The 72,089-nt window shown below is 34.5% G+C and overlaps 4 protein-coding genes across 6 annotated transcripts; 2 read left to right on the top strand and 2 right to left on the bottom strand.

Moving 5' to 3' along the window:
* Positions 1 to 2,922: 2,922 nt before the first annotated feature.
* On the bottom strand, positions 2,923 to 13,137 carry LOC126976165 (uncharacterized). The gene is made up of 8 exons (XM_050824396.1): positions 12,788 to 13,137; positions 12,463 to 12,558; positions 10,256 to 11,021; positions 8,618 to 8,691; positions 7,511 to 7,873; positions 5,278 to 5,535; positions 4,177 to 4,345; positions 2,923 to 3,645 (listed from the first exon to the last, which is right to left on the bottom strand). The coding sequence occupies exons 1-8, from the start codon at positions 12,953 to 12,955 to the stop codon at positions 3,056 to 3,058; spliced, it is 2,484 nt and encodes an 827-aa protein (XP_050680353.1). The 5' UTR covers positions 12,956 to 13,137; the 3' UTR covers positions 2,923 to 3,055.
* Positions 13,138 to 17,829: 4,692 nt separating this feature from the next.
* Positions 17,830 to 44,041, bottom strand: LOC126976198 (dynein regulatory complex protein 8). Of its 2 annotated transcripts, XM_050824451.1 has the most exons (7): positions 43,880 to 44,041; positions 43,000 to 43,113; positions 41,642 to 41,765; positions 40,289 to 40,415; positions 39,288 to 39,371; positions 22,123 to 22,251; positions 17,830 to 17,933 (listed from the first exon to the last, which is right to left on the bottom strand). In XM_050824451.1, the coding sequence occupies exons 1-6, from the start codon at positions 43,902 to 43,904 to the stop codon at positions 22,132 to 22,134; spliced, it is 594 nt and encodes a 197-aa protein (XP_050680408.1). In that variant the 5' UTR covers positions 43,905 to 44,041; the 3' UTR covers positions 17,830 to 17,933; positions 22,123 to 22,131. The 2 variants fall into 2 exon arrangements, with proteins under 2 accessions (XP_050680408.1, XP_050680409.1); XM_050824452.1 differs by lacking the exon at positions 22,123 to 22,251.
* LOC126976170 (uncharacterized) lies at positions 24,615 to 37,859 on the top strand. The gene is made up of 8 exons (XM_050824405.1): positions 24,615 to 24,889; positions 26,170 to 26,268; positions 28,790 to 29,225; positions 29,964 to 30,037; positions 31,270 to 31,482; positions 34,154 to 34,552; positions 35,458 to 35,626; positions 36,379 to 37,859. The coding sequence occupies exons 1-8, from the start codon at positions 24,770 to 24,772 to the stop codon at positions 36,867 to 36,869; spliced, it is 2,001 nt and encodes a 666-aa protein (XP_050680362.1). The 5' UTR covers positions 24,615 to 24,769; the 3' UTR covers positions 36,870 to 37,859.
* Positions 44,042 to 51,800: 7,759 nt separating the features above from the next.
* On the top strand, positions 51,801 to 70,591 carry LOC126976163 (uncharacterized). Of its 2 annotated transcripts, XR_007731850.1 has the most exons (9): positions 51,801 to 51,970; positions 52,042 to 52,254; positions 53,784 to 53,942; positions 54,503 to 55,610; positions 60,133 to 60,285; positions 62,348 to 62,454; positions 66,697 to 66,777; positions 68,145 to 68,377; positions 68,451 to 70,591. XR_007731850.1 is itself a non-coding variant. In XM_050824387.1 (6 exons), the coding sequence occupies exons 1-6, from the start codon at positions 58,123 to 58,125 to the stop codon at positions 69,029 to 69,031; spliced, it is 1,365 nt and encodes a 454-aa protein (XP_050680344.1). In that variant the 5' UTR covers positions 57,826 to 58,122; the 3' UTR covers positions 69,032 to 70,591. The 2 variants fall into 2 exon arrangements, 1 of the variants encoding a protein (XP_050680344.1); XM_050824387.1 differs by lacking the exons at positions 51,801 to 51,970; positions 52,042 to 52,254; positions 53,784 to 53,942; positions 54,503 to 55,610 and adding an exon at positions 57,826 to 58,354 and having other exon boundaries at positions 68,167 to 68,377.
* The last annotated feature ends 1,498 nt before the right edge of the window (positions 70,592 to 72,089 follow it).

The raw sequence follows: 72,089 nt of genomic DNA, 5'->3' as shown, positions 1-72,089 counted from the left end.
AATAAAATAAATCGTGTCCTAAATATATATCCTATGACATGACATCTATGCAGAAAAGCTTTAAATAATTGGCTAACTTGTCTTGCTTATGATGAAGTGGAAAATCTTCTGATCAGACTGACATGAACACACACGCATTGCATAGATGTACCCAATCAAAGGTCCAATTCAAACCCACATCCACACACTCACTCACTCACACACACACACACACAATTAATTATAAAATTTGGTTTTTAATCATTTCTGTTTATTTCTATATTGTTTACTAAATAAAAAGTTATCTGCTAAGGAAGTTGGACTTACTGGGAAGTCTCAACCACTAAAAATGTATATGTAATCTTTGAAATAAACGAAATTTATTAATTTATTTAATTGTATTGTAAATTGTACGTGCACGCTTGCACCTAAGCAGATGTCGCTTTTATCTTTAACATCTATGTTCTCAGTGAGACGTTCCAAGGGAATAATTGTAATTATTTTAGTTAGTTATAATTTGTATATGTATTTAATCTTTTGTTTCTGTTTTTGTCTCCAATAAAGTAAATAAATAAACCACATAGACTTCTCTTTGCATTTGGTAAATCTCACCCTCACCATCTGGATGTGTGGCGTTTTCAAGGAACTTTCTTCCACATACAACAAAGCTGTGGAATGAGCTTCCTTTTGCGGGGTTTCCGGAAGATACCACACCGGGAGGGTTCCTTCAAAAAAAAGCGCGTACACGTTACTTAAAGGCTGGCAATGCTCCTGTGATTCCTCTAGTGTTGCAAGAGAATACCAACAACAGGAGACCCGTAAGGTCGTTTGTCCTACTCTTCGATAAAAAAATATCTGTAACCACTGCGGCGCCTTTCGCCTAGATACAACAAAAATCTCTATTACCACCCATAACTGCATCCGATTGCTGTCCTACAGCAAGAGTATATTTATTGGTGAGATGTTGGCACCATCAGCCAAAGGACTCGCTCGAAAGCGGTGGTGATTGTTAACAAAAGTTACACAAGGAATGTTTCAAAAAGGCTGCGTTTTATTTCATTATTTCTTTGTTGACCAGTTTTTATTAAGTATAGATTATTTTTTGTTAATTAAGAAAAATCAAGAAGTTGTGAATCCTGATTTTTTAATTCGCTAAACTTTTAGGTATTGGGTGTTTAATACTAATTAATACAAGGCAGAAATATTGTTGATATGAATTTTTTATTTTTAAAATATGATTTCCTGCATATGTCCGCCGTGGATACGAGTTACACAGTCAAATTAGATCATTTACATTTTTCACTACTTTTTCCAATTAATCTGGCCGTATGGCATCAATATGGTAGCTTGAATATTGGCTTATACGGCATAAACTAATAACTTAACAAATCCCCATAAAAAGTAATCGAGAGTTGAGCAAACAGTCAACTTGGCGAACATAATAGTGAAAAAAGATCAACTGGCTCTATCATATCGATGGGTGTACCGCAGGGCTCAATCTTGGGTCCTTTTTTGTTCCTGGTTTACGTCAATGATACCTTATTCAAAATAAACATGATATTATACTGTTTGCTGACGATACATCTTTGTTATTTAAAATAAAACGCCAGCAAAAAACTTTGTCAGGTTGACGACGACATTGCTGAAGTAGTAAATTGGTTTAATGTTAATAACTTAATTTTAAACGAAAGGAAAACAAAATGTGTAAGGTTTACACTTCCAAATATAAAGCATCAACCAACACCTATAAAAATTAATAATGAAAAACTTGATGTAGTAGAAACGACAACATTCCTAGGCATTACATTAGACTTTAAGCTACAATGGGGTGCTCACATAAAAATCTTATGTAATCGACTTAGCTCTGCAGTATTTGCGATAAAAAAAATTAGGCAGCTGATGAGCCGATGTTGAAACGGCTAGACTTGTATATTTCAGCTACTTTCATAGTGTCATGTCTTACGGAATTATATTGTGGGGTAGGGCTGCAGATATTGAAAACATATAACAATACATAAAACAGAAAAGAGCAATTCGAGCAGTCTATAAAATGCGTTCAAGGGATTCATTGAGAGAAAAGTTTAGTGAAATAAATATTATGACAGTACACTGCCAGTACATATACGAGAACCTCCTATACGCCCATAAAAATATTAGCCAATTTAAAAAGAATAGTGATGTACACAGTGTCAATACTCGAAACAAACATAAACTCGCAATTCCATCTACTAGGCTCCGTAAAATTGCTAAATCTTTTAAAGTGGATTGTGTTGTATTTTATAATAAACTCCCAAATGAAATTAAAATGTTACCTATTAAAAAATTTAAATGTATCGTAAAAAATAAATTAACATCAAAGGCCTATTATAGCGTGAAAGATTATTTGAATGATAAAGATAGTTGGAATTAATGTTTTAAATTTTGTTAATGAATATTGTTATACTCATTTGAATGCTATTCTAACTTTTGTACTTCATCCTGACGCACTAAATAACTTATAAAGTTTTACAGTGAATAAAGATTTTTTGACTTTGACTTAATATTTAATTTTTTCAAAGTAAAGGAGACAATTTGGAACTGTTGTTCTGGGGTTAAATGATTCATGGTGAATTGCCAATCCTTACTGAACAAAGGTGTCAACACAATTTAACATTCTCACCTGTCCACAGAACACAACCATCGAAACTTCTCATGCAGCAAAAAATCACACTTTATTCAAACTACCATTGTTTTATTTAGAAGCCCTATAGCACTTAAAATTGAGAATTAATAAACGAATGTTATTTGGTATCTAGAACTCACAGAAAGGTCAATTAAAAATGACCAGAATCTATTCAACAAGTCCAGCAAAAATAATATATTGCTCCAGACTTCACAGTTGTGAATATTATGTGGAGTAAAACTAAAGGTTGTGTGATGTTATTTTGTATTAAAACCCATAAATAACATTTTTATGTAATTATAATTATTTTGAAATACAACTCGAACACCTTTTCAATGTTTCAATCACTTATGTTCTTACACACAATTGAGTTTAAATAAAAGTGCAAGCATATCTTAATTACTTCAAAATTAATTATTTTGCCAGACGACTTGCTCTTCTAGTTCTTATTGAGCTAGGAGTTGAATTGGCCAGTCTAGTTGCAGCTTTAACTGGAGTTGCTGGTCCACTCTCATTAGTGATACCTGCAATTTTTTTATCCTGCTTTTCAATTTCATTGTCTTGATCATCAGTATTATCTTGATTTTCAGCAGCATTAACTTTGGAGACACTTTCGCCTATATTGTCATCATTATTTGGTTCTTCATGGTTTGTGTCGGTAAGATTAATAACTTCTGCAGTGTCTATTTCCTTTTTATTACTTTCACATTCAGATTCTTTTCTGACTGCAGTTAGAAGAGAAGTTATTTGAGCATCAAGGGTATCACTTATATTCAGGCTGTTACTTTCATCTGTCTCAGTATCATTTTTATCACCATCTGATTGGTTTTCTTCATATGCTTTTGCTGAATCTGTACCAGAGGGTTCATCAACGACAGATTCTGATTTCTCTTGGTCTTGCTTTGTGTCAATGGTTTGAATGTCATCCTTTTTCTGTTGATCTTTTTGAGTCTGGGCTTCTGGGGTCACAAGTTCACCCGAATTTACAATGAGTTTATCATATCCTGCAAGAAGGTACACATTATTTAATGTACATGTTGCTATTATGATTATTTATACATCATTGAATATTTTGACGAAGTATTTTCGTCATACAGAGAGGATGGATAAATTCCATAACCCTACATTTATTCAATGATATACTCGTATATCGGTAATATAAATAAAGTGGTCCAGGACAGCCAAAAATAAATAAGACATAAGAGAACTTGCATGAAAGTTGATATAAAAGTGGCCATATAACATAACATCGACCACAATCACAATATATAATTAATTTACTTACTATCATCAACATATATTATATATATTTATATATATATAGCTAGCTATACCTACATGACACTTGGCTAATCCATGTGTCATGACTCTCCAATTAGCTATATTTTCGACCAGAGGATGACCTACCCTACAACATGGTCTCCAGCAATGATATTAAGTTAGCATGGCAAACATGTCCAAAGGGGTTGGGATAACCGAAACAATCTCCGCCAGTTTGTCCTGCAAATATACAAAGATTGGGAATATTCTCTCACCTATAACAGTTCCACTTTTAAGCAAAATTTTCTCATAATCCTCCTTATTTTTGAGACATACGACCAACAAATTGGGAATGGTCTTATGTTTCTTGATAGGCCCGGGGTTAAATTGCCGTAGGAACTTGTAGCATGCAGATCGCGTGGGCAGTTTAGGTTGACCAATCACCTGAAACAATTATAAAAATTACTAGCTGACCCAGCAACAGGTTTTGAGAAATTCATAAAAAAAAGTAATAAATTAGGACACCATGTTTTTTTGCTATAAAAAATAACTGTTAAGTAGGTCACTTCGAATTTTCGTGAATTTTAAAACTCCTATAGAGTACTAGGGAAAGCGAATCTCGACCTTATGTCTCGATCACTAAGGTGGAGTATGACATAACTTGCTGTTACATGTGTGCTCTTCAGCTTGTTTATTATTTACGACATCATTTGAGAATAACCCTTAAAGTATAAAAATACTGACAGCAAACGAATTGAACAATCAGTACCTACTCACACGAAGGCGAATGAGCCGAGATAAAGAATGTAAACAAACGGACGGTTACTGAGTTACTTTGCAATAGCGAAGCAATTATATCCCTGCCCTTATCACTCGTACGCAGCAATTGCGGCAGTTTGTCGAAAACTGCTGTTGTTGAGCATTTCGAGCTACAGGAAAGCAGTCGGTACCACAGTTGTCGTTATTTGGTCCTCCATTTTGTAAACATGTTCATTCCTGTTTGAATTGTGTTGAAAGGGATACGTATTTTTTCGTTTCGGTATTTACTTAATTTTTTTGTTATTATTAATCCGTTAGGTACTGTTATTTCTTGTTGATTTTAGCTGTTATTGTAAGTTGTTGATTTTAGTTATGGAATCTAGACAACCTTTGAAAGATAGCAATTCTTTTAAATATTCAAAGGTATTGATAGAAATGTTTTGAACCACTGAAACTGTCTACATTATCTGGTCTGATTGGCTTTACTTATAGTAAGAAGTGTTTTAGTGACAGCTGGAATATTCAGAATATTATTTTTGAGAATAATCTAATCACGAGTATATAAATGGTGTCTAATGAATCTTGTAGCCATGGCAAATAACAATACAAAAAATTACCTTGACATAAAATGGTGAATCATTTTCAGGCTTGTCGGCTATAGGGCCTTCACAAACCCCCTCATCATCCTTGTCAGATGTTAAGTCAATCGGACTATTGTCATTAATCACCTCAATTACATCGTCATTTTTCTTCGGACTGTTTCTATGCTTCATTTTTTCTAACAATATTTCAGTGGCCATATTCACCGTGTCTTCCTCAATTTTACGTTTCTCTTCAATAAAATCCTGGTCTTCATTCAGCATTCTTAAAAAGCTCTAGAATAGAAGTTGTATAATATATGATAAGTATATTAAATTTATTTGTATCTATATGTTATAGAGTCGCAGGAATGCCATGTCAATAAATTATCAAAAAACATATAACACAAAAGAACTTTAGAATGTTCTCATGGGTTGTTACAACAGGAAAGAAAGTAAACTTAACATATTCACTGCAAACCTCAGAAAGGATAATCAATCCTGTGCAGCATTTCATAAATGTCTTACCGGTAGTGCGGACACACGCCTAGCGCCCTATTTTGGGATCTATTAAATTATATAGGGATGCTCTATTCGCGTGTTTATGTAGTGTCAGAGGCAGTTATTTTCTTTAATATAACATTTTTCTTTGTTTTTTTCCAGTTTAAGGACTGTTTATTGTTTAATGTTATTTTACTACTAAAATGACCATATTCGTTAATTTATAATTGGTTATAAATTATAGACGTTAACTAATTATTATAGCTATCTTCGAGTAAAATAATTAAACGCGATTTTTTCCTTTGCGTACCATACATTTACAATTAATAAAGATAATATAATAATAATTTTGCTATATGCACCTGCCTTTCGGTATTCCTACGAAAATATTTTATGTTTCAATAAAACAATTACTGTTTCTATGAAAGATAGAAGAAATAATATTTTTGTAAAAATATCTTTATCTCCTTGTCTATATCACTAAACTGCCGACAGTGATAAGACAAAAACAATCTATTTTTCTCAAAATGGTAACTGCAGCATTACACATGCAATGCCTATTTGAAATTAGTTGTTACAACTAAATAATAAATTATGGGGCAAATCAATTTGAATTAATATTGCAAGTACATTAACAATTACTCTATGGGCTATGCCCAAAACACTACAGCAGTAGGTTTTTTTGAAATGAAAATGATTGATAAAACATCAGATTAGGTATTATTGATTTATTTATTATTATTAGGTTTTATTATTATTTCGTACATTGATAGAATTGATAGGTACTTCTTATACACATTATTTTTTAACTCTACTTTGGACTAAATATATTTAAAAATATTTTGGTACATTTGATAAATCATATTTTATGATATTGAGACGGGAGAGTGAATGAAAGAGTTTCAATGGAAGTTTGGTTACAAGAGAAAAGTCTGTAAGAGACATTGAAAGTAGTAACTAAGTGAGGGCTTTACAGACGACTCACCGATGCCCGAATGTTTTCAATAAGCTATGGTTGGGTGTTCAAAGTGGAGTATGCTTACAAATGGAAAAAGATGCTGAGTGTGGCAGAGGATGAAGGAAAGCTGAATAAATATGTATGTAGTACAAGGTGGAAAGTAAAGGAGTATCTAGTGTATGGTCCCGTAATAGGAAGTGATCATCGCCACGCAAATTCTCGAGCATCACTGTAGAGAGGAGAAATAGAGAAATCACCATAGCCTTGTCAGTTTATTATGTTGATGTAAGGACGTATTTGCAAGTGTTGTCCTTTAAACACTGTGTAAGGACTTTTTTCCATAGTTCGGTTGTCCTAGACGAAAGTTCCCTGCTCTGTAGAGTAACAGCAAACATCCAGATAATATTTAAGGTTGTGGCAAGTGTTGTGATGTTGGGTGGGAAATCAGGTCAATGAATGCTAGGTGCCTGTTGACTGTATCTCGGAGAAAAACAAAGTGCACATGATGCGATGAATAAATATATAGATAGAAATATATTGATTTACCATAGGGATGGATTGACAATAACATAACATATTGCTACACGACTTGGTAAATGTCATGAAGTTCGTAATGGGCACAAAATTATGTCATCAATGTAGGATTTAGGCTTAAATATCGCAAAAATATCCTTTGACAATGTTGTAAACAAAACTTTGTTTTATTTGGTCACAATTTACTGATATCAATGATGGTACTTGTTGATAAAAAATATTTCTAGCTTGTTTATTAATACACTTCAAATACAGTATATTCAAAGCTTTGTTACTTACATCCTTAAGCCTTGCCATAGCTCGGTCAACCTTTCCATTAAGCATATGGTTTACAAGTTCTTTGTATTCTTTTATAGTTGCCATATCTTTCTCCACATCAGGTGACATTTCTTCATCAACATCAATTGGTTCTTGATCACCTTTTTTCTCTTCATCGAGCTTATCGACGTCAATAGGTTCTTTGTTATCTTTTATCTCCACTTCTACTTCATCAACATCAATAGTATCTTGATTGTTACTTTTCTCTACTACGACGTCATCAACATCAATAGGTTTTTCATCATCTTTTTTCTCTACTTCCGAATCGACAGAGGCGTCATCAACTATCACTACGTCACTCACTTCAGTTTTGGCTTTTGTTAACTGAAAATAGAAAATTAAATTACAGCTTAGCTTAAGCTTAACTTTTATATTTTAGCGTCTGTTTAATATTAATAATATAATTTAGGTTCGAAACATTTTTTTTTTTGGTGAATAAATATCGTGGAATAATTTTATTCAAAATATAGTACAATATGAATGTAGGCAGGGTCCGCATACTCCAAGTAACGGGCAGTCCCTCATTGCCTAACCGTCCCACAATCACTGAATAAACAGCTCAAAAATATAGTGCTCTTTTACTAATACTGTGCAGTTCTGTAGTGCAAGAATTTTTCTAATTTTATTTAACTTGTTTTGAGCAAGCACCATATTTCCTTCACAAATTCAAAGTATTTTCTGTTTTTACCACATTATAGTATTATTTTTTATTTCTAGTTATATTTGTTGTTTTGCTGTGAGATTTAATTGTATTTATCAGTGTTGTTGTTCATTCTTCAATCAAGTTATTTTTAATTTCTGAAGATCTATCTTATATAATAATAATAATATTAACACACTTTTTACACAAATTATCTTGCCCCAAGTTAAGCATATATAGCCTGTGTTATGGATTACAAGACAATGATATATTTAATACAATATACTTACTTAAACATACATAAATTCATATAAACATACATAAATACATTTAAACATCCATGACTCGGAAACAAACATCCATATTCATCATATATGTAATAAGATGAAATTATAATTAAGAGTATAATAATGTTAATAAATACTTACTTGGACGGAAACAGAACGTATTTTGTCTGACAGTATTCGCAAGAAATTTGCCTTGATGAACACCTCTGGTGTATCTGAAATGTTCAATATATTTTTTTTAATAAATACATGGTTTGGTGCTGTATTAATCTTTAGTAAATATTTTATTCTAGCCCAGAAATAATACGTCTTAATGCCATGAGGTTTGGTGCTTTTTAATAACTGTAAGTAAATAATATACCAAACCTCAAGAAAGTTCTAGTCTGAATCCTGAGTGGCACTGCACGTAAATGGCATGCTCATTTTGTTGCTTCTTAAATAAGATTAAACATTTGAAAACTCAAAATGGAACATCTTTTACATTTTCTATCACTTTATTTATTGTTACGCAGTTTTTATAGAAACACAAATGAAAGTATGTATAATGAATGGGTAACTCAATGTTAAGTGACGACTGTCACTAATACTTCCAATCAACACCAGAATATCACAAGAATGTTGCCAGGCTGGGTAAGTTATGCACAATATGTATATCTGACTTAGTACACAGCAGTATGATGTCTGCTTGAAAAACTAATAGCTGTTTAACTGTTAAGAAAAATATGCTCTCCATGTTATCATGGATCATATTATATGCCTATTAAGGTGAGCTATAAGACACACAATGAAGCAACACCAAGCGAGCAAGCTACCTATAACACTGCATTCCTGACATTTGTGCAGCTTGGTTAACTTAATGTAAAATTTCGCCTGTTCACCTCAATAACTCATAACAGTTGCATATATGTACAGCTCTAAAATACCTTATTCCTGATTAGTCTCAGAAATATTTTTTTTATGGAAGGGACAAACGAGAGAGGAATAAAGACATGTTGTCACCAGCCGTACTGTCTTAAAACATCTGAAGAATCACAAGAGCAATAATATATTAGTATGTGGCAAAGAATTGTATTGGTTCGACAGTTAAGAGTAAACAGATCTACCTATTGGTCCATTGAAGCTTCAAAATAATAATAATAAAACTAAACCAACATTGTTATTTGGTACAGAATAAACACAATTAGATTAATACCATTGCAACCATAAACTGGTTTATAAAATCCAGTACAGCTGGATTTTAGTAATAACTGATTTACAAGATCCAGTACCCACATTTAATTTGTTCCAAAATTTATGGACAATACGGGACTTGAACCCGCACCTCTCTTTGACCATCCGAGCCGTCCAAGTGTTGCATATACCATAAATCTTGGTATATTGTCTTGTTCAACTCTCAGATTGTGGCTCCATTTGCAGGATCTACTTTACAGTTGAAAACCTGCTCAACACCAATAATTGCAAGAAATAGACTTGAGATGTCACTCTTTCAAATCTATAATCCAGAAGTGAGATATATTACTTAAAAGTAACAAACTGTTAAGATCCAGTATGGTTGTATTAAAGTAATCATCTAGCATCAATACAAATTGCTTTTCAGAACATGAACTGACAGATAGTAGAAGACAGATCCCATATCAAATATTGGATCAAGTAACAGTACACATTTTTTTTGTGTTGTATTTGTTGCAGACTATATCAGACCAGGGACAAGTTAAGCATATTTGGCAGAATAATATTAATTAGTCTAGATATTTAAATATCACAAATTATATATAATACCTGTATCTGATATAGGCACAGAATCAAAATTTGTGAAGGAACAGCTCTGCAATTCCAAGGCAGCTTTGATTATTTCTTGGTCAGTACTTTCCGGATATTTCTCACGGTAAAGTTTGACAATACCCTCAGAGAATTTAACAGGTTTGTTCATCATAAGAGACCATATTCTCTCACGGATAATTCTCTTCATGACCCTCTCGGCATTAGATGTTAATTTCATTAATTCTTGTTCAGTAGCTGATATTTTAACCAATTTTACTATTTCTCCAAGGGCTAATTCTAATCTGCCTTTAACTTTATTTGAGGGAGGCACAGAAGGACGAAGAACTATGTCCTTTGTTAATGGATTAAATGCAGGCTTATTGGGCTTTGGCTTAATGTATGCAGAACGTACAGTTGACTTTGTGACCCTTGTAGGGTTAAAATTCTTCCTAGGAAATGGTTTTTCCTGCTTAGGGAACTGTTGTTCCTGCTTTGGAAAATATTTGGGTCTCGAATTGAATTTTGAAGAAGGATATTTTGATGCAATATGCAAGAGTGATGGGAGTTTAGTGGAGTAACTTGTCTGTTGCTGGTGAATTGTTGTTTCTGCCCCATTTGCCCAGGGGTTGATTCTTGGTGATTGATTTTGTCGTTGATTAAAATGCCTTCGTGGTGAATCCTCAACAGCCTGACGTTTAAAGCCTTGCTGCTGGTATAAGTTCTGACTATAGTCATTTGTTGGATAACTATATGAACTTGTAGGATTCTGATATTCATATGCTCTCTGAAAATATAAAATTAAATTGGCAAATGATTAAGACATCTTAAGGGTGGGAGATATTTATGTTGTGTCACCTCTTCAAAGTCAGTAACCCCAGTGGTCTCTGATACTTTATAAAGGTGCAACATCTGTGCATCTATCACAAGTTTTCCTCTCACAGACTTGCCATCAAATATTTGCATACATTTGTTTTGTAGAGTAATCATCCGAGACCCTGTACACATTTCATGCATATACAAATATTTCATGCTGCCAGTGGCAAGAGCAAAATTCATGATAGGAATTATAGTTCGGAAACAACCCAAACACTGATAAATTTTGTAAATTTAGCCTGTTTTAACAGTTTTACCATTTAGCAGTATAACATTTTTATTCTTTTTTGGAATAGAAATTTTTCAGTCAATAAACCTTCAAACTTACAAAGACTGGTCCCAGAAAATTCCAATAATAACTTGTGATATTTATGATAAACTTCACATAAATTGATCAACAACAACAACAATTGCAATAAAATAATATTATGAATACATTTCTGTAAAACATTAATATAAGTAAATATGTAAATAAAAAAATCTGGTTAATATACAAAAGTACAGCGTTTTATGTAAAGAGGTTAAATGACAGCATTTATTAACTGAACAATTGTTAGTAAAAGTGTTGAGAAAGGCATATTCAACTAAAAAATTGAGTATGTATTGATAAAGTAGAAATAGGTATACATATTTACTATAGTATTTGGGTATTGCAACTGCAAATTCAGATATAGAATGCTACAAAAAACAATACTCTTATCATTTCATCCAACCCAAATCCACTTACCTTTACAATACCAATATAGCCAAAAAGCTAATATGATATCACATACTTAAATAGGTTAATATTAATTTATTAAAATATATATAATGTAAACACACAAAATAAGTAACTTGGACAGAAACTTATAATGAAGAAATATAATAATAGCATCAAGTATATTAGAAATTACATCAAAAATAATTCTAAAGGAATCAATTTGAATCAACAAATAAATGCCTTTTATAAGAAACAGAGTATTTTCTTAGATAACTCTTCAATAATTATTGCAATTTTGATTGAGCTTTTTAGTTCCATACTGGAGGGTAATCATTGGGAACCCTGTAAACTAAAACTCTTATCTCTCATAAAACTCTCTAGTCACATAAAATGTAAAACTTTTACAAACTTTTTTTAAACTATTTTACTTAAGTGCCAAGTTACTAAGCCTGTTACAAAAGAAGTAATAATACAACAAAAGATATCAATCTACACTCCACACTAGTTTTAAAAACTGTATTGCTGCAGAGTTGAATTGAAGTTGAAGTCGAATTGTTGATGTAACACAATTATGAAGTGAAATCAACAATAAAATTCAAATTAGGGCACTTATTATTAAAATACAATTACAAAATTAATCTAGGACACTTACCTTTGCAACAAATTCCCTTTCTCTATCAAGCAATTCATGTTCTTGTTGGATCATCTGCCGTTTTCTTTTAAATATCTCATATTCGATATCCATGTCCTGAAGTAAAGAAAAGAAAGGGACTAAAAGAAATGTGCAAATTGCTTGATAGTAACTAATCTGACCACAAAAAATTACAACAGAGTATGAACATAGTATGAAAAGTATACTAGTTCACTACTAAGTATTAATAAACAGAAAAATGCTAGCTGTAATCTTTTATAAAGTAATGAAATAGGTAAATTTAATAAAATTGCCTACACTTTACGTAAAAAATAAACCAACTTACTTGGTATTGATTCGAAAAAGGTGTCGACGAGTTGGAATACATAGTGTTTTGTCGGGAAGAATCATTGTTGGAAAAACCCGAAAAACCTTGATCTCTATCGGAATATTGGTTGTAAGAGTTGCCACGAGCGCTATTACCGGTTCCTCGGTTTCCACCTACCCTTCTCATTTTAAACGCTAAGTTTATGAAATTATTTACACAGAAATTCGATTAATTCTAAATTTAAAGATATTCACAAATACAAAGTGTAATGAAATTTCAGAAAGCAGATACTTTATTATTAATTCACACATACAGATACTTTATGATTATACATTGCACAACTTAAGATGGCTGAAAATCAAAGAGAATTTTCAATTTACCCACTTGCATAGAATTGACATTTAACAATATGCTCAAATCATAGAAACCAGACTCCAGAGTACAACTACTTAATATATTTAATAAATACACTTACATACTCAAGAATCCTGTATTTACTGGAGAATGTCTTGATCTGTTTTAAACGAACAAGCTTGCCAACGAAGCTATATCATGTGGAGATATGGCAGATTATTATAACAATGCCCATGATTTGTGTGTGCATTGCCAAAACATTTCTTTCAGGTATCTTGGAAAGAGGCATGGTCAATTTCTAACAAGTTAAAGGGTAACTTATTTGCTAGAATTCGAAAAGCCATGGTTTTCAGGTTTGGTGTTAAACAGGAGAATAACGTGTATCTTGGGCGACATTTGCTCTCCTGTTCAACTGGCGAACTTTGGAGTTGTGAGTAGTGATCTGTGTAAATGTGGCAAGTTGGGTGACCTAAACAATATATTTTTATCATGTCCAAAATACAACTGGGAATGATTATACTCGGGTCTTATTCAGTGTCATAACCCACTTCCTACTTCCGTTGCCATTCTCTAGTCCTCTGATGAACCTTGTGTATATGTCGCAGGGAAATGATAATAACAGAGATTTGGTCAAAACGGTGAATGGTTTAGCGGGGTCATGCCCATAACCGAAACGTGTTTTTTTTTATAATATGGGCCCCGCGAAGCCTTAGAGAAACTTTTATCTGTTTTAAGATTCTATTCTATTTTCAAGAGACTGGTGCGTTACCTTTCATGGGAGTGGGGGAGTGAGCCAGGGAACAGAGGACATCTCCTTCCCTTCCTCTTCTCCTCTCACCCCCCTCAACCTGCAACACGATACTAAATTCTTAAGAAATTATGTCTAAGTCTTACCAAATAAACCTTGTAGTTAAATACCAAAGAAAATACTTTTCATTTTTTCATTTCACTGAACCAACTCTGGCATTTGGTCTAATCAATAGATTTGATTAGAGAAATGATAAAATCGTGCTGTAATTTTAATATCTTCCGAGATTTGACCAAATCACTGTTTTCATCATATCCCTGCGACATATATCAACTTCTTTCCTCTTTAATACACTGGCCTGCAAAAGTAAGTATCACACTTTCCAAATTAATTTTTTTTCTTAACTATAGATGGTAGAGATTTAAGATTAAAAACGTTTAGTTGCAAATTTTATAGGCTTTAATTCTTAGAAACTAAAAATATACATTAGAAACATTTTTAACTTAAAAAAGATAAAACAATGAAAATAGACATTTTTAATTTAGTGTAAAAAAATTAACTAAAATGCATTACATGTTATTTAATTTTTAATAACTGGTATTGCCTCCTCGAGTTTTGATTACAGCTTCGAGCCGGTTTGGCATACTGAAAACTAGGTTTCGGAGCCGATGTTGGGGAATATTCTCCCATTCTTCTACCAGGGCCTGCTTTAGTGCCCTGAGGGTAGTAGGTGGTGGTCTGCGATTTCTGACTAGCCTCCCAAGCTCATCCCAGGCGTGTTCAATCGGGTTGAGATCAGGACTTCTTGATGGCCAAGCCATCATGCTGATACCGACCTCCTGAATATACTCTTGTACGATATGAGCCGTGTGTGGCCGGGCATTATCATGCATCAGCATCGATCCATCACCCATATTTGCTAAATACGGCCCTGCATACTCATTGAGAATCTCTTGAGCATATCTTTGCCCAGTGAGGGTGCCATTTTCTATGGCTACTAGCTCTGTGCGACCTTCTGAAGATATACTAGCCCATACATGTACACTGCCTCCACCGTATTGGACTCTTTCTGAGATGCAGGCTTGAAGGTATCGCTCACCAGGTCGCCTGTAAACACTTCGCCTTCCATCAGAAGTGTAAAGGGAGAATCGAGACTCATCTGCAAACAAAATTCTTGACCATTCTTCTTCATCCCACTGCATGTGTTCACGGGCGTATCGCAGTCTCGCTACTCGATGCTGTCTCTCAAGTTTTGGGCCACTCGCTGGTCTTCGGGGTTTCAAATTTTCTTCAGCAAGTCTTCTTCTCACTGTACTGTCACTAATGTAGTCCCTCCGGCTCAGAAGTAGCTGTTGCTGGACTTCAACTGCATTTTGGTGGCGATTTCTAAACACAGTGGAAATAATATAAAGATCTTCTCGGGCACTGGTACACCTGGGTCTGCCATTACAAGGTCTCCTCAGATGGTGTCCAGTCTCTTCGTACCTTCGCTTTACCTTCTGGACCGTTCGTACCGTCACACCCACCATTCTTGCAGTGCGACGTACTGATGCCTAGTTCCAGAAAAGCCATGATCCTAGCACATTCTTCAACTGAAAGAGGCATGATAAATAAATGTTATGTGCTTTTTAGCATAATTTTTTAAAACAAGACCCATCGATCTTGAAAAAAATTTAAAACAGAAAGAAAAATGTGAAAGGTAAAATTGTAATTCGGAACCGTCCACTTTGAAAAAGGAATGGTTTTGTTTTTGAAGTTTTTTTTCAGCCAATTCTTAAAAGAAGGTTACCGACTATAAAGTTTTTATGCACAAAATTAAATTCTCTTTGGAGTCCTATTTATTTCGAAAGTATATCTTGTGAACTTAAAACGTTATCCCAATTTTAAAAGTGTGATACTACTTTTGAAGGCCAGTGTAGTTATCCTTTTAAATGATATAAAACTGTAAATAAATGGTATAAGTATTCCATTATAATATTGTTTTCTATCCTTTCCTGATCCTACTAAAGATATAGTTACTATTTTTTTAAAGTAAAATAAACTTCCTCTGTTTTAAAAAGAAAAAGCAATAAAGAAAAAAAAAACTTGACAAAGGCACAATCGCTGAACGAGCGGAGCCAATAAATCATGGAGAAGAAGAAATGGGAAAGACAGAGTACCGCCACCTGTTACCGTGTTTTGTTAACTTTTTTAACGCTATAGCAACACATACCTTCTATATAAGTATGTTACATACATAACTATGGTTAGTATAATAAATAAACTAACAATCTAATAAAACAACAAAATAATTTTCAAGTTTAAATCATAAAATGAAACAGAAAAACAAACGAACTCAACAGATATACTTAGGTGTAAAGCACAAACAATAAAACTTTGCTCTTCGAGAAATATCACAAAACACAACATACAACATAGGAACAGACGCTGAAGGCCGTTGCCCACTCGTCACCTGTGTCTGTGCCTTGCAGCGTGCACGTGACATTTAAATATTTTGAATTTTCTATGACAGCAGCGATATCTCTGTGCAGGATTTGTACTATTAAGTACAAATCCTTATAATAATATTAATAATAATATCCCAAAGCATTATAATAATAATGCTATCAAATTAAAATGCTAATATTTGTTCTTACTTCTGCAATATTTTGGTACTTATTAATTTTCTATTGTTATGTAGGTTGTCCAAGTTTACGCTACTACGGCGAAAAAAAGTGATGAGGAATCAGGTGTCTTCTACGAGGATATAAGCAAGGCTTTGAATGAAAACCCAACTTACTATACCGTGGTCATTGGCGATTTTAATGCCAAACTTGGAGGAAATCTCGAGCGAGAAGCGTAGTTACCTATGTAGGAGGGTTCGGTCTTGGCCAAATAAATGACAAGGGGTATGTATTGGAAAACTTTCTGGAACAACATAAGCTGTATGCGGTATGCCATGAATACGTTTTTCAAAAAACAGAAACATCGTCTTTGGAGTCCAGATGGCAGGACAAAGAACCAGATCGCCTACATCCTTACAAACAAAAAACTCATCGTGCGAGACGTCAATGTCCTCAATCAACGGGATGCAGGAAGTGATCACCGAATCATTAACAGTCAACTGGTCGATGCTATAAATGATATAATTCTAGAAATAAAGCCTACCCACAGAGGCAGAGGAAGCATAGAATAATCCTTGACACGATAGAGAAACACCGAGGCCCCAAGGTATTCAGGAAGCAGCTCAAACGTGGTAACCAGCAGATCCACAAACTTACTACTGGTGGAGGCAGACTGACGTCAGATCGCAAAGAAATACTGGAAGCAGCAGAGAAATTCTACTCAGAAATGTATGGCTCTCAAAAAACTGAACCATCTCCTGCTAAGAGCTAGGCTAGAGATCCACGCGCTGAAAGAAGACGCAAAACCGAAGATTTGCCTGAAATATGCTCGTATGCGATCCAGCATGCCTTAAAAGAAATGAAGAAAATGAAGGCGCCAGGAGAGGACAAGGTATTACGTACGAGCATCTGCGACTCAGTGGAAAACCAGATTTTAAAAGCAATACAGCATTAATCCTTTTCCAATTAAATACCTTTAAATACATTGTTCATTAATAATTACGATTACATTACATTTATTTAACTTTTAAAAGCTCAAAGGAAGCTTCCCAATTAGTCGACAGAGTGCAATGTGGGCTCTATCCGACTTCAGTGATGGTTTGGTGGGGACGACTTCAGCTATGAGTGACTGAGACACAATTTTCTGAAAAAGGTATCAAAACATTAACACAAGTGTATCAAGATACCATTCTTGAGAAGGTAGTGAAGCCCCTTAACAACACCATGTTCAAATTTATCTCAACCTTGAAGGCCAAAGTTTTTATAAAAAAAAAAAAAAAACAAAAGTAAAATAATTTTGTAAATAGCGTATGTACGCTTAGAACAGTTTAAGGGATAGAAAATAACTTCAAGTATAGCTCATCACTCTTGTATTCCAAATATAAATAACTATAATATCATCAAAAATCATAAAATTTTAGTGTTGAGGTTCCGATTGTTCGACAGCTTCATCTTCAACCTGTGAATAATAAATACATCTTGATTAGTAGATTGTACTTTATTTTATTTGGAATACTTACAGTTTACACTTATATTTATTAACAAGAGCAATATCGTAATATACAGGAACTTAGAAGTAAAATACAACACGAATTGTTTAATACTAGCTAAATGTATTCAAGGAAATAATTAAAATTGAATAGGATTTCTTTCTCTAAACTACTAAAGAACAATTAAGGACATGAATATAAAATAATATTAATAGTCAGAACATTGGGTTAGAGTTATAGTTAATTCAAACTTACATTTTAATTTACTAAACTAATATTTTGAAAGAAATGATTGTGTTAGGCTTAGAGTTAAATACCTATATCAAACGTGTTGAAGTCAGAAAGTCAGTTAAATTGTTAAAGTTACTTGCAGATCATATAATAAAATGAATTATTTCTATAATTAGATGAGTTATGACTAATTTGTAGGGTACTTGGTTGTCTACTTATCCTTAGAGGAACTCTGAGGTTTGCGAGTGAAAGGAGATAAGGGGAATCAATTGTAGATTGAGCAATTCTAACTAGGGAAGGAAGCTGGGAGTTAGTCTGAATATAGCGAGGGTCTTTGATCATGTATAGCACAAGACATATCTCTCAAAAGTTCAATCATTTGGGCTTCCCAAGAATTTATGCAAATGGACCTCCAGCTTACTCACTGGTTGCAGTGCAGCATACAGATCGTTGTCGATGGTTATTGCTCAAACCAGAAGCCCGTGAACGCCTGAGTACCCCAAGGCTGTGTGCTATCTCTTACACTGTTTGTTCTTTCTGTTTCTTCTGTATGTCAATGATATGTCGGATACCTCCAACTTACATTGCTATGCAGACGACAGTACTGGTGATGCCGTATACACGGGCCATGCAGGTCTCTTTTAAGAAATTGTCGACCAGTGATAGATGAAACTTGTGTCTTCCATCGAGTCCTCTCTTGAGAAGGTCGCGGAATGGGGTAAAATGAACCTTGTTAAATTTGACCCCCAGAAGACTCAAGTTTGCGCGTTTACTACAAAAAGAAACTCATTTATCGTATCACCGCTGTTCGACAATACCTCCCTTTAAGCCTAGCTCAGTATCGGAATACTAGATCTCGAAATCCCGAACGAATCCCAATTCCACGCTCATCTGGAACCAAAGCCAAATTGGATTAGTCGAAGCTGGGTGTCATTAATAGAGCACGGCAATACTTCAAGCCGACCTTCTAGTACTGTACAAAGCGCAGGTCCGACCACTTATAAAGTATCTATTGCTGCCATCTCTGGTCTGGCGCACCCCAGTATCAGCTCGATCCATGTGACAGCCCGTGCAACACAGGGTTGCTTGAATTGGGTATGCTAGTGCTATGCACCCAGTGCTCTGTGTATAGTTCGATCAACTGGCGTTGTGTAGAAACGTATATTCCCTGTTTCAAGAAAGCTCGAATGATTTGTAGATAAATCTCCATGCGAAAAATCGGTGTCAAGTGGCAACTATGTTGTCGCATTTCGATTGGTCAGTGAGATTCCCGGAGGTCCACTCCCGTTACTTTTACCACAGTCCCGCAGGTCTACCCCCTTTTCCTTCCCCAGAGCCCCGTAGGTCCACTCTACTTCCCTTCCCACACCTTTTCCTGAAAAGCCAGTAACGCATCTGCAAGCCCTCCGGTGGTGCATTTTTCCATGGGCGCAGTGATCACTTTCCATCAAGTAAACTTTTTGCCATATAAATTATTTTTAGAGTTAAACCGTTTCTTGGACATTGCAACATTTCTTTATTTTTCTAAATTAACAGACAAAAATTAAACTAATAACAAAAATATTATGCGATGGCCGACTGCCAATTACAGGTTCACACTATTTATGGTATAACATTTAACGCTCTAATTAAACTATGATTAAATCAAAATAAAAAATAATTAACTAATAAATATAAAGGTGTGTATGAGTGTATGTGTGTATGAGTGTATGTGCGTATGAGTGTATGTGCGTATGTCTTAAGTCGTTTTCAACTCTTCGATTACAGTATACTTAAAATGATTTCCTTTTTGAAAGAGCTTTTAGTATGGACGAAAATATCTGTTGGTAAGAAATGTTTATTATAGCAGCTAAGGGTACGGCAGACCACCGAATTCTGTGCATAAATAGAATGAGTAATTGGGACATTAAAAAGAATTATTCTAAAAATAAACGCTTTTAATAGCCTATCTTACTCCTAATTACATAAGCTACCTAACAATAAAAGTCCCGTCAAAATCGGTCCAGCCATTTCAGAGATTAGCCGGAACAAACGCTTGTATAAAATCAATGTTCTAATAAGCATTAATGTATTACAAGAGACTTGATCCTGCAGAGAAATTGTCCAAACAGTTTTGCGGGACTATGTTAGCTTTTAAAATTCTTTCTGTAAATGATTAATAGTATAAATAAATAAATAAAATAAATAAACAGACAGACAGACAGACAAAAATTGTAAAATAAATTATTTTGGTATATGTACCATATAATTATATATTCATTCACATGTAGTACGGCAAAATGGTTATTTCAATATTACAAATACAAACAGACACTCAAATTTTATTTATATGTATAGATATAATAGTATTTTACTTTTGTTTAACATAATCATATTTAAGATGTTATAGGGAAAACAATAGGTACTACTAAACTAAAAGTGGCTAAATTCATAGTTCTGTTTTTGTCAGTTAATGAGTTCTTGCAGTAAGCCGACGAAATAAACTGCGACGGCTGATCATCCCAATCGAGCTTAAGGAGCCTGAGTTCTTTAATCAATAATTTTGAATAAAGGATAACAGGGCCTACAAGGCCTAACACGTCATATAAGCGAGCAGTCGCAGATAAGATCGCGCGTTTTGTACCTTTGGTGTCCGGTGGTGAACCTGTAAATTTAAAACAATCGGAAGCAGGCAGCCATTGTAGGCCGAGGAGCTTCAAAGTGGCGTCGTCTTCGAAAGATTCAGACAGATTCCTGCTTGCGATGTGAAGCAGGAATGGCCCACAACAACTCCGAAGAGTTGCTGGTCCATTTCACCAGTTCAAATCCCCCTGATTTGAAGAGCTGAAGCAACTGTGATGCTATCTCTACTACTCTGTCTAGCGATATAGCAGAGGAAGCCAAATCGTCCATATATTATATATCTCTTTCTAGGACCTCAGCAGCCAAAGGAATTTTTTTCCCTCTCATCATTCGCTAACTGCCGTAACGTACGTATGGCGAGGAACGGTGTGATGGATTTACTTTAACACATAAATACATCTTCCGCACGTCGGCAAAGAAAGCTACTTTAAAAATACGTACATTAATTGATATATTAAAAATGTCATCCTGTAAATTGCACCCGGTGTGCAAGACGTCATTTAGTGAAAGACCTGAGTCGGTTCTAAGACGATGCGAAGTTTAGTGGTATCCTGGTCATACATACGTATGACAGGATGATGAGGCAGGTAGAAGCCCTGCGACAAAGTGTCGTCATCAATTAATGATATAATTTTTTTCATTTTAAAAACCGGTAAGAAGCTCATTATATTTGCACGTAAATCAGGTGATCGTAAAAACTTATTTTAAAGCGATAAAAAACGTCTATGCGCGTTAAGTAAAGAATTACCAAGTTGGTCTAAATTATTTTTAAAAGGTAACGGAATAAGTACCATCAGCCTTGCGAGTAGTGGTAGCCACATAAATATCCTCACAAGCTTGTACATGACCAACCATCGCCACCCTTGACCAAATTTTAGGGAAGGGAACGACCCGTCCCACGTCGCCGCCACAAGCAGTGATATTTAAGCGAGCATGATGAAAAATGTCACAAGTACGCAACCAAATAACAAAAAACTATGTTCATCTACAATACATTCAATAATGCTTACTAAACACCTCTACCTACAATTTGACCCATTTTGCTTATCGAAATACGTTATTTAGCTACATATTATGTACTTACCTACTTATTTAAAATATTTATTTCTACTTTGGCCTACAATGAGATGAAATAGGTAAGACATAAAATATGTGCCTACGAATCCTATATTATATCAAGATTAACTATTGTTAATGCTCTGTGTCGTAAACTAAATTTCAAATTTACTTATATATCTATCTAGTTAAGTATTTAATTCTACTTTTATTACAATAAATGAGTAGGTACGGTAATAAGGTAGGTACATAATATAGTTAATTCCGGGCGGCACGGAGCAAAGATGAGGCACGTCTCCTCCTTGGAGCAGCTGCTTCTCGCTTTTTCCATTCCTCTTCTACAGCATCAGCTGTTTTATAAACATCCATTGGTGCCACCTTAAAAAAGTTTATTTTTACCCCGACTAAGCATCAATATACTATAATGACGTATAATATGTGAATATAAAACGGTAAGTAAGAATATATCATTATTTAGTCGGTATAGTCATATACACTAGATAAACTTCAGGTGGATCGTATCAGGCACTTATACGCCGGCCGTGATCTGGAAACGAATAAATAGAGCTAACGATCATGTAGAAGCGTTGATTATGTGGTCCTCTTATAATTACCTGGGACCGGTATTGTAAACGCGATATCAACTGAGTTTTCGGGTAATAAATGTCAATAAAGATAATTAACAATAGTTAATACGTGCAATGCGTTGTATCTTACCGATACCTACCTGCCATTGCGCAATTACAACGCAAAACCATACTCTTAAAATAACCGATGTTGAAGTTCTTCTGCATACATAGGCTGCACTAAAAGTATCGGGGATGGAATATTTCCACTGTCCCTGTCATATTAAAATCTTTTTAATTGAAAACTCCTTGGTTTTAAAAATCGAATACCATTTATTTATTTAAAAAAAGATTCTCGGTCTTGTCAAAAGGTCTTGTCAAACTTGTTTAGTCGTTGAGAAAATGGAATTGACTCGAGAAAATTCTAGAGCGATGATTTATTATGACTTTCGAAGTGGTTTAACACAAAAACAGTGTGTTGACCGGATGATTTCTGCATTTGGTGATGAAGCCCCATCCAAAACCACAATTTATCGCTGGTTTGATGAATTTCAACGTGGACGTGTCAAGCACAGTGATGATCCCCGTCAAGGTCGTCCAAAAACTGCAGTCACCAAAGAAAACGTTGATGCTGTGCGTAAGCTGATTGAGGAACTTCGACATGTGACATACCGCGAAATTCAGGCAACTTTAGTCATTGGCATGAGTCAAATACAAATAATCTTGCATGAACAATTAGGTGTAAAAAATCCCGATGGATACCGCATTTGCTCTGTGAAGAGCAAAAAGCTGCTCGCGTTACTTGGTGCGTCAGAACTCTCGAGAAGATTCCACGCAGGATCCTCAAATGCTGTATACAACATCGTATCTGGTGACGAATCCTGGATATACGCGTACGAACCCGAAACAAAAAACCAGTCACGAGTTTGGGTGTTCGAAAATAAGTCAAAGCCAACAAAAATTGTTCGTTCACGGAGTGTTGCAAAAAAAATGGTGGCTACGTTTGTCTCCAAAACCGGCCATGTTGCGCATATTCCTCTTGAGGGACAAAGAACGGTTAATGCAGAATGGTATGCTAGCATTTGTTTGCCACAGGTCGTTTCTGAACTCCGTAAAGAGAACTGCAACCGCCGCATCATCCTCCATCACGAGAATGCGAGTTCTCACACCGCGTACACAACAAAAGCGTTTTTAGAGCAAGAAAACATAGGATTATTAGACCATCCGCCGTACAGCTCCGACCTAAGCCCTAATATGTTCTATACTTTCCCTAAAATAAAGAATAAATTGCGTGGTCAGAGATTTTCATCATCTGAAGAAGCTGTGGACGCCTACAAAACGGTCATTTTGGAGAACCCAACTTCAATGATTGGTTCCATCGTATGGAAAAATGTGTCAAATTTCGCGGAGATTACTTCGAAAAGCAATAAATACATTTTTAAATAGTAATGTTGTATCACTTCCTTGATTCCCGAAATTTTCAGTGCCGGCCTCGTAAGACAAAAGAAAATGTTACCAGGGAAAACTGGATTAAATACGTTAAGCATGATGAACACCTCCAGGAAACGAAAATAAGATTTTTTGAGAAATCAAGTTGAACCTGTGATTATAATTTATTGGAAGACGACAATGACTTATTCTTTTATTCTACTCCCATATATAGCTTAATACAAACCCTTCAAAAATAACATAAAACTATTCAGTCCTACAGGTTCTTGGCAATCGAGTCGACTGTGTTACAATTTAGAATGTAATATTTTAAATATTTTCATGACATCGGTTTTCTACGTGTAATAACCAATTATATTTCATATCTTTTTTCTAGCATTCATTCACTAGTAGAAATTAATTTTGGATATAGGGTAACATTACTTGTGAAGATTAGTGGAAATTGGAATACGTCAACTAGCATTGCACTGCAACTTTTGAGTCGTGCTCATAAGAATTGCCCTCCAGGCTTTTTGATTTTGCGGATGTCCATGGGCGGTTGCCTCGCCACTTCCCACGACATAAGTCTCTTGCCTGTTGCCTCCTCCTTGACGTGCACCAGACACTTGACAGTCAATAGTTGACATCCTATATATTATTATACTCTTTGGTTGACACGTTCTGTAGTGCTTACTGCTTACCTACTGACTTACCTACGTACTGAGTACTTTCAGTTTCATAGGGTACTCTCACTACTCTGTGGAGTACTGCTTAAATTTTAAAGTTGCGTTGCGGTGGTTGTAATTTTCTATATTTTAGAATATTATTACTAATTACTGTAACTTCACTTCTACTACATTTTGTCTTTGTTATTATAAAAATATAAATAATTACCAATTACCATGAATATTTCAAGTAGTAGGGGTTCGTTTCGGGGGTCTGGTCGTGACCGTGGTAGATTCAATAGAGAAATTCAATCAGGACCTGACGATAAGCATGATAGCATGTCAAAGAAACTCCTAGTAAGTTATAATAATGAATTAATTATGACTATTTCGTATTAGATCTCATAACGATTTCTGTGTAAGTCAATCTTTCTGGGCGCTTGTTCCGTTTCTACGGGTTTCTATTAGTGTCTATTTTGTTTACAGTCGTTTCTTATTTTACGAAATGATGGAAATACACGTCATAGAATATGTGGTAAGGGCCAGTGACCACGATGAAGTTGAAGAGTTAACTCAAATTTTGTCCAACATGTAGGCATTGTGTGCAGTATTTAATTTAAGTAGCTATGTATCTTAAATAGGTTATGGGTTAAAGTCGACATCAGTTCAATTCAGGGCAGTATAAAAACTGTTCTTATTAGGTACATGAATTAATTTGTAGACTGGTTGATATAAAAAACATTGAAAGCTATTATGGTTGCAATTGCATCATACCGGTTATTTACAGGTTGTATTATAATGTTTTTATTTACTGACTACTTGCTTTCAATTAATATCCAGTTATTGATGCATTAGCACTAAGGCTAAGATCTATTTTTGACTTTGACTATTGAGTGTACTTAGACTTTGCCCAGACTTTACTTAGATAGAAATTACCTCAGTGTTATAAAACACCAACTTGCATTGAGCTCTCTTAGTTTGAGCTCACTATAGTTTCAACTGTCAAATGACTATAAAAATGAAATCAAAGATTACACTAAGTATACACTTAGCTAAGTTTTATGTAAGTAAAGTCTGAGCAGAGTCTAAGTACACTCTATAGATATAAGGCTCAGATGATTTTAGGAGGTATTTTGAAAGGTGTCAGACTGAGAACATAATATAACTATAAAATATATCACCTTTATGGCGACATGCTTGAATGGTAAAATACATAGGACTGTGGAAGCTCTTACAAAACAAAACTCCTGTTAAGATGAACAACTTTAAGCTCAATTCTGTCATGTGGTTGTAAGGTGAAGAGAAGTACTACTTAGTAGGTACCTACTGAGAGCTAACTTGAGGTTATTTCTTGACAAAGCTAATGAACTGTAGCTAGTGTTCATCACATGAGACAGAAAACGTCCACTGCTAGACAAAGGTCTCCCCCAAAGATCTCCATGATGATTGGTCCTGCATTGCCCTCATCCAATGTATTCCGGCGATCTTGACCTGAATACTGTGTCTTCCAGTAGCTAGTGTTATTCATTATTAATAATAATATGTGGTGTTCATATTAATGAAAAATATACAAAATAAGTTTATGAAGTGTTTTAACAAACTAACACTTTTTCTTACATTATATCATTTTTTTATAGGACATTGATATGGAATTGGAATTATTGAAAAAAAAGAGGGCTATTCTTCAAGAGGAGCATCAATATCAATCTTTACTAACGAAGGAAAATGAATTCAGGGTATGAATATATAATATATATCATTAAGTAACACATTCTTTTAATATAAGAAATTGTTAAAGTACTTTAATTAGAACTCATGAGAGCTTGCAGGCAAGCTTAACTTTTGCTCATTATTGAGATAAAAAAAAAGGGATAAGATGAACCAAAGATTCACCTCATGGTAAGAGATATACTCTGATGATTGGGCCATTGTGTGTGTCCATTCATCTTCTCACTCCAACCAGCACATATGGTCCCTGGAGTGTAGCTGTGGCCTTGTACCCTTCTCCTTTTTTGTGTTCACAACAAGTGATCACCTCTGCCCACATTCTCTTGTAACACCAGAGTTATCACAGAAGCATTGCCAGCCTTAAAAGAAGAGGTCCCTTTCCTTGATGTGGACACCTCCTATTGGTAATAATGTGCACAAATAAACAGCAAACTCCACAACTAACTTTTTTTAAATATTGCATGTTCAGAAATGGCACTCTTACAATCTTTATACATCTTGTCAATCAATATCGGAAACAGAAAGAATAGATTCGCTTTCCTTGTCTATCTTGCTGTATCTCCGTTACAGATGTTCTTCTCTGTCGCACACTTTGTTTGTCATTACTCTAGTCTATGATCAAGGTTATATTTTTTTGGAGTTTACTCTTTAAGGATCGATTTTCATATAAGGCGCCCGGTATGAGAAAAACATGGAGAGTAAAACCCACTCATCAAATGGGATAGTAACGTTTTTCTCATTTAAATAAAAACAGACTTTGTCTGTTTACAAATAAGGCAACAATTGGCATTGTATTTTCCTGTTGGCCACCTAGCATTACTTTTGAAAATGATTTTATTTTGCAATAATTCTTGTGTCACTGAACTCCTCCTAGACGGCTGGACTGATTTTGATTTTTTTTTGTGTGTTTCAGTGAATTTGATTGGTTTAGATTCTCAATTCCGTCCATATAATATAATTCTCCTGCTCATGTGTATGTTAGTGAATGGCTGGACCGATTTTTCAAATTTAAGACATGAGTACAGGACAACGTCTGTCGGGACCACTAGTTATTAATGTCCTGATTAATCTGTCCCTGTATATAAATACTTGCTCAATACTGATCATCTTGGTGCTCCAAATTTTGGGGTATTTTTATTTCATTAATTTGTATTTATTGTATCTATGATCCTTGGTAGAATGATGAAGCTTTGGCAGTTGAATTTCTTGTTATGGATTTAGTTTTTCTTGAAAATGGGTACAATAATAAATACTGCTTTTCTTGAAAAAAATCTATTCTGTCATCTATTTTAATGATAGACCTCTTTCTTTGAAAAATAAAATAAATTTAATAGATCAATATATTTATCTGTTTAGAACGATTAATTTTTTTAGATGAAGAAATTAGTTTTACTAATTTTTTACAAAAAACTAATAATCATTTGAAATGGTATCATCTACTGTACTCAATATATCATGTTTTTATGTATAAAGTTACATTTACTGTCTTGCCTATCTCATGTAAGGCAGATGTTTGAGTATTTTTATATATGTAAACCAATGAAGACTTAAAGACTCGCCTAGTATACTTGGTCTCGAAATCTCGAGCAATTGCCAATTCCGTGGTCATCTGGAAGGCAAAGCCAAATTGACTTCGAAGAAGCTGGGCGTCATAAATAGAGCACGACAATACTTCAAGCCGGCCTTCGATTTGAAAAATAACTCTAGAAACGCGAATCATTTTTGATGTCTAAATTTTTTTAGCCGTGTTGAGCACTTTTCTTGGGATGAATGTAAAGTGTTTTTTTTTGGTTGGATTGGTTTTTAATCTTTGTCATTAGCGAAGACTCTCCATAAGGGGATAGTTTTACTTGTATTTCCTTGTTACTTATTATTTAATTTTTTTATTACTTTGTTTCTTACTTCAGCTAACATAAACCAATTGAATCAGTTTTAGAGATTGGTGATTATGATGCTGGTAAAGAAGATGGTGAAAGAGTCCTTGAAACTATAGATGGAAGTTCATTTTTCTGAGAGATAAACTTTTTATGTAAAATAATTGTAGTAGTGTTAAATTTTGTATGTTATAAAAATTGTCCTTTTTGTGTATGATAGCGCAATAAATTGTATTTAACCACATAAATATGCTAGTACTTTTATATTGATATATAAAGCATTTCTTGCGAAATTATTTCCTAACCATTCCAAAATATTAAAAAATGCACAATGTTAATATTCAAGTTTTAATTCTAACAGCACTGTCGGAATGCACCCGTATTTTTATTTGATAAACGTCTCATTTAGCAAACACATAACACAATATTCATTTGACCATCATTCATTTGTACTAAAAATTTGTGATTATATAAAATGACAGTAGATTCAATGTTACTAGTGAACAAGGGAGGAAAAAAATTAATTTATTTTCAAAAGTGTAATACAATAGATTTATTAGTTTCAGAGGATCAAATAATATTGTCTCTTTTAAACCATACAAACATGATTTTAACATAATCTTAACTTGAGCACTTACAGACCTTTTGATTCCAGAGAAAACATCAATCTCGGCCTCGGTTCAGACCAGGAGTTAAAAGAACTGCCAGCCACAATCCTGGTAGTGGCACACCAGCCAAAATTACCAAGACGGATGACATAAAAAAGAAAGATCCAGATAACTGCATTTTACGACCAAATGTTGAAACACCAAAGTATGTTACTGGAAGACTAGAGCTGGCACTAGGTGAACTTCTGAAACCTCTCAGACCGCTTTATCCGAACGTGATGGGTTCCAAGTTGGTGAGACATGTTGTACGCGATAGAATAAGGAGCATTATGATGAACAAACCAGTAATCAGCTTAGCAAGTGTGTTTGAACAGTATCGTTTGGTTTACCCGGAAGAGGCGGAAAACGATTTGGTAACATTGCGGGATGAATGTAAGATGACAGGTGTAATGAAATTGCCCAATTTTTCAGATACAGAAACAGGTAACATTTGAACTACTATACTATTATATTGCAAAAGAAAAATATACTTTCTGTGTACCTTTCACTATATTTTAGACAAAAATCTAATTATCTACTGCCTCTATATCCATCAGTGTAACGGCCTAGCAAGGCCTCCATAATGTTTTCTATATATACAATAAGCTATTCTTCAATTTTATTTTAAATATATTTTAAAATGATTGTGAATATTCTATACTGGTACTTTTATTTCCTCAAAATAATTCCACTTTATGCTAAACGCGGCAATAAGCCAGCCGCCATGATCGTGACGTAATAATATCATAAACAAAGAAACGTCAAATGTGCAGTGCAATCAATTGTTTTTTTTTTTCGAAATAAAAGTGACCTAAATTAAATTGTTTCTGCTATAGTGACGTCACAAAATGCGCCGTTTTCGGTCATGTGACACAGATAATAAAACAATTATTTTCATTTTGAAAACATAAATAAGCCACCGAGCCTATTAGACAGAGTATTCGATCAGTTGTTTCCACCGCGCTTAGAATACAACGCCACGCAATGTAAAATGTTCAGTGAAAAACTGTCCAAATAACAGCATCTCCAAACTTAAAAGGGATGGTGCCCCTTTTAGTTAACAAAATTGTAATTTCAATTGCTAAAATAAAAATGAAAAATATTCAGTTTAATAATAAATATCATACTTTTTAATGTTTCAACCCTAGGATTATCATTAAGAATATGGAATTTATTTTGCAGAGAGTATTTCGAAATACTACTTCGAAAGATACGAGAAGCTACTTGCTTCCAAGATGGATGCTATGTTTAACAACGTAAGTAATGTCTTTATACTTCTTTGACCGTACCTTTGAATCAATGGAATAACTGGGCCGAAACTTCGAAATATATTGTGTGTAAACGCAGGCGGAGAATCTATACGAAAATCTCTGATAAAAGCCATGTGTGGTGTGCATTCATCTTTCTTCTTTTAAACAATATGTTTTTAAAGTTATAACCCTCACTTCTAGGATTAATACACAAATAAAATTTGAAAAACAAAACTTTATGAACGATGCGGGATTCGAACCCACGAACTCCGGCGTTCCGTGCCGGTGCTCTAACCAACTGAGCTAACCGTTCGAGTACCGCCTCGTTATAAAATTCTGTTTGCTTTGTTCAACTCTCAGGTTCTGGCTTTCTTCTTTTAATTTCTTTTTTCTCAGTTATTTTTACGCTAGTGTTTGAATTGCTGAAACTATTCCACATTCATAGTATTAGTAATACGAGTATAGTAGCGTATAGACGACCTGACGGAGTGACCAATGTTGATTTGTCATTGTGTGCGTTAGCCAGTCGTTAGCTAGTTTTATTCAAAATACTAAAACTTGTTAAACAAAATCGGTTACAGTAACTGAAGATTCACTTTCCTATCTTTAACGCCCGATTTTATCGAAAGCGTGGGGTGTAGTTTAATAATTCTTCTACACCCCACGCTTTTTTTTACAATAAAATATATTTTGTTTACACTATTTTCAATTTAAATTTATTTTCTATTTTTTAGTTGAATTTTATATAAAGCGTGCTTTTACGTTTTTTTTAACTATTATTTATTTTTCATTTTTTAGTTAAATTTTCTATAAAAGCGTATTTTTAAAACTATTAAGTACTTTAACATCAATTCCTGCCTTATCGACTATAGATGAAAATTATATATATTAACAAAAATCATATTTTGCAAATTGAAAAATTGAATAATTTTATCAAATTAGTGTAATGTCATCGGTCCTCGATAAATCTACAAAGTTTGAACAAAATCTTGCCGTTTAAAGTGGGTCAAAATCGCGCCCAAAGAAGTCGGTTACAAACATACAGGTGAAACTAATATAAAGCGTATAAAAAAAGCGATTCGTCAAAAAACACGAATCGTCCTCGTGTGAATGGGCTCTTAATTACATACAAAATTTTAAACATTGAAGATGTGTTCGGGAATGGCTTAAAATATCTCAAACACACAAAACTCAAGTGCCTGCTATATAAACAGTTAATTATCTTCATCAAATTTCAGATTGGTAAATTGCAAGCAACTGATGATAAAGTTTTATTAAAACTAATAAGAGATCTGAAGAATACAAAGACCGATGATGATTCTGCGACAGGCTCTGATAATATTGCTAATATAGTGAGTAAATTGACCAAAGGAAATCTTTACATGAACATCACTGAACTTTTGGTGCAGAAGGAACTGTCAGAGATGATAGAGTCACCGAAATTCAAAAAGGTGAGTATTAAAATTCGTAAGAGCACTGGACTCGTAAGGTTTTTTTTTATGAAAATAAAGGGACGAGACGAGCAGGACGTACAGCTGATGGTAATTGATACGCCCTGCCCATTACAATGCAGTGCCGCTCAGGATTCTTGAAAAACCCCAAAAATTCTGAGCGGCACTACAACTGCGCTCGTCACCTTGAGACATAACATGTTAAGTCTCATTTGCCCAGTAATTTCACTAGCTACGGCGCACTTCAGACCGAAACACAGTAATGCTTACACATTACTGCTTCACGGTAGAAATTGTGGCGCCGTTGTGGTACCCATAATCTAGCCGGCATCCTGTGCAAGGGAGCCTCCCACTGGTAGTAAAGGAGCTGTGGCACATACGGCCGTTTTCAATAACGTATCTCTAGTTACGGTTACATTGCTGTCACCGTTTAATTACAAGATCTTATCTATCCATAGTATTCCATAGTTATGTCCAATATAGTTATAGTCCAATGCTTTATGTCGATAGGTTATTGAAATGTAAGTAAGCGTAAAAGGATATATTTGTCTACCTCTAGTAAGTTAAACTAAGGATAGATAGATTATTGAAAACGGCCGTTAGATATAATTATATACGTGAAGATAGATAGAGATGTGACAGCTGTGAACACAAACTGTTATTTTTAAACTGATATCGCTCACTTCTGGCATTAATTAAATAAAATTTGTAACTAAAATTGTTTAGATTAAAGAGCAACATCTCAAATCAATTTCCTAATATGCAATTATTGTGGAAGCTATCTATCAGCTGCAAAGGTGATCCTGTAGATGGAGCCACAACCTGAGAGTTTGAGAGACATACCAAGATTTACGAATCATAGGTCACTCGAACGGTTGGCTCAGTTGGAAGAGCGCTCGTACGGAACCCGAGGTCGCGGATTCGAGTCCCGCAGGTGTGAAAAATATCGGCGAACTGATAGCCTTTATTTTGAGCAAACGCTCGCTAATATATTCTAAAACAAAGTGACTAACGTATCGTGAGTGTAATACGTAACTGTCACGCACACTAAAATAATAAAGCTGGCCTGTTGTCATGCGTTGCCTAACAGCAAGAGGCTCAATGTAGCCGTAATGAACTAAGCAGTGGAAAGCTTCTTTCCACAGGATTCCGGCTAGTTGGGCGTCTTTTTTTGCTGTGAAGCACTGTGCATACATTATGTCTATTTCGGGATAGCGTAGCTAGTAAATCGTTGAACAAAGCATACAAGATTTTATGACGAAACGTCACTCGAACGGTTAGCTCAGTTGGGAGAGCACTCGCACGGAACGGCAGAGGTCGTGGTTTCGAGTCCCGCATCATTCATAAAATTTTGTTTTCAAATTTTATTTGTGGATTAATCCCAGAAGTGAGGGTTATCACTTTAAATACACAACAAATTGTTAAGAATAATAAATCTACATAAGAAATATCTTGCACACCACTGCGAATATATCAAACTCTGAATTAGTGTCGTTCAACTTATTGTATTCTCGAAGATTTCGAGCGATTTACTAGCTACGCTATCCCGGCCTTGAGTTCGAGTCCCGCATCATTCCTAAAATTTTGTTTTAAAATTTTATTATTATTTTTATGGAAGAGGGACAAACGAACGTACAGGTCACCTGATGTGAAGTGACCACCGTCGCCCACATTCTCTTCCAACATCAGAGGAATCACATGAGATGATGATGAGATTTAAAACGGTATACGCGCTTTTTTTTGAGGTACCCATGACGTATCATCCCGGAAAGGTCGCACATGAAAGCTAATTCCACAGCTTCGTCGTACGTTGAAGAAAGTTCCTTGAAATCCACACTGTGGAGGAACGTCACACATCCAGATGGTGGGGATGATATCCTAATTTGTGGCGTGTCGAGCGAAGGTGGAATTCGGCAGGATAATATTACGCATTGTGACTCGGATCTTATTACCAGATGAAGACATTATCTTCTTTCTAGCCTGTCTCAATAATAGTCCTTTAGATTGCGCCATCTATTGTTATCTTGTTCCATCCTTCCAGTTCACGAGGCAGTAAGGCTAAGTAGGGAATCATACGCATTCTAACTAGGACCCTAACGGGCCACTGCAGATTAAACAAACACTTCTCAACTCTAGGCCTAGATTGTAGAGCGTATAGATTGAGTAATATTGCAGATGAACCGTTACACATTCTCTCTGAATGTGGTCCTTTAATGCGTAAACGTAGCATCTCTTTGGGAAGTCCAATTCTTCTACCGCTTACGTCAGATATGCCAGTTCACTGCAAAACCTATGATAGATTCATGAAAAGAATCAATCTTAGCATTAAGCAATACTTAACAGTGGCTATCACAATATATCATATTGATCGCAGTGAAACAGGGCTACGCCAAACTGTACCAACTTACAAACTGCAACTCTCGGGTCGTGGCAGTTGAAATAAAACACGCCAAGATTTACGGATCATGCGTCATGTGGACGGGTGGGCTTAGTTATACTGGTGATCTTGGTTAAGATACCTGCCTTCCTCCTCCATCCTTGGTACATGTACAAATTTTCCATAAAGTCTTGGAGTGGGTAAAAATCACCTTTTACATTCCATTAGATACATAGATAAATACATATATGAGAAGCCAATATATCGTGTATAAATATTTGATACAAATTTCAGACATTCTTAGCCCTTGTCTGCTATAAGGATAAGATTAAAGATTTAAACAAAATAAAACTTGAAGCATTTAGAACTATGTCGAAAAAATGTCCAGAAAAACGTCTTCGTGAAAGGAAGTCAACTAAGATTGATATATCTATAGATGAACATGTGGACAAAAAGGAATCCGCAGATGAGAATGTGGATAAGGAGAAAAATGGAGATGAAAGTGAAATAAGCAACAATAAAACTGTAGATAAATTGGAAATAGATGAAGTTATTGAAGAAACTAAAGAGGAAGAAACTTCGAAAGAAGGAAAAAATGCAGATCAGTCTGGTGTAGAGGAAGCTGGGAAAGAAAAAAATGTTGAAATCAATAAAGAGAGTCCAGTAGCTGCAATTGGGCCCTACTATGTTAAGGTATGATTTTATAGATTTTTTCTTATGCTCCCATGAATGCCACTATTTTCCAATGTCACAATATGTGCTTAATCATCAGTACTTTATAGATGTGCAGATCTTAAAGAACTGTAATTTGACTATTAGATATTAACTTAATTAAAATGATTTTAGTGTTTTCTTGCTGTTTATAAATTAGGTTCTAAGAATTATTAGGAAATTTTTTAACGAAATTAATTAATACATGTTCCAAAATATTCAAGATGATGTTATGTATATCAGCGATATTTTAGGATTATCATAATGTCAACACAAAGAATAATGTATGTCATTCCTTTTACTCAGTTAAGTCGAGTATGTAATTCGTAGGGCAATGTATTTTTCTAAAATGGCCCATAGAGTGTACAAAATGCAAATGAGTTGTTTGTCCACCAATTTAGGTTATTCTCTAGATTTTTAAATTTATTCATAATAAACTATTAAACTTCACAGATAACACGCTTTCGTGTTATCTGTGAAGTTGTTTTATTATGTTTTTCGTAAGCCACAATAAAAAGTAGACAATAATTATAAATTTTATGTTATATCGGTTTACACTGTAATCATACTAAGGAAATCTCTCTTCTGTACAATATATATTTTTACATTGTTGCAATGGTAAGCTCGAGTTTAAAGGACAATGTTATAAAAGTATTAGATTCTCAATTTTCTTTGATAAACTCAAACTTTCAAAAAAGTCATAGTAATTAAGTTGCAAAAAATTTGTTCGGACTATCCTCGAATTTTGTAAGTTGGCATGGAGCAAAGTCCAAAGAAAATTTAATTTTTGTTTTTGTTGTTTTAAAAATATCTTTTCAGGTGGTGCAAAGTGGCGCACCAAAGAAAATTGAATTTTTGTTTTTGTTGTTTTAAAAATATCTTTTCAGGTGGTGGGTAATCCCAAACTACCATCTCGCGCAGGGTGCTATAAGTTTCTGGAGCAATTCAAACCGAGCAGCATCAAGAAGCACAAAACAATTGCCAATTTGTTAATCATCACTTTCAATGAAAAGGAGAGCTATAATAAAATAATAGCAGAAAACGAAGTAGCTATTGGTGAGTTTCTGCCATTTTGCAGAGTATATGGTATATATTCAGTTTTCTTGCTATTTAACAATATGCTTATTAACAATAGGTGCTACACCAGCATACAATGTCAGATAGAACATTATTTACTTGTTTTTTTCACACATATCTTTCTTATCACATTGAATATGAGTGGAGTATCATCCGCTAACAATACTATCCTGTAGAATAACTACAAGATAAGATGATCACTAATGTAAATAAGGAAGAGGAACGGACCAAGAATGAACCCTTCTGGTACCCCCATATTGAGAGGAGTCCCAGGTCTCCTGCTATTCACACTTACTTTCTCGAATTCTATTGTTGTTGAAATATGAAATCAGAAGATCGAGAGCTGTTCCTTTTATGCCGCGGTGACATAGCTTTATGACCAGCGCTTAATGTTTAACACAATTAAAAGCCTTTGATAAATAACACAGATACCGACTACATTCTGTAAATCCTCCCATGACATGTTAAGTCTCACTATTCTCATTTAGTTTAGCCCAGTATTTTCACTAGCTGCGGCGCTCTCTAAATCGAAACGCAATAATGCTTGCATATTACTGCTTTACCGCTGGTAAAACTCTGTCTAGGTTGTATGAGAATCCATTACTAATGTGTTCATTGTTTGTTTTTTTTTTTGGTTATTGAATTGTGTGTGTATTAAATTATTTTAATTCAAATTATATGTGTAATATTATTATAATTATGCCCTTTTATATTATATCAATGCTTTACAGAGGACTGTACTCTCGTAATTAAATCTGGTGACAATAATGCAACACCACAAACGCAACCGCAAAAATCGACAAACACAGGAGATAATACATCCTCTGAAAACGCTGAGGATGGCCAAAAAAGGTCTATTGAAAAACAAGACGCTACTGATGCAAAAAATTTGGATATTATACCTGAAGAGGATGAAAAAATTGATGAAAGTAATGGAAAAACTACGGAAGATGGTGAAAAAATCGATGAAGTTAATGAAAAAACCACTGAAGATGGTGAACAAAAGGCTGAAGATGAGCAAAAGGTAGAAGCTACGGCCACTGTAAAAGGGACGTGCGATGATGAAAATATAATAAAAGATGTTCCACCTAAAGACTCTACAACCAATTCTAAGGAGAGTGTACTAGCTACACCAACTAGATCATCGACACGACTGGCTACTGGCACTCCTGGAAGTATTAGAACAAGACGAGCTAGTCGCTTGGCACAAAATAACAATTAAGATATTTTATGCTGTTCTTTACGGTGTCGTATAGAACAACATAAGTTGCAAGTGAATTTATTTTATGATGCCTTTGGTTATGTTTATCTTGTCCTTACGCTATTTTGTTTTTTTTTTTGTAATAAAAAATGTTTGTACACAATATATCTATGGGCTCAAAGTAGGTATTGAAATACAATAATAGATGTCGTTGAAACTAAATGAGCCAACATCATTTTCCATAGTCAGATTATGATCTAAGTTGTAACATATCACCAAATTACGCTTTGATTATAACAAGGCCAACGGACGGTTACTGAGTTTCGTTGCAATAGCGAGCGATTATTATCCCAATCCCTATCACTCGTACGCAGTAATGGCGTCAGTTGGTCGACGTGTTGTGTGTCGTTGCGTGTTTCGTGTTACAGGAAAGCAGTTGGTACCAGAGTTGTCGACATTTGGTCTGCCATTTTGTGAACAAGTTCATTCCTCTTTGTTCGAACTGATGCGTATTTTTTCTTTTACGTAATTACTTTTCTTTATATGAATCCGTTAACAGTAGCGGATTTTTCTTAACTAACAGTGGTTTTCTTGTTGATTTTAACTATTAAATCACAGTCTAGCAGCTTTAGACAACCTTTGAAAGATAGCAATTCTTTTAAATATTCAAACATCTCGATAAAAATCTTTTGAAACCCTGCAACTTTGTTTACATTCTTTATCTCTACTCGCTGGCCGCACTATAGGTGAAAATAATATTATCTGTAAATAATATTATTAATCATAGCGTACCTCGATATGACTGTATTATTATTAAACACATTTTAATATACTCTGAAGCATGATATCTGTTTTGGAGTAGACATAGGTGCTTTGCAGTTGTGTCCTTGACTAACACTACATTTATATTTACTAATAAATTCACGACTTCATAGATAAAAGTTGTTTTTCATCTGTAACCTTTATAGAGAGGAGCGGACTATATTCTGAATTAATAAATATTAAATGCGATGCCTTTGTTTTTTTTATTACATTTCCTATTGATCTTCTTATTTAATTAGAGACAGCCAAAAACAATTGTTTGTAACTTCATAATAAGGAGAATTTTAATTATAATAAACCAGTCGGCTTAGAGGTATGCCTCTACAGTAAAAATAGAATTTTACTGCAGGCCATACAAACCCATAGTATTTGACTTTACTATTGAATTAACATTATAGTTACAGCAATTAGTAATTATAATATTTACATTAAATACAATTTCTGTGAGTCCGTATGTGAACTTTATTACAATGGTTCACATACTGACAGTCAAATCGGTTTGCGAATAGATTAACAATACTGTTCGGCTGCTCTTCAAGGAAATATTATTAGAATATGGATTTTACATTTTACAGAAGAAGAACTGAGTTGCGAGCCTTTTTTTTTTTGACGGGTTTTGTTTTGGATGGCATGGTAAGTATATAAAAATAAAACTACGTTTACCAAAACCGACTTCAAAAACTGAAAAGTATCAAATAACTAAAAATTTAATTTAATACACCTCCTATGCAAACTTTTACATTTAATATTAATATATTAAAGGTAAAAGTTTGCATTATTTATTTGTGCTACCTATTGATAGGTTTTAAGTCGGTGCTAAGCCCTAAACAATATAAAACTTAACATTATAATCAGCTTACTTACTGTTATCTAATAATAACAGTAAGTAACCTTAATAGGTTCTGTGGTTCGCTTGGGATTCTTTGGCGAATGTAGGTACCTACTATTACAGTAGGCTTGGCACCGACTTCAAAGCTATCAATATGTAGCACTTACAAATAATAGTATTTTATTAATATTAAAGTAAAATATATATCAATCAATTCATCATAAAAATGTTTTCGCTTACCGGGATTCGACCGGGACCCTTGTAGGTGGATAAGTGCTTTTAACATTGTATTTATACGTCAATATTTACCTTAGTTCTCGGTTATTCTTCATTCATGTCGTTTTCTCTACGGAGGCGATTAAACCAAAAAAGCCAGGTGCGTTCATAAAGTTCTTCTCCAAACACAGTATTGATACTACGGGCTGTTTTTGCTGCGTTAGTTCCAACACCGCAACACGTACTTATTCAAAAAATAATCCTTATTTTCAACTTTTCCTTATTTCTAAAGCCGAATGAAAAAACGATTGAATGTCGCTCTATATAGCTGGCGTGATTTAAACAAAAAATTTTTTTTCAACTGTTAAACAAACGAGATATACCTACTGTCAAAATGCGTCCCAATTAAGACGTTTTCGAGTTACGGCATACTACGCGTGCTAAGAACTGGGTGCTGGTACCGACTAGTTAAAGACTTGCGAATTTGTCGGGGTGTTATCGCTAACCCACTCCACTCACCCTGATGAAGGATCTAAAGCCGTGTTAATAAATATTGTAATAGAAAATCTTACCAGCAATTGATTGATGTAATATTCATATGTGATGGTGTCAGTCACAGGATCGAGAGCTGTCTGCATCATTTCATCGAATTCTTCCTGAAAAAGTATTTCTTATTAAATTAGTCCTAATCAACTGGAGATAATGCGCCGTGTGGTGGCGTCATGGTTGGAGCCTAGCAACATATGCTCCTCCAGAGACTAGAATTTTCGAAAATGCAACCAAGATCAATTCGTGATTCTTAATGTCGTCGGTGTCTTGGAATAGTCTTTTGGCTACAACTGATTCAGCGATAACTTATTTCTATAATATTATATAAGTATGATGTTATTGACATGTGCGTCCAGCAAGCCAATACTTTGTTTCTGGAACTATATAAGTAGCCTGCGATCTAAAGGGGGATTCGAGCCTAACGTTACATTTAATGGTATGTGCACGCGAGCAGATGCAGCTGAAGCCTTTGCAAATTTCTTGGCAAACATGTTCCTGTCTGAGGTGCCGGATTTAAGCGTAAGTAGATGAGGCAAGTCTGAATGACGGTAAGCTAATTAGTACTGTCAGTTACATCTCCAATTAGAAAATATCTTAGTCACCTTCTTTGTTATAATACTTAATTTGATCTTAAAAACAGGACAATAGCCATCTCAATGGAAGCTGACCCGAGTTCGGCCAATACTTAAAAAGAACGGTACGACGTTACTTCAGGATTTTTGGCCCATAGATATTCTGTTAACATCTGCCAAGGTATTCGAAGGAATTGTGCATAGAGCAATAAGCCGATAAATCTGTAATTTATAACGTGACGATGAGCATGGTTACAGGACCAAAAAGTCTGTCACCTGTCTAGATAGAGGCCATCAAGTAGACGCCCTTTATTTTGCTTTTTGCAAAGCTTTTCATAGGGTAAATAACGATATTCTTCTCAGTGACCTATTATGCCTAATTGCAATTCATCCTAAGAGTTCAATTTAAATATCTGTCAAACTAGCCAAAAAAAAGTTTTATCGTAAAATACCTCGGTAAATGGCTCTCCTTCCTCCAACATTAAGGTCGCGAACCTTTCTTTAGTGATGTATCCACGACCTTCCTTGTCGAAGTATCGAAATGCGGCCAGAAGCACTTCTGCAGTTGCCGGACACAATCTGCAATTCAAACTACAATGACGCTACACATCATAATCAGGACCTATGTAAATATTCACGATCACAACAACAACCATCGTGAAGATGTAGGCTCTAACAACAACGCCGATGTATTGATGGAGATTATAAGTATCAGTGGAAGTGCCTCGCACCTATTACAAGTGTGTCTCAATGAGGCGGAGGTCCGCAACATTAGTACAGTCGCGATAAGATTACTCCCTATGACACGATGTTTCGATCGTAAATAAAGCCTCCTCTCCACTATAGGCGATGATTGCTACTTGTATGATCGTCCGTTATCGACAAGTTAATCGTTGATCGTCGTCTAAGCATCCACACGATCGTCCGTGATCATTTATTGAGCGACAGTCCTTCAAGATGCTCGTGGCGTTTATAGATGCTGCTACCATTAATTTAATTTTAGTATACAATCATTTGACCACCCAGTACCTAGTCAATTTATAGTACTCGCGCTATGTAAATTTAAGGAAAACAAAACAGCGCCGCGACGACGTGAAGTACGTACGACTTCGCTCACTGTCCAGTCACCTCCTCATCGTTCTCGCATGTAATCGCCGATTTTGAAGAGGCGCCATAAAGTATTGCAACAATTATTGCTATCAATATAAAAATAAGAAACAGTTGCATGCGAATATGACATCTATTTCAAAGATGTTCGCATGTTAATTGCGTGATTTGGGTATAGCGTATTGAAAACTGGAATTGTTATTCATTAGATAGGATAATATAGTTATTCCCTATCTTCTTAGATCTTCTTCTTTATACCCAAGAAAGGCAAAGGATTGATGCATTAGAGATTTGGTGTTAGAGGCGAATGTTAAAAATTGTAAATAATCGCTTGTCCACCTTATGTAAACAACGTATTCTTTCATATTTTAGCCACACAGTGCGCAGACGCTACGAAATTGTTGCAAAACTAATTGTGGTTGGAAATACCTAAAGCAATAGATCGCGCGGTTGTTCTCCAATAAGATATATCGATCAAATTCGTCACAGTTGTAAGAGACGCGCTGGACTAAAGCGGTGGAGGCAGATTATCCGCTCCATATGCAGCTCAGACATGTGGGAGCGACCCCAGAAAAAGACCAATGAAATAGGGTGCTCAACGCTCCTAACGAAGATTTCACTTTATTTCAAATAAAACTCTATAACTAACATTATCAGTTTAGATAGCCACATAGTAGCACCTGTATCCCAGAACTTACCTGTGTTCAGTCATAACTTTGCACATGTACGGCAGAAAATTTTGAAGCGGAACGTTTCCCGAAGCTTCTTTATTTTCCGTTGCCAGTATCACCTCTTGTATCTCGACCTCCGTTGGACAGCATCCTAAAATAATCTATGAATTACTAACATAACAGTAGGACAGAGCTTCTAGGATGAAGTATATACCTGGATGTGACAAGCAATTAATAATACAGTGAATGAACGAAATTTTTACATACATAGAATATATCGGCATATGCCCTTTGCCATAATATCATCTCGATGGCTTGTACTATTTCCGGATATTACCCTGGTTAGTACCTACTAACCAGGGTAATAATCAGTAGGTACTGATTATGGTGATTATAATTAACATTTTTACCTACAATATCTTATGTTGTACCATTATTTTATCACGTATTTATAAGCTACTGCTCGTATATTAAAATCGTTTTATCGTTTGAAAGGTTATGTTATTTGATTTGAGCGGAATACGGCGTGCGCAGCCTAATTTACTGCATATCGCCATGTGTCTTAAAGTGAGTTTTAAGCAAGACAATTACTACTAATTCCACAACTTTGTCAATCACGCAAAATGTACCCTTAAAATACGATCAGAATTACTGATGACGTATTCATCGCAAGTGAATTACAATGCAGTGCCGCTCAGGATTCTTGGAAACCCATAAACCCTGTGCGGCACTACAATAATGCGCTCGTCACCTTGAGACATAAGATGTTAAGTCTCACTTGTCCAGTAATTTCACTAGCTACGGCGCCCTTCAGACCGAAACACTACAATGCTGACACATTACTGTTTCACGGGAGAAATAGACGCCAATGTGTTACCCATAACATAGCCGGCATCCTGTACAATGGAGCCTCCCACTGGTTAAAATGATTGCGACCAATAAACAAAACAGAAACTAGGAGAAAGACAAAAACATCCGGGTAAAGTGGTTTTATATGCATTTACTTAATTAGAAACAATTATTGTCTTCACATTAAAAAGTGCTTAATTTTTTTTAAAACCTTAATATTTTTCGACGTTTTCACAGCTGTCACAGTCTATCTAGATGTATAAATGATCTAAGATACATATGTAATTAAAAAAAACAAGTACCCTTTTTTATGTAGGACTACATAAAAAAGGGTACTACCACCATTAGTAGATTTCGTAACAACACACAAAGAATTGTATGGGCTACTGTTTAATAACTTTGCATAAATTATTGCTCGCTTGCTATTGGTGAAGGACTTATAATGATTGCTATGAAGCATTTGAGTTCATCGGATAAAACCAAACAATAAAATATTTTCGTTTCATAATATAAAACAGAAAGAAAAACATACAAACCCAGAGATCTGAGTATAGTTCCTACTTCCCTGACGTCCACAACCTGCTTCCCGGAATGGTCAAACACTTCGAAAGCTTCTATGATCTTCTTTTCTAATTCATTGTTTGGCTGAACTGAAAATTAAAAAAAGAATCACCACAATACCAATAATAAGCATAGGAAGTGCGCATATCGCCAACAAGTAGTATCTGTAGGCGTTGTTGTTTCCGTGAAATGACAAAAAGTATTTTCTTTGGTAAGACTTAGACATAATTTGATAAGAATTTAGTATCGTGTCGCAGGTGGAGGGGGTGAGAGGGGAAGGGAGGAGGGAGGGAGATATCCTCTGTCCCCTGGCTCACTCCCCCATTCTACCTGACCTGTCCGGTTTGGGGTATGACTCAAGTCTAATGCTCGCTTTTTGGGAATTGACCAGATCTCTGTTATTATCATTTCCCTGCGACATATACATTCCTACTTAGATTAAAGATTGATCTCCGATGTGCTTCAACTAGATACCGTACTACGTAAGAACAATAGCTATTTATTACGACAACTTTATATTGTAGTGTGTACTGGCTATTTGTACTCGAAGGTATCTTTAAAATTTTTTAACTTATATACGCTTCCTGTTATTTTACATTGAAATTAGAAAAATACAAAATACTGTAATCCCAGTTGTAATAATGTTATCCTAGTGTCTTTCTTATTTCTTTTTGTATTATTTTAACAAAGTTTTACTATACACATTGTTCGAAACTGGCTCGAGTGCGCCTACTTGGGCGTAGTATTAGTTGCCGCACTTTGCGACTATGCCTGCGGTATCTAGCTGGAGCGCAGCGGAGACTAATCCGTAATCTAAGCATACCTATTTAATACCTAATATATGGCTTCACTTACTTTTAGGTTCTTCCTTCCGAGCCATATTGTTTAAAAATAATATCGATGATTCTGATGAGGTTGAGATTCAATTTTTTAAATGAATTATATTATTATTTTTAACACTATAATGCACACGACCCAAAAAGATCGAAGCATTCAACTAAATATATACAAGAAAAATGTAAACAATAAACATCTTTTGGTTGCTTAGCAACTCCAACCACAGACATTTTTTTATTTGGTTCTGTTAGTCCATCTGGACAGGCAAAGGGGTCAAAAGCCCATACAGCCAAGTCTTCATTTTTATTTTTCTATTCTTCACTTTACACAGCTTGTTCAAAGTCAAGCTAAGTCTTTATATCATCTTCATCTTCAAACATAAATAGTACAATTTTTCATAAAAGTAGTATTTCGTGTTCTTCATGTTTCATTTTCTTCATATACATATAGGTTCGCATAAAAGGCCGAAGCCAAGTCTTTTATTGATAATATTCTTGTTCCAATGAAGATCAAGCATAGCCCGGGGTTTAATAATAATAAACTTTTATGATATAATACTAAAATATAAATCTCATATACGTATATGAGAAATATATTATATAACGTTATAACTTTATAAGAAATTATAACGTTATAAGAAATATATTATACATGAATTCTAAGTAATAATGATGAATATTAGTTGAATATAATAATTATAAAATAATATGAAACTAATTTAAGGTATAACTACAAATATACTATTTACATTTATACATTAAAATTTACATTATAAACACAAGTCCAATAATAATTTATGGATGAATATGTTTTAAGTCTGTGTAAGGGATTGTGTCAAAGGCCAAGCCGTATTTTCAAATTTCGCCTACCGTTGAAACTATAAATTTGTAAAGCGGCACGAAGCAGTCATAAGTTTTCAATAACTGCTGAAGTGACCGCGGGATGTCTTCAGCATTCAAATTCAAATATTTTTATTCAAAATAGGATGTGAAATCACTTATTGAAAGTCAAAAAAAACTACCACCCATTCCAAAGTGAATGCCTCAGGCCTGAGAAGAATGGGCGCAACAAACTCAGCGGGCTTTTTTTATTCATCAAAAATATGTTTTACAATTAAAGTAACATTTACAAAGTAACATTGTACAATTAAACTTATTATTTAATAGCCTGAGGGCGGTCGCTCCATTCCCAATATGTGGTATCATTAAGAAAGTCATTTATGTTATAGTAACCTTTACCACACAAACGTTTTTTAACAATTCTTTTGAATAACGTAACACCTTTGTTTTGAACATTTTCTGGGATCTTGTTGTAAAAGCATATACATCGCCCACAAAAGACTTACTAATTCGACTAAGCCGAGTAGTAGGCATCATCAGTTTATGTCTGTTCCTGGTGTTAACATTATGGTTATGACAGTTTCTGGCAAATTCACTTATGTGCCTATGAACATACATTACATTATCAAGAATATATTGAGAAGCAACAGTCAAGATGTTAATTTCTTTAAATTTTGCGCTCAATGATTCTTTAGGACCTAGGTTATAAATAGCGCGAATAGCCCTCTTCTGCAGCACAAATATTGTATTAATATCAGCAGCGTTGCCCCATAGCAATATACCATAGGACATAATACTATGGAAATAACTAAAGTATACTAGTCGCGCCGTATCTATGTCAGTTAATTGTCTAATTTTTTTAACCGCGTATGCTGCAGAACTAAGTCTGTTCGCCAATCCTTCAATATGGAGGCCCCATTGTAATTTGGAATCTAGAGTTATGCCAAGAAATATAGCAGATTTCACCGGTTCTATCACCTCTCCGTTTAACAAAACATTTGCATTTACATTTTTGACATTTGGTACGGTAAATTTAATGAATTTAGTTTTCTTGCTATTTAACAATAGGTTATTAGCGCTAAACCAGTACACGATGTCAGATAAAATATCGTTCACTTCGTCATACATAGCTTGGTTTCTTTTCACTTTGAAAATCAGTGAAGTGTCGTTCGCAAACAATACTACCTTATGTTTTTTCTCTTTAAGATTAGGAAGATCGTTTATATAGATAAGGAAGAGGAACGGTCCAAGAATAGACCCTTGTGGTACCCCCATACTGAGAGGAGTCCCAGGAGATCTCCTGCCATTCACGTCGACCCTCTGAATTCTATTGTTTAGATATGAAGTCAGAAGATCGAGCGAAGTTCCTTTTATGCCATAGTGGTATAGCTTCCTGACCAGCTTTGAATGTTGAACACAATCAAAAGCCTCAGATAAATCACAGAAGATGCCAAGTGCATTCTGCGATTCCTCCCAGGCGTCAAAAATATTGTTGATCAGCTCAACACCTGCATCCGTGAAACTGGAATCACAGAAAAAAAATTCTCAAAAGCAGTAGCAACTTCCTGGTTAGATTGAATTATTGTATTGTTTATTGATAGATTATATTCAATGTTGCGGTCTTTCAATCTTCCAGATTCCCAGTTAATAACATTCCAAGTCATCTTTATTTTATTTGGTACATTTTTAGTTATTTGTCTGATATGCATAGACTTTGCAATAGAACAAACACTTTTAAATAATTTAGAGTATTTTTTAACATACTCGAGAAAAGATGTATCATGATTATACAATGATCTCTCACTATACAGTTCATATAGCCTTTGTCTGCTCCTATGAATGCATGCTGTTGCCCAATCATTAAATGACAGAAGACCACCTGATTTGAGTGTCTTAGAAGTAAATATAGAAGCAAACTCTGTTTTAATTATTTTAAATAACATATCATACATTTCATTTGGATTAATATTATATTTGAATAAATCCAAATTTGAGAGTTTAACTGACACATTGCCTCTATATTTCTCCTTATTTATATTCTTATAGATATCCAAGAGGCAGTCTATCAATGTCAATCTTTGAAGATTATATTGGGGACAGTCAAAGAAAATGTGATCAAGAGTTTGGATGGATAAATTACAGAATTGACAAGTTGGAGAATCTAAAACACCGATCCTAAATAAATGAGCACCACTACGAGAATGTCCCAGACGTAACCGACAAATTGTGGTGTAAAATATTCTGTGTAAGTATTTTTTCTTTTTAACAAACCAGGGAGGAGAGATTTCGTTTTTAATGTCAGCTAACCATTTGCCCTTTAATTGAACAACTTGTTGCCAATAATTCTGAAAGTCTTGCAAGAATGTACCTTTAAAATGAGACAGTGCATCTGTGTGTGGTATGGGAATGTTCAAAGCAGTATGTATCTGATTACTATTCACAATAGATTTAGCAAGATAATCAGCTTGTTCATTTCCTTCCACGCCTATGTGTGAAGGAGTCCAGAATAAAACAATATATTTTGTTAGGGATAAGCATTGATATTTGTCTCTAATATTGTAAATGATGAAATTAGTTGTAACATTACATTTAGGATATTGTAAAGCTTTTAAAACACTCATGCTATCCGTTATAACAATCCAATTATTATATGACTGTTCTCCAATATATTCTAGAGCAGCTTATATGGCAGCACATTCTACTGTGTATATACTAGCCAAGGTATTTAACCTATGACCAAACCCACTCCGCAGTTGTATGTCATAAACTGCCATAGAGACAGCAGTATTACTTTTAGATCCATCAGTATAAAGTTGGTTATAATTTTGCCACTCTGACAGCATACTATAGGTATACATCTTCCTTATATTTTAATGATTCATTAATAATTATTTTAATAGGTGTATATTTTGAATTATAAGAATTTAAATAACATGGCCAAAGAATACTAAAAAATAGATTATGATCACAAGAAAAATGTAACAAATCAGAGATGCCTTCTACTTGATAGTAGGAATTATTGTCAGTTTGGTTAATATAGTCCTGTATCTTTAATAGGAGGGCATGATTATTAATAGAAGTTAATTTGAGAAAGAATTTTGTTTGTAGATATTTGAATCTAAGAGCTAGTGGGGGAATATTAAATTCTACTTGTAATGATATAATAGGAGTAGACCTAAAACCGCCTGTTATGATCCTTAAGCATTTATTTTGTATTTTTTCTGATTTATTCACTAATGTAATTACTCCACCATAACAAAAGAAGGCATACTCAAAATGGCTACGGACTAATGACTTATATAGTGTTAGCAAGATGCGTGGGTCTGCACCCCAATATGTACCAGCTAATGATTTCAGAATATTGCAGGCCTTTAATGCTCGATTTTCTAATATTTCAACATATTTGTGCCATCTAAAATTACTTAAAAACGTAACTCCTAAAAACTTTATTGAATTATCTATTGAAATTTCCTGAGTACCATAATATATTTTTGCATCTCTTATTCTTATAGAATGCTTTGAAAATATTACTACTTTGCTTTGCTTTTGTCAATACTGACCTCAAGACTAAGATATTGAAAATAAAGCTCCAATTTTTTGAGTGCTACATTAAGATCTAACACAACATTTGATAAATTAAGTCCTGAACTATACACTACTAGATCATCAGCAAATTGGAGGTTAGAAACTCTATTACCCAAAACAATATTTATTTGATTTATGTAGATTATAAAGAGCAATGGACTCAAAATTCCGCCCTGCGATACGCCTCTATATGAATATCGAGGACCTATTAATTGGTTATCGACTCTAACATAAAGTTTACGACCATGCAAGAAATTGAATATCCAACTAACTATTTTTTCAGGGACATTTAAGGATAGAAGAATGGATGATAATTGTTCTAAATCAACATTATTAAATGCTCCTACAACATCCAAAAAAACACCAGCCAATATCTTATTGTCAATCTGGGCACTATGGATGTCAAGACATAAATGCCGTATACTCTCACAAGCAGAACGACCACATCGAAATCCAAATTGATTATTAGGTAAGAGGTTGTTACTTTCAATATAAAATATTAATCTCTGTTTTATTAATTGTTCAAAAATTTTACCAACACACGAGCTTAGTGTGATAGGACGATATGAATCAGCTGAACTAGAATCTTTCCCATGCTTTAAAATTGGAATTAGACAGTCTGTTTTCCATTCTTCTGGAATAGTGGAGTTGTTCCATAGGAGATTTAATATTTTTAGAAACTTATTTAAGTTAGAAGAGTTTAGGAGTTTAAACATTTTATAGGAGAGCCAATCCAAACCGCATGCAGAGTCCTTTCTTGATGATAGACCAGCTTTTAATTCTTCAATAGTAAAAGGGGCAATCATAAAAGAGTTGGTGCTATTTAAAGGATGATTATTGTGAATTATTGTCAAATTTGGTACTGTATCTGGAGTATATTTGTGTAAAAAGTTGGAAATCCAATGATTGCTAGAGAAACAATTATTATTAGACTATAAGTTCTTAAATTTCCTCATTTTTGTCCAAATCTGTTTCATTGGCGTTAACCTATTTGTGGTGGAGCAAAAATCTATCCAGGATTTACGACGTTCAAGTCTTAATATACATTTTTTCTTTGCTTGAGCTTGCTTAAAATGAATGTAGTTTTGGATATTGCAATTTGATTTGAATAACAGATAAGCCTGTTTGCAATCTTCTAACACTTTAGTACATTGCCCATTCCACCAGGGAAGTTGTCGCTTTCTTTTAGGTAGATTAGTAATATTGTTACAGTGGTAGTTGGTTTTAGGTACTGAATTTTCTACCGCTCTAAGAATTATGGAACAGAAATTATTGTAAGACTTCTGTAGATTACAATTATTTATATCAAATTGTTTTAACACGTCACTTACTAAGTTCTTATATTGGTCCCAATTTACTATTTTCAGATTACTGTGTGGAGGAATGTTGGATGGAATTGAAGAAGATTTAGTTTCCGACACTACCATCGAAAATTTTGTGATTGTAGGCAAGTGATAGCTGCCCAAAGAGTCCTGATAAACTTGCCATTCACAGCACAGGAATAATGAAGATGATACTATTGTTAGATCTAGTCCATTTGGTCTCCAAGAATTAGTAGCCACTGTAGTTGGTTGATCATTATTTAAGAGCATTAAGTCATTATCGTCCATTACATCCATGATGTCTCTACCTCTAGAATTGGTTCTATTACAACCCCAAATGGTATGGTGAGCATTAAAATCACCAGCAATTATTAGTGGTTTTGGAATACTATGCAACAGTCTATTAAATTTAGATTTGTCAAAGTTAGGTACACTGTTGCCAGGACTATAAAAGCTAACAATTGAGATGTCTTTTTGTTTGTATTTAATTTTGATTGCTACATTTTGCAAGGAGTTATCAGAAATTGTTTCTAACTTTTGAAAATAAATGCCATTTCTAACAAAAATTGCTACACCATTGTGATCATTACCACAATCATTTCTTAGTATTGTATAACCTCTGATAGAAAACTGTATATTTGGTTTAAGACAAGTTTCTGATATAAGTGCTATGTGTATGTCCTGCTCATAAAGAAGGTTTTGAAGCTCAAGTCTGTTACTCAACAGACTTTGAGCATTCCACTGTACTATGTTAAGTTTGTGACAGTTGAATGTGACATTTTATTTTTAATTTCTATGGTATCTTTAATAGCTGAACTAATTGCGTGTGAGCTAATGCTTTGATTCTGTGTTTTATTTAGTGTAATGACTTTGATTATTGATTCTGTGATTAGGTTCATTGCTGCTGGATTGGATAAAATTAAATTAATGATGTCTTGTGTGTTCTCTGTCTTATTGAGTGATGGAAAGTTTGTTGGATGTTTTAATAAATCTGATAATGGTGTTTTACTTTTATTTTTACTATCCAATATCTTTTTTTGTTTTATAGGGCATTGACCTGATACTGCAAGCAGGTTACCTTTACAGTGCACAGATACTGCTTTGTCAATAGGTATAGTACATTCTTTATATGAATGATTTTCAGTGCAGATTGAGCAACGCTGAGCATTCTTACAGAATTTAGCCAAGTGGTCAAACCTAAGGCATCGGAAACACTGCTTAACTGGCGGCACATAAGGTCGCACTGGTAAACGCCACATCTTTAAGTGAACGTAATCTGGGAGTGAAGTAGATGACGCAAAAGTAATAATGACTGCCTGTGTAGGTTGTAATATAAAACCACTATCGGATTTGTTTTTTTTCATTATACACCGAACAGAAATATTTTTTTTTGTACTTGACAAAGATTTGAAAATTTTTTTGTTGGACATATCAATGGGTACGGAGGAAATCACTCCAGACAATTCAGTGGCACCAGCTGGGATGGGCGCCTTAATATTTTGTTCCCTTAAAAATGTCGTGTTGTCTAGGAGTGTATTAGCCAAATTGGGTCGTTCAAACACTACTCCTATCTTATATTTGTTGAGTTTCTTAAGATATTTAATGCCTTTAATGAAGCGCGATAAGTAGCTACTAAGAGTTAGCATGTCACGACTACCAAGTGGCTGTTCAGTGACACTCTCTATGAAGACTATAAATTCATGACCGGCACCTACGTCTTCCGGATATCGGCGACAATAGTCGGCCACCCTATATGGCAAATAAAAGTCCTCGTGGTCTTCCAAAACAGTACGCGAATCTGAGTATTCGCTACTTTCAGAGGTGGAATCTAAAATAGACTCACCTTTATCTCGTTCCGGCTTGGTTTTTTTCCGCCTTTTCGACATCTCTTAGTACAAACCTAAATCACTAAATATATAGACTTTTACTTATACTAAACAAATTAAATGATAAACATATAAAAATACTTAGATACTTTTCAAAAATATGAGGATTATATACAATATAATAGAAATATTTAATTTTATAGTTAAAAAGACCGCCCTAAGCAATCAAGAGTTCCCGCGCTTTCCCAACCACAGACAAGAAATTGGCTGTTACGGGTTAACTGCAATGTCAATTTGTCAATGTCAAATAATTCAAAGATATCAACTTTAAAAACACTCTCCACCTTGACGTTGGCCGAATCGTCGACATTCAGTCGACGGAGCCAGTTATAAAAAAAAAACTTTAAAACAGTCGAAGCCCGAAGGAGCCATTTCATTTAAATAAAGAATAAAGAAAATATTTATTGTGTTTTTTTTTTTAACTTCATAATAAAATTGAGTAAAATGCTGTTAATAATACACAACATACCAGGACACGTATGTATTTATATTATATTAAATAATCACATTTCTCCTAGTTCCTACCTCAAGCAATATTCTTATTTCAGATGCATTTTAACGATATTAGGGATTTTCTAAGTACCAAAAGTGGTATAGAACAAATAATCTTGGACAATCTTATGTATGAAAAGTTTGGTGAAAAACAACAAGTTACGGTTGGGCTAGCTGATGAAAGTGATGCTGCTATTTTTGTTAGAAAAATAAACAGCCTGTATTTAGATGGAGAACCAATATATATTGAAAAAGTTCAACAGAAAATGGTAAGCCAGTTTATACGTACTATTTGTGTTACATCAAAACAAATATGAGTAGGAATAATTTACACCACTCACAGGGCAAAAAAGTAACTGTTACAGTTAGGCGACGACTTTCAATTTATTTAGATAACTTATAATATATAATTATTATGTAATATTATATTAAAGGAATATTTTATGGCGAGAATATACCTAACATGGTGTTATATCAGTTAGTGAATCTGATTGGTAGTGATCTAACACTTATGAAAGGTGGATCACAATATGTGGAGGTAATCTGTCAGTTAACCCCAGCTTTGTGTATTTATTGTATATTTTTATAAGTACAAATTTAAGCATACCTTCTCACTTTTGCAATATGATTTAGAAGATCATTCTTCTTAAGTCTTCTGGTGAAGACCACTGTCATGTGCAAACCTCAAATGGTTTGTCAGTTGCTTGGTGGTTTTAACACATTGATCCTGATATTTACCTGATCAAAATATCTGAAAACCGATCCAGCCTGAATCCAGCAGCTCTGAGAGCAATTTTGTGTAGTAGATTTTGATGTTCAATAATTGATTTAAATTAAATCCTACTTTGGATAAATAATACTTGTATTTGTATTTTAATGCTTTTATTTATTCTACATTAGCAATGTGGTATGTTATCTGCTATTTATTATATTTTTCTAAAACATCTCTGTGGATGTGATTCAGCTTGTTTTTTTTATGTAAGAGTGGCCAAACAGGCAAGTTAGTCATGTGATGGGGAGTGAAGAGGCAACCACCCAATGACATCTGCAACACCGGACTTTAGAGCCCGCGCAGACAGAGAGAGGTCAGAGTTCTGCGTTCTAGTGACCGTTGACCACCCAAGAGTTCTCGCATTCTAGTTTCGTTTGGGTCTTTGCACATGCAAAATGTCACTAGAAAGTTCGTCATCTGATGAAGAATTATTGATCTTGTGGAGCTCAGCAGCTTCTAAGAAGAGAAGGAAAAATTGGGTGCACCCAATTAACACAACGCGAGAAGAACAAGGCTAATTCAGTAATCTTTTTCAGGATTTAGTTAAAGATGAACAAAGATTCTATATTTATTTTCGAATGTAGATTAATAAACCCCTTTTCCTAACCTATTCAATTAACTTTTCCGTTATTCCAAACTCAGACATCGCGGCGTTCCGGCTTTCTCTGTCTTGGCGGGAAAAGAACTGAGGATGTCACTGTGGTAGTTGATATCATACGTTACAAGTGAATAACGAACTGTCACTGTGGTACTCAAGATGCTGTTATCTTGTGTTAAGGTGTCTCACTAAAAAAATCTGTCCAAGTACACTTAGCAACTGAGCCAACCGTTCAAGTGACACATGATCGTAAGTCTTCATACCTATGTCTTGTTCTATTCTCAGGTTGTGGCGCCATCTACAGTATCTACTTTACAATTGATAACCTTATACATGCATATTAGGAAATTGACCTGAGATGTTGCTCTTTCAAATCTAAACAAATTTAATAGTTTATTATTAACTTAAGTAATAAATTATTTAACCAGGAATCAGAACAGCCATATAGGCCTCCACAATGTTTTAAGACACCTTATAAAAATGTGGAATCTCCGATGGCACAGAATCATGCATCCAGCCCTAATCTAAACAACATGCATGCATTATTGAAACCAGTTCCACCACCACTTGGAAACATGTCTGTTGGGGTAAGTAGTATTTAAGTACTTTAATACAATAAAATTCCTATAATTGAAACTCCTTACAAATTGTCAAAGCCATGATATTACAATTTTACTAGTGACTAGTTAAATTGTATAAAATGAAGCTGATTGACAATATAGTTTAATTGTAATATCACGGCTTTGACACTATACAATTGCCAACCCGATATAGCGTTCAATACTACTTTACGTAATAATAATTCTGGGAATAATATTTAGCATTCTTATAAATTTTTTAATTTCAATTGGGTATAATATATAGGTCCTACTTTAGATATTGGTATGAAAATAGAAAGAAGCCCGCTGAGTTTCTTGCGCTCGTTCTTCTCAGGTGTGAGGCATACTTTTTCGAATGAGTGGTATGTTTTTGACACTTTCAATAAGTAATTACATGTCCTATTTTGAATTACAATATTTGAATTTGAATACTCATCTCAAAACGTAGTAAACGAAAAAACTACTGTAGGTATATAAATATTTAATATTTATTATATCAAGAGCATAGTATTCTATATACTATTTCATTGTTTCATCATATTTCTCAGACGCAAATGATACATATGCAACAGCCAGTGCCGATTCTAACACCAGCTATTCAAAACGACTACCCAACACTGTTTCAAAGTCATGCACCACTCTACCAATGGCATAACTATATCCAGAACGCAAATGGCATGCAATCAGAGATACATGCAGCTTTTGCGGCCAATAGCCATAATTATATGATGCCGCAGCATAAGTCAAATGCAGGTGTTCAAGAGAATAGAGATGAGAAAACTCATTCTGACCAGGCACCATTTCAAAATTGCTTTGAGCCTAGGTACTCTGATGAAATCATTCTTAATGACAACACTCATAATAATGATCAAATTCCACAACCACAGCTCTCCAGCAGCGAAAGAAAAGAACCGAATTATCCATTCTCATCGTCAAAGATACCAAATGTCGCCAATCTAAAGTCACCAGAGTGTGATGTTAAATCAAATTATGTAAAAAATCTTATGAATAGTAGACGCTTCTTTTACCTGAACTATGCAGCGGCCCAAATAGCCAATGAAACTATGTCGTATTTGGAAATCTTTTCAAATGATTCCACTGATCTTTACAATAATGTAAAAGATACAATTCATGCCCGTTTAAAAGGCCTGTATGTTAATGGATCATGTCTATCTCAAGAACAAGCTGTTGCTAAATATAGAGAAAAATATCCTGCAAGTAAGGACAGATCATTTATAAAATTTTTGGCGACGCAGAAAGGATTTTCTGGAAAATTCGTTCGTGAATCCAATACTCCTAACCATCATCAAATTTTGAATGTTACAAATTCGATAATAAAATCCTACGGTATACCTAAAAAGGTAAAACATAAAAATCCTTATATATTGGGCTCCACAGCAAAAAAATTCGCAAATGAAATTGTTATGAATATGAAATCGACAACAATTCAAAACTATCCATACAAACTCCTAATGGTTACACTTAAGAGGATTATTCGTACCCGTTTAGATGATATATATCCTAATAGTGACTGCTGTTCTTTCAAACAAGCTGTTGCGGACTATAGAAAAAAATTTCCAGAGAGCAGTGATAACAAACTTATCAAAGTTGCAGAACAAGATGAATATTTTCAACTGAGGAGAATCGCTGGAAAAGGTAAATCATATTTTTAACACGCTTTTTTATTAGCTTCCCCTGTATGTGTGTTTGTTTGTAACCGACTCATTTGGGCTCAATTACAATCCACTTTAAACGGCCAGTGGGCCTACCATCAACTTTTATAAGCGATGCGATCCTGATGCAGTTCAGTTTAGGTACCTAAACTGAATCACTAAGAATCGTACCATGAAGTGCCTTTTACTGAATGGCGTTTGGATCGCTTATGAAGAATGAACGAAATAAAATTGTCTGTGGTACGCGGTGTGAGAAAGAGATGACGCTCTACAGTCGGTGCATAAGTTTGTCTCTCTTACTCGAACCATATACGTTGTGTTTTGAATGTTTTTATGTTTTAAATGTTTGCTTAGGTGTTTTCGTAAAAATAACTATTTATGAACCCACCTTCCCTTGATGTTTGATTTGACAGGACCATAGAGTACATTTTTTTTAATAATTCGTTCTTGCGAATAGCCCGGGCCCTGACTGCCTCGTCTTTACTATTTTTATTTTTTTAGTATTTATTTTCAGTATTTTGTTTTACAAAAAAAGTCCAATAAAGTATTCTCATCTCATATTTCATCAATAAAATTTTCTTTTTCTGTATGTTTTCACTATTTTTTAAAAGTTATTAACAATACAATTCACTTTCCTCTAAGGAAGTAGCAACTTTTTTCGAAATGCACACTTTGACACATAAGCTATCCAGTTTAGGTTGAAATATTACCTCATGGTACGAATGAATGAACGAACTAAATCAGTTTGCGATTCAATTGATATCATTTTTGACATTTAATTGACATCATTGCGATTTAATCAGTTGACTTGACGTCAACCTAAATTAGATAGCTCTAATCACGTCGTGGTACGAAATAGCAAAGCAGTTCATTTTAGGTTGTCAATTGAATCGGAATACGAGTTCATGGAAGGCCCGCAGATTTCGTTCAAACTATGTAGATCTATCGAGGACCGATGAAAATACTTAATTTGATAAAATTATTCCATTTTTCAATTTGTAAAATAAGATTTTTGTTAATTTATATAATTTTTTCGTTTATCGTCTATACGTGAGGGATTCATTCTAAATTTCAACCTAAAATCTAAATTTCAACCATTATCTTTTCAACCAAAGCCTGTTTTTTAGTTTTTTTAAACTACTTCATTCTCCTATCGTTAAGTATGTACATACACGATAGAAGTGCCCCTAGGAACCCGCAGTTGGGAAAAAATGCGATAATTTTTTCCCAACGTTTCTCGCCTGCCCCTCTTTTGTTGGCCTGTTCTCATTTTAAAACACCCATTTACAAGATTGCTGTTTTAAAACAATATATCCACGTTTCGTCTCCTGTGAGAATGTCATAAACAGCATTAGAATGCCCGTGGTCGTACTTCATTAGCATCTGTGATCACCATTCCACGCGAGCCCGCTTCTGCTCCGCTGTCATGTGTCTGTTCATGAAGGATCCAACGACAACAAAATTTCCGAACTTTCAATTCTTCGTGTAATTTTTCTGAATCTGGCTCATACCAAACCCCAATAGTCCTCGAATTGTCTCATAGATAATCCGCGGGTTTTCTTCAATAAGCCGCTTAACAGTAGCTACATTATTTTAGTTGACGGGAGTTGAAGGCCGCCCTTCACAAAATTCGTCATGTAAAGAAACCCGACCTCTCTCAAATTCAGCAAACCATCGCCTCACGGTGCTCAAGCAAGGTGCTTCTGTCCCATAAGCATTTTGAAGACGAGCGGCACAGTCTTGCGGAGAGAGAGAGAACTTTTAAAATCATAAAAAATCATCGCTCTAAAATCTTTGACTTAATTCCATTTTCGTTGCGTACGTAGAACTTTGAGGTGTGATTAAAAACAAATGACAAATGATTTCCCGCCAATTGTTTTTATTACTAAGATGGTTGCAACGTTTCAAAAAATTTAACATTCGAAATTCAAATAGTTCCGATTAGCTAGAAGTGCAAAACTTTTGGTGTGACCATATAAAACATAGTATTGTTGCCAAAGGGAAACAAGGCATTTTATTTCTCAAAATCGATTAATTTAGAAATCTTTTTGATGCCACTTCTAGCACTACCACCGCTTCAGAAACAAAAAGGTGCTCTAAGAGAGAAAAAGCGGCGCAAGAAACTCCCAGCATTCTTTTTTGCGCACTTTTTAATAAAATAAACAATATTGTACTGTGACTGTAATGTAAAAGATACAATTCATGCCCGTTTAAAAGGCCTGTATGTTAATGGATCATGTCTATCTCAAGAACAAGCTGTTGCTAAATATAGAGAAAAATATCCTGCAAGTAAGGACAGATCATTTATAAAATTTTTGGCGACGCAGAAAGGATTTTCTGGAAAATTCGTTCGTGAATCCAATACTCCTAACCATCATCAAATTTTGAATGTTACAAATTCGATAATAAAATCCTACGGTATACCTAAAAAGGTAAAACATAAAAATCCTTATATATTGGGCTCCACAGCAAAAAAATTCGCAAATGAAATTGTTATGAATATGAAATCGACAACAATTCAAAACTATCCATACAAACTCCTAATGGTTACACTTAAGAGGATTATTCGTACCCGTTTAGATGATATATATCCTAATAGTGACTGCTGTTCTTTCAAACAAGCTGTTGCGGACTATAGAAAAAAATTTCCAGAGAGCAGTGATAACAAACTTATCAAAGTTGCAGAACAAGATGAATATTTTCAACTGAGGAGAATCGCTGGAAAAGGTAAATCATATTTTTAACACGCTTTTTTATTAGCTTCCCCTGTATGTGTGTTTGTTTGTAACCGACTCATTTGGGCTCAATTACAATCCACTTTAAACGGCCAGTGGGCCTACCATCAACTTTTATAAGCGATGCGATCCTGATGCAGTTCAGTTTAGGTACCTAAACTGAATCACTAAGAATCGTACCATGAAGTGCCTTTTACTGAATGGCGTTTGGATCGCTTATGAAGAATGAACGAAATAAAATTGTCTGTGGTACGCGGTGTGAGAAAGAGATGACGCTCTACAGTCGGTGCATAAGTTTGTCTCTCTTACTCGAACCATATACGTTGTGTTTTGAATGTTTTTATGTTTTAAATGTTTGCTTAGGTGTTTTCGTAAAAATAACTATTTATGAACCCACCTTCCCTTGATGTTTGATTTGACAGGACCATAGAGTACATTTTTTTTAATAATTCGTTCTTGCGAATAGCCCGGGCCCTGACTGCCTCGTCTTTACTATTTTTATTTTTTTAGTATTTATTTTCAGTATTTTGTTTTACAAAAAAAGTCCAATAAAGTATTCTCATCTCATATTTCATCAATAAAATTTTCTTTTTCTGTATGTTTTCACTATTTTTTAAAAGTTATTAACAATACAATTCACTTTCCTCTAAGGAAGTAGCAACTTTTTTCGAAATGCACACTTTGACACATAAGCTATCCAGTTTAGGTTGAAATATTACCTCATGGTACGAATGAATGAACGAACTAAATCAGTTTGCGATTCAATTGATATCATTTTTGACATTTAATTGACATCATTGCGATTTAATCAGTTGACTTGACGTCAACCTAAATTAGATAGCTCTAATCACGTCGTGGTACGAAATAGCAAAGCAGTTCATTTTAGGTTGTCAATTGAATCGGAATACGAGTTCATGGAAGGCCCGCAGATTTCGTTCAAACTATATAGATCTAGTAGCTACATTATTTTAGTTGACGGGAGTTGAAGGCCGCCCTTCACAAAATTCGTCATGTAAAGAAACCCGACCTCTCTCAAATTCAGCAAACCATCGCCTCACGGTGCTCAAGCAAGGTGCTTCTGTCCCATAAGCATTTTGAAGACGAGCGGCACAGTCTTGCGGAGAGAGAGAGAACTTTTAAAATCATAAAAAATCATCGCTCTAAAATCTTTGACTTAATTCCATTTTCGTTGCGTACGTAGAACTTTGAGGTGTGATTAAAAACAAATGACAAATGATTTCCCGCCAATTGTTTTTATTACTAAGATGGTTGCAACGTTTCAAAAAATTTAACATTCGAAATTCAAATAGTTCCGATTAGCTAGAAGTGCAAAACTTTTGGTGTGACCATATAAAACATAGTATTGTTGCCAAAGGGAAACAAGGCATTTTATTTCTCAAAATCGATTAATTTAGAAATCTTTTTGATGCCACTTCTAGCACTACCACCGCTTCAGAAACAAAAAGGTGCTCTAAGAGAGAAAAAGCGGCGCAAGAAACTCCCAGCATTCTTTTTTGCGCACTTTTTAATAAAATAAACAATATTGTACTGTCATTGTTATTGCTATAGAATAATCATAATCTAGTCCCAGGCTGTCCGATCACTTAGGTATTCAGCTGTGGAGTAGTAGGATTTACGACAGAGCCATTTCGTAATAAAACATTTAAATTTATTTATAAATAATGCTTGAACAGTGACTGGGACGTTTATAATAAAAGTTAAAGCAATTATGTATCTTATGAATAATTTTAAAAATTATTTTGATTCCAGGAAAACAACCTCAACAACAATTGAAATATGAAAATAACGAAAATCATAAAAGCACCCAGATACCACAAAATCCATACATTAAACAAAGGCTACATGATAATGAAGAAGTACAGATATTGGAGCAGAATCTGTCAGATGAAAAAGATGAAGATAGTAAGAATACCTTTGTGTCTTAGATCATTTATTTATTTATTTATTTTGTGACAGCTGTAAAAACGTCGAAAATAAATTGAGGTTAACCTCTATTTTGAGTAATGCACGCACACTAATACAAAGTGCTCTGTGAACGGCTGGATCACTTGGCGTTGCGTAGAGACATCGCTTCATTGTGTGTCATCCGAAGAGCTGTGATTTCTGCCGCCGAATTCCATCTTCTCACGACACGCAACAAGTTAGGATATCATCCCCACCAACTGGATTTGTGGCGGTCCTCCACAGTGCGGTTTTCAAGGAGCTTTCTTCCACGTATTACGAAGCTGTGGAATGAACTTCCTTGAGCGGTGTTTCCGGGACGATACGACATGGGTACCTTCAAAAAAACGCGTACACCTTCCATAAAGGTCGGCAACGCTCCTGTGATTCCTCTGGTGGTGGCAAGAGAATGTAGGCGGTGGTGATCACTTCACACCAGGTGACCCGTACGCTCGTTTGTCCTCCTTTTCCATAAAAAAAAGTGACATACAAATTGCGAGTGTAAGACGTAGCTTGTCACGCACACTATAGTAATTATTCCGGCCGGTTTTCATCGGTTGTCTAGCAGGAAGAGGCTCTATCTAGACGTATAAATTATTTAAGCCTATGTTTATTATAATTTACACTGTCACTATCACGACGTCACGGCCAATGAGTCGCCTCTTACGAGTGTCGTGTTAAGTACCTATTATTGTCTTTTATCTTAAATTTTATTACTGCCACTATTTTCGTTATCTATGTTTTGACCATAGATTTACCCCCTTATTCATAATGGTCCGTTAACTTTAAACAGCCGCTAAGGAGTGTTTTTTCTCATTCTGACTTAGGTCAATAGAAGAAGACAGAGTGAGAATTAGCAATGCTTTAAGTTAGCAGACTATTATGAATAAGGGGGCTAGAATATACTAGCGAATAGGCAACCTGACAGTTCGATAATGCCTGACCAATTTTGATTTGGCAATGTGTACATTAGCTAGTTTTATAACATACAAAATACTAAAAGGCATTTATATTCTCAAAATTGATTCCTTTAGAATTCTTTTTAATGTCATTTCTTATATACTAGACACTAGTACCGCTTCGGAAACAAATGGCGCTTTCAGAGAGAAGAAGCGGCGCAAGAAACTCTCCCAGCATTAATTTTTTTTTGCTTTAGGACTTGTCAATCAAAATCCGTTACCGTAACATTCGATTTGCTTACCTTTTCTATCTTGCTGTATCTACATTTGTCTATACGATAGCAAATTATAAAACTACATTCATATTGCAGTGTGTGTTGGGGCGCCTTCTGTTTTGTCGCGGAGTGTTAATACTGATGTGTTGCGTCGTGGCCCATTTTAAGATTATTCATAGTGTGGTGTGAATACGTGTTTATAATGGAATCATTTGATACTGAATGTGATTTTGATGGGGATATTCAATTTCTGCTGTTTCCTCCCAAACACCATTCCTGATACCTTGATCTTTATATTGTTTACATTAAATGTCATAGAGTACTCTGTACTAACTTACTAACACAATAAGTTCATCGGACATTTTTATATACCAGTGGGAGGCTCCTTTACACAGGATGCCGGCAAAATTTGGGTACTGTGTTTATTATTATAAATATTACTGTGTTTCGGTCTGAAGGGTGCCGTAGCTAGTGAAATTACTGGGCAAATGAGTCTTATCATCTTTTTTTATGACAGTGAGGGACGAGACGAGCAGGGCGTTCAGCTGATGGTAATTGATACGCTCAGGATTCTTTAAAAACCCAAAAAAATCTGAGCGGCACTACAATTGCGCTCGTCACCTTGAGGCATAAGATATTAAGTTTCATTTTTTCCAGTAATTTCTTTAGCTAGCGGTGCCCTTTTGATTTTGCTCAGGACCGTCGCGATGGAGATGCACTATGGATGCCCTCTGCGCCAGATAGTAGGGGTACTTTATCTTAAATAAATGAATGAACGAGATGAATGAATGAATATAAATGACCCTTAGCCGACCAAGTGTATTAATGATTGACGTATTTAATTTGCAGAAGGAATTGATGATATACTGCGAGAAGTACATGATAATGATGGTGATGTACTAAGACCTATTGACAGGATAGCGCTGAACAAAGAGATGAGCGATATTAGGAACCTGGTGAGTAGTATGATAATGAAAAAATTGAGTCAAAATAAAATGTGATTTACAACAGTCTGTACCACTAGATGGAGTGGTAATGATAGACCTAGAATATATTAGCGTATAAACGACCTGGCAGCTCGATAATGAATGACCAATTTTGATTTGTCAATGTGTACGTCAGCTTTACCAGTGGAAGGCTCTTTTGCACGGATGCCGGCTTGATTATGGGTACCACAACGGCGCCTATTTCTGCCGTGAAGCAGTAATGTGTAAACATTATTGTGTTTCGGTCTGAAGGGCGCCGTAGCTAGTGAAATGACTGGGCAAATGAGACTTAACATATTATGTCTCAAGGTGATGAGCGCAATTGTAGTGCCACTCAGACTTTTTAGATTTTTCAAGAGTGCCGCTCAGCACTGCATTGTAATGGGCAGCATTAATTACTTTTAGCTGAACGTCCTGCTCGTCTCGTCTCTTATTTTCATGAAAAAAAAAGCTAGTTTATAATATTGAAAATACTAAGGAGCTTATTCCATGCGTGGCTTACGGTTTACGACTTGTCATTCGGTTACAGTAACAATAGATTCTCTTTACTTTTCTGTCTTGCTGTATATCCGTTACAGATATTCATATCTCTAGTATCGGCGCTTTGTGTGTAAACAAATTCAATCTATGACGGTCTAGCCCCGGTAAGTTTTTTCTTGCAATACACTAAAAACTAGCACTTATATAAAACGACACAAAGAACGAATCCAATCACCTCCGTTTGTTGAATTTACCCGAACTAAATAAATGTATATAAGCACCTTCTTGTTAGTAATATCCCGTATAGACGGACTTCAATTTTCCGGGTAATACCGTCTACCTGCCAAGTTTAAAAAGCATACTTGTGCGTGTGTGTAATAATACCATTTAAGTCAGTGAAGGCATATAGAACATGGAAGCATTCTTGTCATACTATCTATCGTTGATTATAAGCGCCAAAAGTCACAATACAATAAACTATCACTGCATGAAATAAATAGTGTTAATGATGTTGAGCCTAGGTCGATATTACGATGAGCTTTGTTGTCATGCGCCCAACGTGTTTACGTGATTGGCTATCAGCATGACGTGACACGGTAACGAAGGGTAACTGGAGGTCTACTCGCAAAATCGACAACGATACTTTCGGAACGATACGATAATACTCCGAATATATCGCAACTATACTCTGACAAATGTTCGAATTCCTTATCGTTTATCGTTACCATAGACTAATATTTTGATTTTTTACGATGTTAGGGTGAATGAAATATGTTTAAACCTAAACATTATCTGTGCTATGTCGCTGTTAAGTATCAAAAGTCAAAACACAGTTTAGGCGCTAAGGACCATGCCAGACTCTGCACCACCAATTTGGTATTATTTACATATAATATAAATGTTAAAAAAATATGTAATGAATATAATATGACCATTTAAAATTGAATAAATAATACAAAACTTGCGGATAATAAAATGTAAAAAAAAGTAACTCAACCCTTCTCTTCGACTTCCTATTTCTCAGGGCCAAATCGGCAATGGCCGCATTTGCGTTATTTCTACGCATAAACGATCAACAAAATGACTTGAATGACATAGTAGTAAAAAAATCCTGTTGAATAGTAAATCATATATCATTATTTCAACAATATTTATTAAGTATGTATATTGTATGGTAAATATATCTATACAACTTGAAACGAATATAGCATCGACAGCCTAGCAGGTGTCGTTGAGATTATCGTAAAAGTGACGTTTGATTATTTGTGAAATTCGAATAGTCGTCTCTGACATTTTCAACTAAGAGTAGGGCTAGGACCGATAATAGCGAATAATGTTTCGTTCGTTCAATCATCATTTCGACATTGATTACGATGTAACTAAGAGTAGATTCGACACGACTAATGCCACGATTTATCGAATATCGATTTTAGGAATAGGCCCCCTGGTTCGCGCGATTGACATGTGGACGATGTATGCGTTATGTACGAAGGGATCAGTCATAATAAAAGAAATGGATTTTTGATTTATATATTTTAGCTTGATTAGTGTATACCTTTAAAAAAAGGTATTGCCGGCACTGGTTTAATTTAATAATTTTCTGTACTTTATTTTTAAATAATAATATTAATTAATTAAAATGCACACAAAACATACGAACAAAATTAATATGGTTAATTAGAAAAATGTAGTGAAACTTATTGTTATTGTTACAGCACTGAATATTATTTTTATGTTTGAAATATTTTAATTACGTAATTTTTATTACAAGCATAATATAATTTATATTCCGTGAAAAATGATAAGTAAATTTAGTTTTTGGCGAGATGAGTAGATGTGTCTATGAGTATACCCATAGTGCATAAGATTGCTTACAAACTCTTGAATAACGTGTTTTTTTAAGGAATTAAATATGTCATTGAACAAAATCGTATTGCTATCGAGCTAAATAAATTCTCCTGGTACAAATTGGTACAGCGCTTTCAGAAAGCATCGTATCTTTTTTGACAAATAAGAAATCTTAAATTTTTAAATTGAGATGATCACATTTGAGATGACTTGTTAGGAATCATTTCCATGTCTCTAATTCAACAGCTTTTATCTTTTTTTAAATCTTTACAACTTGTACCGTTGTGGTACCCATAATCTATCCGGCATCCTGTGCAAAGGAGCCTCCCACAAATGCTTTCATGTTTTATATGTGTTCACCACATTTAAGTATACGAGGGCGGCACTGAATCTTTCGGAAATCAAGGAAGTGACACAACATTAGTATTTAAAAATGTATTTATTGCTTTTCGAAGTATTCTCCGCGAAATTTGACACATTTTTCCATATGATGGAACCACTCATTGAAACAATTCGATTCGGAAGATGGGGTCTCCAAAATGGCCGTTTTGTAAGCGTCTTCAGGTGATGAAAATCACTGACCACGCAATTTATTCTTCATTTTAGGTAAAGTATAGAAATCATTAGGGCTTAGGTCGGGGCTGTACGGCGGATGGTCTAATAATTATATGTTTTCTTGCTCTAAAAACTCTTTTGTACTGTGCGCGGTGTGAGAACTGGCATTGTCGTGATGGAGGATGATGCGACGGTTGCAGTTCTCTTTACGGAGTTCAGAAATGACCCGTGGCAAACAAATGCTAGCTACCATTCTGCATTAACCGTTCTTTGTCCCTCAAGAGGAATAGTCGCAACATGGCCGGTTTTAGAGACAAACGTGGCCACCATTTTTTTTGCAACACTCCGTGAACGAACAATTTTTATTGGCTTTAACTCATTTTCGAACACCCAACCTCGTGACTGGTTTTTTGTTTCGGGTTCGTACGCGTATATCCAGGATTCGTCACCTGATACGATGTTGTATACAGCATTTGAGGATCCTGCGTGGAATCTTTCGAGAGTTATGACGAACCAAGGAACGCGAGCCGCTTTTTACTCTTCACAGAGCAAATGTGGATACCACATCTGCTCTGTGAAGGGAGGGAAAAAAACATCGGAAAAACAACTTTTTTACACCTAATAATTGTTCATGTAAGATTATTTGTATTTCACTCATGCCAATGTCTAAAGTTGCCTGAATTTCGCGGTATGTCACATGTCGGTCTTCCTCAATCAGCTTACGCACAGCATCATCGTTTTCTTTGGTGACCTTGACGGGGATCATCACTGAGCTTGACACGTCCACGTTGAAATTCACCAAACCAGCGCTAAATTGTGGTTTTGTATGGGGCTTCATCGCCAAATGCAGAAATCATCCGGTCAACACACTGTTTTTGTGTTAAACCACTTCGAAAGTCATAATAAATCATCGCTCTAGAATTTCCTCGAGTCAATTCCATTTTCTCAACGACTAAACAAGTTTGAAATAATCTTGTGACAAGACCGAGAATCTTTTATTAAATAAATAGTATTCGATTTTTAAAACCAAGGAGTTTTCATTTAAAACGTTTTTAATATGACAGGAACAGTGGAAATATTCCATTCCCGATACTTTTAGTGCAGCCCTCGTAATAATGTTTTGTCAAGCTTTCCCGTTTAGTTTGTATACTGTTGTTTATTTTTCTTTATAATTCAAATTACCAAACTCGTTAATTTATGAGATAATTTTTATGGCGTTTCAATACCATGGCGCCATTAAAAGAACACACGGGTAAAGCTTGGGGTTTATTTTACCTTTAATAACCTTAATAATAAAGTTCTCTGATCTTATTGTATATTAATTTTCAGCTTAATGATGTTGATGATAAAGGTGATCCACAGAGTTTAACCAGACTTTCTTGGATGTTTTTCTGTGATGACTTTGAGGAGGTACATTATTTATGTAACTATCGTTTTTTAATGTTTACGTTTTATATAATACGTTTATAAAAAAAAATGGCTGGAACACGTTTTCTCACTTAGCTATAAAAAACACGCGAGTATTATATAGTTACAGTAATCTCATATTCACAATCACAATTACACAATCTAAATGTATTAAAATCATAATTTTGGAAACTTCTCGTTTGATTTTTAGATGTTATTGGTGTCAATTTTCTAATTAAGTGACGTACTTTCGATATCAGTTTTTTAATATCTGTAATTGTCGGCGACACTCCTCAACACATTCACGGCCATTCCCAATATTCAGTTTATCTCCGGTTGCGGCCTACTTGAGATAAGAATCGTAACTATGGTTGACTTTTCTGTCCCCATAAACTTATCTACGGTAACTCACCTTATCCGTACAAGCTGTCTGTCAATCGGTGGACATATAGCTTACCAGCGATGGAAGTTTGTATGGAAATTGCAATTCACGCGTCCTAATATAAGGCGATGAGAATGACTTACCGGGTATATTGGGACAGCTTGACATTATTGACAGCTAATTACTGACAGTAGAAGGTAGTAATTTATCACTATCTGTAGATGGTATATTGGGAACGGCCGTTAGTAGATAAGTCTTATAATTAAAAGTGAATAAACCGGCCAATCACCCTTGGGGAATTATATTGAACAAGCACTTTGGTTCCACCGCGTCACCGCCTGCTGTCTGCCTGTATATTGGAGTTTTATTTGCTGCTGCTCGCTTGCACTATTTGGTGCGGCCTAGCGCGATATAGACTGAAATTCTCCCGGTGACAAAACGCACAGGGCCGGACCCCACCGGCGGAATCTACTAGTACCTACCTCTTATAAGGCGCGATTTCATTCCGGCCGGCATTTGGGTCACGACAAGTACCCACCCCGGGAGACCGCTCGGGACCCGCTCGAGCCAACGTCCCCTACTCTGGTTTCTACGAATATTACGTTCGCCTGGTCACACAACCATTACATCCTGTATACTACGCATAACCCATGCTTCACATGATATTATTTAATAAGATTCGTATATTTCTGGCTAATATCTTACTCTCTGGAACTGGTGTTACAGTCAAGTTAATATTTATTGAAATGATCCATCTTCTAACTTTTATTAAAAAAAAAATGTAACAAATTACATATTAACTGAGCACATCGTTGTAATTCAACAATTCTCTTACAACACTGAGCTTATATTTTTGAAAGTTTTATGAAAAAGTTTAAAATTATAAACCCATACACACAAAAATATCTTTCAAGGGCCATATATACAGCTATTACCTATTACCGATATATTATCGTATCGTTTAGTGATATTAATAATTATATTTCCGATTATTTCAATACGTGCCGAAGAGCTTATGCGGAACAAACCAAGCAATCTGTTCGTTCAAATTGAATGCTGCTCAAAAAAAAAAATATGTGGACATGGAAGCAATTGAGGCATTCTTGAAGCAACGTTTCGGAATTATAGTTAATATTATCGAAGAAACAGGGGTATGGATATTCCGTTGTGAAAGCTTTTACGTTTTTAACAATCTGATCAAAATGGGTAAAAATCTAATTGGTTTGTATCTATAGTTTTCCTGATATTGTTGCTTATATATTTACGAAATGAAACTAACTTTAATATTTTTTAGGAAATGTGTGGGTATCATTTATACCATTAAATTTTTCATTACATGAGAATCGGTCAAAATATGAACAAATGCAGGTAATGATTAGATCGCCATTTTGTTCACAAGAACGGGTTGGTGTTAAACCCAATGTCACTAATGATGATAATTTGGTTAAGTATGAAGATGTTATTGTACGTAACAATAAAAGAGCTAAGAAAGGAAATTTACCAGAAAATGATTTCAATGATAGGATTGACATGCCGAAAGTAACTGTAGATATGACGGATGACGTACAAGATGAAATTAAAACAAATGCCGATGTAACTCCTGTCAAGAACTTTAACCCTGCAGTACTGGATAATAATAATGAAGATAATAAAGATATTAATGATGATAGTAATTTACATTACACTGATAAAATCGACAAATCTATGGATTTCCAAGAAAATAGTTCGAATGGAAATAATCAGATAACTTCTGAAAATAATCCAAAATGTGATAAATATGAAACAGAGACAATGAATAGATCAACTAAAGAAGTAAATCATATTGAACAAATGAAACACTCTGTTATACACGAAGATGATTTGGAAGATTTTTAAGTGCAAGTGAAAATGTACTAGATTGTTCTTATGTTCATTGATAATTCTTTTATAGTTTCCTTACAACAGATGAAATGGGTATAGTAAATACAACTTCTTTTATAGAAAACAAATAAAATGAATTACTGCAAAATAATTCTTAAAATACAGCTTAATGTTATATATGCTAAATGATTTAGTGAATTAATTCAAAGATTTATATAATACAAAGGTTTGTTCATTTAAATGAGTAAAAAGGATGTATGTAAGTAAGATTCGAAATGCAATTAAGGAAGACTTATTGCATAAAATAATAAAGTTTGATTAGGAATAATGATATAAATTCTAATAGAAATTAATTTGAATATTTACACAGTACATTAAGTAAGTATTTTAACAATATATGAAACATAAAACATTCAAACAGGCAAAACAGTGTCTATTAAAAATGAGACCTTAATAAATAACAGTTTTATGTTAAAAATAGCTATTTGTATTTATATCTTATATATTTCATATATTTCTATAATAATATATTCACCATCATCAGACTTGACCATAACATAGTTATGAACAAGTAATTGTCGTAGTCGAATATGATGATCAATGGGACTCCTTAACGACTTACAGTAAGGGTGCAATCTGTGACAGAATTTCTAACTGTCTGTAATCAAATTGCAAAGCGCTTACGTTCATTGCTGCATTGAAAAATTTAGTATATCTACACATATTTAGACAAATTGTTTGTTAGTGTACTTTACATTCACTAAAAATCCAAAAAAAAAGGATTAAAAAAACACAACCGACTTCAACAAAAGTATTCTAAAACAATAGATATAATATTCACAAAAAATTCTAATAATTTTTGGAGTCGGTGTCATCCAAGATAGGTTTGTAACTACATAAATAGCTATAGGTGCGATGTGCTTGAGTCGAGAGGAGGCGAGAGAAGGTCGCAGCGAAAGGACACCGATTCCAAAAATAACAATAATCGTACCTAGAATTAGATTAAGTAATTAGATTGTATAAAAATATGCTAAAAATATTATTTTTATACAATCTAATTTATACTTTTTAGTAAATATTATATATATTGTTTTGGAATAGTGTTTTTGAAGTCGGTTCTTTTTTTTTTGTTAAGATGTGTATAGTATCCGTGTGACAAATATATAAATTATACAAAATATATATATATATATATATATATCCAATAGTCTATACACATAGATACTATAACAACAATTTTGTAGTTACACGACTTCTTTTAATCCCCATAACTTTTGTCCACCGCTGCTGAGCAATATGCACCTTTTTTTACTTTTGTTCTAGAGAAATTTAAATGTAGGCAACATTTAAATGACATAATATATTTTATTTATGTACCTACATTCGAGGGCACAGGCCCTTCTATTTTGTCCGTGTCCTTTGTTCTTGTATCTCTTTTTAATATAATAATATACTTCTTTACATAATTAGTGTGTTATGAACGTTCTACCACGACACAACTGTCAATTATTGGTAATATCTATTGTAAAAGTTGCTAAATGGAGCCACATAGAAAATACATGTCCCGTTTTTGTATGGAGTGTGTTTTTTTTTGCGGTCACTTACAAAACCAAACTGTGATGCCCTATGAAACATTAAATTAAGTTGTCTAAAAAAGCTACGATAATAATTTGAAACACCTGCGTTTTTTTAAATTAAATATCAAATTTTTTTTTACGACAGCAACATTACATAGCAAAAATATATTATAGTCTACTAGCGTTATACAACATGCTATTTTTGTAATCTGCCTTCAACGGTCAACGCCAAAATGTTCCAAGTATACCAAAAATCTTAGATAGATGATTGTTCATCTATTATCTACGATTGTGTGAGACACCTACTCTCAATTTGTCATTTTTGACAAAAACTTGAAAGATAAAACTTTGGAAATAAAAAAATAAATCTGAGACTAGTATAGTATAGTGGTACATGCTAACCACAGACCACTTTTAGTTATACTGCATGTACAAATGCGATAGTACTTAAATGATAAAGATATCAGTGAATGTTATTTTTACAACAAAACATTAAAGTCATCGAATCCATAGAAATAATCATAAACAATGAGAATTTCTAACCGACTTCAAAAAAGGTTTTTTTTTATATGTTTGTACCTCAAAACTTTGGACTGGGTGAACCGATTTTGATAAATATTTTTTTTTGAAAGCTGGTGCTTCCCGTGTGGTCCCATTGTATTTTGGTCCAGATCTGACAATGGCATCCATGAGAAAACCATAAAATCTTATATTTGCTATACATAAGTATAGCAAAGTGGATGATAAATTTACGAATAACTCAATATCGCGCCAACCGATTTCGATGATGTTTTTTTTTTATTGGAAAGGATATACTTCAAAGATAGTTTGGTGAGAAAGTAACTAGAATTAGATTATTTAATTAGATTGTATAAAAATACGAAATTATTTTTATACTTTTTAATGCATATTATATCTTTTGTTTTAGAATAGTGTTTTTTAAGTCGGTTGTTTTTTCTTAAAATTTTTTTTATAGATATTAGTGACAGTAATTTTAAAATTTTTGTGAGAACGCAGGTGCTTAAAATTATTTTAATCATCAAATGAACCTAGATTGAAAGACCTAATTATTCTTAAAATTTCAAATATAAAGATTATAAGGGACGACGACGCTCTTGTAATTTTTTTCGTATTGCAGGAGAATGTGGGCGGTGGTGATCACTTAACATCAGGTGACACGTGCGGTCGTTTGTCCTCCCTTCCATAGAAAAAGAAGGACTCCTAAATAGAATTCAAAGAATTTACCAAAATCTTTGGCAGCTTAACATTAAAGCATTATCACCGAGATGGCTGGAGGCTAAATCAAGACCCTCTTGAAAATTGTTTTAGCTGCATAAGAAATAATTGTGGATTGAATCGAAGTACCACCTTCGCACGACACGCCACAAGTTAGGATATCATCCCCACCATCTGGATGTGTGGCGGTCATCCACAGTGCGGTTTTCAAGAAGCTTTCTCCCTCGTACTACAAAGCTGTGGAATGAGCTTCCTTGTGC

Source organism: Leptidea sinapis, chromosome 39 (genome assembly GCF_905404315.1).
Source record: "Leptidea sinapis chromosome 39, ilLepSina1.1, whole genome shotgun sequence".
Lineage (NCBI taxonomy): Eukaryota > Metazoa > Arthropoda > Insecta > Lepidoptera > Pieridae > Leptidea > Leptidea sinapis.
Note: the sequence above shows the minus strand (reverse complement) of the source record. Positions and strands in the feature narration are given on the sequence as shown.

Coding starts and splice junctions, on each gene's coding strand:
- LOC126976165 (XM_050824396.1), bottom strand. CDS start 12,955: ATGAGAAGGGTAGGTGGAAACCGAGGAACCGGTAATAGCGCTCGTGGC. Junction 12,559..12,787: donor CTTTTTCGAATCAATACCAA/GTAAGTTGGTTT, acceptor TCTTTACTTCAG/GACATGGATATCGAATATGA. Junction 5,536..7,510: donor CTATGGCAAGGCTTAAGGAT/GTAAGTAACAAA, acceptor CTTCTATTCTAG/AGCTTTTTAAGAATGCTGAA.
- LOC126976170 (XM_050824405.1), top strand. CDS start 24,770: ATGAATATTTCAAGTAGTAGGGGTTCGTTTCGGGGGTCTGGTCGTGAC. Junction 26,269..28,789: donor CGAAGGAAAATGAATTCAGG/GTATGAATATAT, acceptor TTTTGATTCCAG/AGAAAACATCAATCTCGGCC. Junction 34,553..35,457: donor TTGGGCCCTACTATGTTAAG/GTATGATTTTAT, acceptor ATATCTTTTCAG/GTGGTGGGTAATCCCAAACT.
- LOC126976198 (XM_050824451.1), bottom strand. CDS start 43,904: ATGGCTCGGAAGGAAGAACCTAAAA. Junction 43,114..43,879: donor TCGGAAGGAAGAACCTAAAA/GTAAGTGAAGCC, acceptor TTTAATTTTCAG/TTCAGCCAAACAATGAATTA. Junction 39,372..40,288: donor AAGGAGAGCCATTTACCGAG/GTATTTTACGAT, acceptor ATACTTTTTCAG/GAAGAATTCGATGAAATGAT.
- LOC126976163 (XM_050824387.1), top strand. CDS start 58,123: ATGAATATGAAATCGACAACAATTCAAAACTATCCATACAAACTCCTA. Junction 60,286..62,347: donor AGATGAAAAAGATGAAGATA/GTAAGAATACCT, acceptor TTTAATTTGCAG/AAGGAATTGATGATATACTG. Junction 68,378..68,450: donor AATGGGTAAAAATCTAATTG/GTTTGTATCTAT, acceptor AATATTTTTTAG/GAAATGTGTGGGTATCATTT.